The 72,089-nt window shown below is 43.8% G+C and overlaps 1 long non-coding RNA gene across 1 annotated transcript; it reads left to right on the plus strand.

Moving 5' to 3' along the window:
• Nucleotides 1-7,832: 7,832 nt before the first annotated feature.
• On the plus strand, nt 7,833-29,856 carry LOC309864415. Its single transcript, XR_014311511.1, has 3 exons — nt 7,833-8,067; nt 8,548-8,628; nt 29,663-29,856. It is a non-coding gene; the product is annotated as an uncharacterized lncRNA (long non-coding RNA).
• Nucleotides 29,857-72,089: the final 42,233 nt, after the last annotated feature.

Raw genomic sequence — 72,089 nt, forward strand, 5'->3', positions numbered from 1 at the left:
GCCCACCAATAAATAAATAAGTAAAAACAAAGAACGTTCTCTTTGTGGTCAGCAAGATTCCAAATCATGTTGAAATGTGAGTTAGCACTGGGATTTAGGGAACGTTACTTAAATGCTCTGAGTCTTGATTTTCTCATCAGTAAAATGGGGATAAGAACACCCCCCTACCTGAGAGGGAAAGGATCCATAAACCAGGTAAGGAAGGCAAGATAGAATTTGGTGATACTGAATTTGGTAAACAGTTGTTGCCTTTGCCCTCTCTTCTAGAAGCATGTACTGCCTCAAGAGAGGGAACACAGGTATGAAGCATTTAGATTTTATTTTTATTTATTTTTCTCTATTTGTTTCTTTATTCATTTAGAAGTTTTATTTATTTGAGAGGGAAAGAAAGGGAGAATGGGGGGAGGAACAGAGGCAGAGGGATAAGCAGACTCTGAGCTGAGTGTGGAACTCGACTGGGGCTCGATCTCACAACACTGAGATCATGACCTCAGCTGAAATCAAGAGTCAGTCACTTAAAAGACTGAGCCATCCAGGCACCCCCAAAGTGTTCACATTTCAGCTTTTGAGCTCCAAAATAGGCTCCTCCTTTCCTGTTTTTGAAGTTCAATTAAGAGGGAAAAATAAAGTGTGCAAATCTTAAGCATACAGCTCAACTACAAAATGCATAACTTTCTAGATAAAAATGTCCATGAAATAGCCAACACAATGAATGAAAAAACACCCTAACTGAGGCCCATTGCAGAGATACTAAGACATCAGTAGGAACAGAAGATCCTAAAAGCTTCCAGGGAAGAAAGAGAAAGTCCCATACAAAGGCAAGAGAATCCAAATTTTATGGGGGCTTCTCAAAACCATAATAAAAGCCAGAGGACCAGGGAGAAATGATTCTTGACTTACTGATTCATCAATCCAGAGGAGGGATAGAGTAAAGACATTTGTCAGATATGCATGGTCTAAAAATACTGAACTCTCATGCCCAATTTCATGGGAGTTGTTAGTGGAAGTGCTACCAAAACTGGGTGCACCAAGGGAGCAGCGGTGGACTCCAGACAAGAGAATCTGAAACCAGACTGTTGGTGTACCTGGTCCAGCCTGAGGCTGGAAGATTGGAGATTTAGGAGAGATGTAGCCTAGAAAAGAACTGGAATAGTTAAGTTAGCTATCTGATATGTTTGGTCATGTAGGTAAGCAATAACAGCCAGAAGGTTTCCATAATTTGTTGAAGATTTTAGGAAGAATGAAACAAAGCAAAAAAAAAAAAAAAAAAAAAAAAAAACAATGATTGGCTATAAAAATAATAGCTATTATTAGATCCAGGGGAATAAATTTAAAAAGTTGTATACAGAATGAATTAAACACAGTTCCCAGTCATAATATTATAAACACAGAGTATTGATTTGACCAATATGGAGAAGATGGAGGAGATGGAACTAGAGTGGGAGCACCAGGGTGGTCCAATACAGTGTTCATGACAGGAAATCAGCAGATAATGTCTAAAATCAATAAACTGAAAAATAATCATCTAATGATATTAGAATCAGGGCTGTGAATGTTAAAATAGCAAAGAGCTCAAGGCACCATTTTCATCACAAGACTTATTCTCTTTGATTTTAATTATGCACATGTATCAGTTTGATAATTTTTAAAAAAATTATCAAGAGAAAGGAAACACAGAGATGGTAATCTTGGGAGAAAGGTTTCTGATTTGCAAGAACACGCTCTTAGGCATTTATAAAGCCTAGAGTGAATGCCCTACACGGGGTACTGCAAAGAGAGCCGATGACTGCCAGGCTCTCCTGCCCTTCAGAATTAGATCGATGGTGGAGACAAGGCATTGGAGTGGGGACAGTCTAAGTAGGCACCAGCATGAGTGGACTCCTTGCCTCCTCCCCTCTTTCCACTTTGTGGCCTGTGGGTGAACCCTCTTTCTCTCTGGACTTGGATTTGCAGCAAGAGTGGATTGGACTCCTGGTCTCCTAAGGTCGCTTCTGTTTTTAACAGAAAGTAGAAGACAAAATGGAGATGAATAAAGAGAAGGAGGAGAGATGACACAAAGAGAGAAGACTGAGGGGGAGGAATATGGAAAGAGAGAGGAAAACCCAACACTGCATTCGTTGAGAGTAAAGCATGTGCCTTGACATTTTGTATCCTTAATGGAGGCTAATTAAATGATGGAAGCACAGCCCAGGGAAGAGCCTTCAGTGATGCCTCTCGAAATAGAAGGCTCAGTATTTATTTGGAAGACAGTAATTTCATTTTCCAGGGAGAATTTTCAGTAAGAAGAGTTTACATGGGCAATTAAATTCTTACCTTTCAACATAGCTGCCTGAGTGCTATAAAAATAAGAATGTCTCACATTTCCTATGAGTCAGTATTTTCTATAGACCTATATTATCTGATCAGGTCCTCGCAACGCCATTGTGAATTCAGGACTACTCTGCCCACTTCCCCTTCATGCACACTATGGCTCAGAGAGGTGGACTCATCTGTCCAGCAAGAAGGCAGAAGCTCCAAGGTCAAACCAAGGTCTCTCTCATTCCCAAGCCCGCATTCATTACCTCTGCCCCTCCTTCTGTGGCTCTCCCAACCCCAGAAACAGTTACGGAGGAGAGAGTTCACCCAGCCCTCCATCCCAAGCAATGGGGTTCACTTCTCTGTCCCCATGCTCATCTCCTTTGTCTTGGTCTTCTTTCTGGTCTTCCTTTTCATTTTCTCCATCTAAGCCTTCCATGTCTTCTTCTTCCTCCTCTTCTATCTTTTGGAATAGGCGCCGCATTCATCTTGTTCAAAAATGGAACCAACAGGGAAGGTAGGCGCTGAGAAATCCCGCTCCTCGGCTGCCCAGTCATGTGTTCCTGCCTCCACCCCAAGGCTTTGCCATCATTCATTTCTTTGGTATCCTTGCTGTGTTGTCTTTCAGCCAACCAAGAACACAGAAATAATGTTCCTATTTCCTACTTTCTTACCCCAAAGTTAACATACCACATTATAACATACTTTCCCCTTTTCTATTTTCATTTAGTGATGTGTCCAAGAGATACTTTGATTTTAGTTCACAGGGAGCTTTCTCATTTAAACATATATATATCTATAGATAGATAGATGGATAAATAAACTGGATAAACTGGATAAATAAACTTATGATTTATTCACATGCTGGCATAGCCTGTCCCTGTTAAGATATCTATCAGATATCTATCTATCTATAGATATATATATGTTTAACATATATATATATTATAAACAGATATGTTAAGATATCTATCAGATATCTATCTATCTATAGATATATATATGTTTAACAGGGACAGGCTATGCCAGCATGTGAATAAATCATAAGTTTATTTATCTAGTTCCTCAAACATGGACCCTTGGGTGGTTTCCAGATGTTTTACTACCACAAACAATGCTGGAAGGAATGATCTGTCAGATGGTAGTTCTTCCTGCTCAGATAGAACCCCAGGAGCAGGGTCACTGGGTCCAAGGGAAAGTGCATTTGAAATCACGATGGCTACGCCCCCGGGGGGGGGACCTCTACCATTTGGTGCTCCCACTGAGAAAGACCAACATCTGTGTCCCTAGCACTTACCAGTGGAGGGTTTTGTCAGACCTTTGGAAGTGTTCCAAACTGTGCCCTAGTGGAGTTTTAATTTTCATGTCTGTAATTATGAGTGCTCACAAGTGTTTAGGAGTGTTTGGCTTTCTTAGTTTGTGAACTGCTCGTGACCTTTGCCCATTTTTCTATCGGTCTTGGGGATCTTACTATTTTTTTTTTTTTTTAATCTCTCAGAGAGCTTCATATCTTTCGGAGAAAAACACTTTTCTGTGTCATGAGCTGCCAATATTTCCCTTAGTTGCTGTCTTTTTTCTTTGTGTTGTGCTTTGATGACATTTTCTACATAGAAGTGGTTGTTGTTGGTTCCTGTTATAATTATGAACCTTTTTGTTTGTTTGTTCATTTGTTTGCTTTTGGAGTTTGAGACATAGATATCCCAATCTACTCCAAGGTTATTGTACTAGTCAGAATCCTAAGCAGAGTCTCAATTAAGATAATTCGAGAAGAGTTTATGTACAAAAGGATTACTTATAAGGGGGTGTAGGCAAGATTTAGGGACTTCCCTCCAAGGGTGGTGCAAGAATCAGGGCCTAGGAGCACTAGGGGTGTCATTACCCCTGGATTCCAGGGTACAAAGAGCAGATAGGTTACTATAGCTTAGAGGGAAAGAGAGTTTTGTAGACCAGGCCAAGTAGAGAAGAGTTGTTGTGTCTGCTGGGGAAACAGTGGCCTGCAGGAGGAAGCCAGGAAGTGAATACCCTGCCTTCATTTCCCTCAGGCCCTCCTCTGTCCTGTCATGGCTCTCGTTGGCTGGAGGGTACAGGAACCTACTGGTTCATCAACGTAAGCAGTTCCCCAGCAGGGAACAGGGAGGGTGAGTGGGTCAGAACTCTGCGGGGCAGGGTTGGAAAGTGCAGGAGATCCAGCCCAGTTATAGAAGGCCTGTTGGTAATGCTTTCATAGCTTTATTTTCTATATTGAAAATGTTGATGCATCAGAGTTTACCTTGATGTGCTAGATGGAGCATGGGTCGAACTTTACCTTTCCCTAATATCTATCCACTTGACCCAATGCTATTTATTACAAAGACCACCTTTCCCCACTGATTGGAGTATCCAATAAAATAAATTTATTGAGGGATGAGTTACATCTTTAAACTGCAGTTGATTTCCTCTTTGAAACAAAGATTTGTCAAGAAACCTGGTAGCTACCACCTTACCAATGAGCATGTTACCGTTTTCCATAATGGGACCTATGTTAGGTCTTCCTATGGGGTACATCAAGAACACACCATTCAAATAGTATTCCTGCCCAAAAGGTCTAATCTAAATCTAATCATGAGAACATGTTCTACAGAATCAAATTGGGGGCATTTTTCAAAGGAGATGGTCTCTACTATTAAAAAATATCAGTATTGTCCGTTATGCCTCAATAAAGCTGGAAAAAAAAATCAGGACTTTGAAGGACAAAGAAGGATACAGACCTGTTGTAGATTAAAAGAGGCACAGGACCTGATAACTACAGAGGCTGTGTGGTCCTGTCTGGATCCTGGATCAGGAAAAAAATATACATAAAGGATGTTAATAGAAAAACTGGTGAAAATTGAGTATGTACTGCACGTTAGGTCATAGTATTGTATCAATGCCAAACTATTTGACTTTGATAATTGTACTGTGGTTTAGTAAGAGGATATCCTTGTTATCACAAAATGCATGATGAAATATTTAGGGTTAAAGGGTGTTTGCTTCTCACTTTCAAATTGTTCAGAAAAAAATAATACACCAATGCATTTAGATAAGAGTAATGAAGTAAATATAGAAAAATGTTAATAACTGATAACTGGGTGAAAATATATAAGATTTTTGGTGCTATTCTTATAACTCTTTTGTAAATTTATAATTACTCAAAAATAAAAAGCTGAAACAAAAGAAAGTTTGGGTGAATGGATAGGGAGAAGATAATGTTGAAAGGTATGAACTTCTTCCTGCTTTTAGCCAATTTGAGCTTGAATCTGCCTTGTAGCATGTTGTGTTAAAACCCAGAGGAATGGGGCATCTGGGTGGCTCAGTCCATTAAGCATTTGCCTTCAGCTCAGGTCATGATCTTGGGGGGATCCTGAGATCAAGCCCCACGTTGGGCTCCCTGCTTCCGTGGGAGGTTTGTTTTTCTTTCTGTCTGCTCTCCATCCCCCCATGTGTTCATGTTCATGTTCTCTCTCTGTCTCAGATAAATAAATACAATCTTCAAAAAAATTTTTAAAAACCCCAGAGGAATATCAAGTTAATCAATATTAGTCAATCTTATTTTCCAGTTCCCATAACTGACCACTACTTTGATTGCAACACACAAGTCACACACACAAATTCCTTCTACCTAAAGCAGGTCCAATGAGTCAGTTAGACATGGCTGTGGGCCGAGTACCTCCTTCTCATAGGACCAAGAGAACAGGCAAGGGAGCCGAGCTTGCCCCTGGGATTTGGATGTCCGTAGTGTCAATGACCAGCAAATGATATTTGCTTTTGGTTTGTAAAACCAGAGGGAATCTCTGAGAGGTTCTTCTTTGGGTCCATCCCCACAAAAATAAAAACAGTGGCCATTGTGACTGTGCTTACCACCCCTAATTTCTGGAATGTTAACAGTGCTCCAGACTTTATTTTGTTCAGTTAATCTTGCATGATCTTGTTTTCTTAGAAGAACCTGGTGGGCAGTTACTATTATTACCCCCATTTGACAGATGGGGAAAGTGAGCTAACACCCCCCTCTAACAAGTGGTGGGAATGGGACTCAAAGCTGGCCATCTGCTTCTAGAATATGCTCTTTATATTCTCTGTGGCATCTTCACAACGCCCAATGTTAGGTACAGTCTTGGGGTAAGCGCTGTGAGGTGACCTCCCCGCCAGCAGGCTCTGGCCCCAGTAAAATTGGGAGAAACTCTAATAATCGCTAGAAACAGATAGCTCTTTGCCTTATAAAGTGTGGACCGGGGCTTCAGAGACTCAGAATCCTTGTTGGCGAAGGACACAGCCTCCAGGAATCTGTGAGAACGGTTTGAGAAAGGTTTGTGTATGAACTGTGTGTGCTTCAGGAAAGGATTCACAAATAAATCCTATGGATGCAAAGGAAGACACAAGGTCGGTGATAAAAGGAAACAGGATTCAGGAAACAGATGTGCTTTTGCAAACAGACCCAGAAAGGCTGAGAGGTGGGGGCAGGAAGAAGCAGCACGGGGACAGAGATGCTGCTCGGGGAGACGCTGGATGTCGAGCAGGATGGAGGGGACTGCCACCTGTGCGAGTCTTCTCCAAGCCACCGGCAGCCGCGCTCCAGCGTTCACTCTCTGCCCTTCTGCTGTGCTCTGAAGGCAAGTGGGAGCATATGCGTGTGGAGGTTCCATTGGCCACTGTGTGTGTGTGTGCGTGCGTGTGCACACACATTCCCTATAATACACACACAGAAAGAGATTATGATGGAGGCTCATCTTGGTTACCTGATGATGCCAGGATTATAACTGGATTCTATGAGGTTATTAATCCCAGTTCTTGGCAGAGCCTGATTAAGGAGTGCCCCAGCTGGGCAGCAGTGGCCCAAAGTGCCACTCCACGTGGCACACTGCAGTGGCCACTGTGGGTGCTCTGTCCAGGTCTCCGTGGCCCCATTGGTTCTTGGGTGCCTAAGCCCCGATGTCCTTGAACTTGACTTCTGATGGCAGCCCCTATGCCTGGACTGCCCACAGGCAGCTGGAGAAGTTGACCTGTGTTTGTGGTCCCTCAAGTGTCCGGAAGTCACATTGCCATGGCAGGGGGTGGAGGGCTTCAGCAACAGCTGTCTGGGGAAGGAATATGAAAGCCCAGGTTCCTTGCTCTGACAGAAGACAAGGTCCAACTTTCACTCTAGATTTATCTGCAGGATGGGCTGAGGTGGCAGGACAGCCCGGCGTGGCCGCCTCCCACGTCCTGCTCTGCTGTCCCTGCCCTGAATAAGTCACATGCCCACAGATCCTGGCCTCAGGCCCCACTTTGGAGGAGTCTGGCCTCCGACCACTATCACAGTCCAAGAAATGCAACAAGGAAGAGAAAAATGACATTTACCTGCAGAACTTGACTCCAGTTGATTGCCCAATGTGTCTGGAAAGAGTTCCTGACTATTTACTTTGGTGTGAGAGGTGAGCCCCGCCCACTCCAAAGAACTCACTGAAGTGCCTTCTAGAGAAAGCAGATCCAGGTCCCTGTGGGCTTTTTCACTGGTTTGTTTTCTGGACTAGATATATAAATTGTAGGGAGAACGCTGAGCAGAATTGCTTGGGATGATGGTGTGGAGCTTGAGTTTTGCCTGGAGGGAACAGGAAGGAAGGGGGCTGGAGCAGCACTCAGTTCCTTCTCAAAATAGATATTGAATGGTATTAAATTCCATTAAAGTATGAGTTTTCTTGGAGTACCCACATGCCTCCAGCTGCCCCTGCTTCCTGGTGAGAAAGAGGCGGGTTTTCTGTCGAGCTCTCTGAAGAGGAGGTAAGGAAGACAGAGGCTGCCAGGGTTGGGAGGGTGTGCATGAAGGCACTGACGTCCTTGAGGGAGCAGGAGGGCTCTACAGGCCTGGGTATTCCTGGGGTCCTGCCCAGTGGCCTGAGGGAGTCAGACGGTGAGACCAGAGTTGACCGCCCCACACCCCCCATGACTGTGGGATGAGTCACAACGGGGGAGGGGTTCTGGCGTAGTCCAGGACAATGACATTTCATCTGTAAGTCTGAGAAGTATAGGGACATTCTTTCACAGGTGGAGAGAGGACCTGGCCCTGCCCACATCCGTTACCCATCAGACTTGTGTTTTAAGTCTGAATTTTGACAGAACTTCTTTGTCATGAGAAAATTAACAGGATAGGAGTCATTCAACTAACGGGTCTAACGAATATACCAAAGGTTTAGTCAAGCTAATGTCTGGGGCAGAACACAATGAGCAAATGTATGACTTGCTCACCTGTTTTTGCATCAGGTCTCTAGACTGAGTGGCAGCTGCTGTGGGAACCCTGCGTGATTCAATCTGAACGGCTTTGGACCAGCTCCTGTGCTGTAGGTAAATGAAAGGAACGGGCCTACTTCTGGTTTTTGGTGTGCTTCCCATGTTTTAGGGAGTTATGTCTTGTGCCCTAATGGATGTATGTGAGGACAGACTCTGGGCCATGCTCAGCATCCAAGGGGCATAGGGAAAGGACTGGCCTCATGAAGGGGAGGATAGATCTGCTCTCACCGATTAGTAGGGATGGGTGGGCGAGCTGCAGACGACCTGAGCTCACAGAGCCGTTGTCGAGAATGAATGAAATAATGCGTGCAACCTGTCCTGGAGAGTACATAGGATGTATTGTCCTTTGTATATACATACACACACACGTGATGGTAGATACATACCACTGTATTTAATTATAACATATGAACACTCAGTAATGGACAACAATAAGTTATTAGATTATAACACATTGTTATATAATATTTTATGTGTGATGTATCATTATATCAATGTCTTATGTGTATATCACTTTATGTTAATATATTATGTTTAGTATATTCCTATATTGTTACGTTAACAGATCATGTATAATAATTTATTTTTAGTAATTTATTATTAAGCATTGCATTTTTTTATTTTATTTTATTTATTTATTTGACAGAGAGAGATCACAAGCAGGTAGAGAGGCAGGCAGAGAGAGAGGAGGAAGCAGGCTCCCGACTGAGCAGAGAGCCCGATGCGGGGCTCGATCCCAGGACCCTGGGATCATGACCCGAGCCGAAGGCAGCGGCTTAACCCACTGAGCCACCCAGGCGCCCCAATTAAGCATTGCATTTTAAATAATACTACCATTTAATTTTATATATTGAGCTAGTGTATGAAATTGAATATTATTTTGTGTTGGTATATTATATATACATAGTACATATATACAGTACCTATTATTGTGAGCAAGGGTCTCACGGTGGAATGTTCCGGTCTGTTTGAGGAGAGAAGAGCAGTCAGTCTGCTCTGTATAGCCCGTACAAGGACACAGAGTGGGCAAGGAGGATGCAGGGGATTTTAGGATTACTGTTATAGGGCTCTGTGGGGATCTGAGCTGCATTCAGTACAAAAGGGGACACTTGCTCGTCACAAGCATGTACTAAGCTCTTCGTGCAGGCCAGGTGCTGTGCTAGGTACAGGAGAAGCAGCCACAAATGACATGGGGGGGGTACCCTCCCTAATGGAGACCACCCATGCTTGGAGACCTGTGAGGAGTCAACCTGAGAAAGAGAAGAGAACTGCAGGGTATCCCAGGCCACACAAGGAGGGGCTATGGCCCCATAGCTCTGGGTCTCAGGACCTGGAGTTAGGTAGGTGAGTGGTAAAGAAAAGGGCTGGCTGGTGCACAAGAAAGGAGAGTTTCAGACCAAAAGGCAGACCCTTTGAGATGCCCAAGGGGAAAGGGGGCTCTTCAGGAGCAGATAGCTGGGGGGAGCAGGCTGAGATGTGGCTGGGACATGTGCATTTGAGAGGCCTAGGCTAGGGGTCCAGTGCCAAGTTCAAATGCGCTGCGAGAGGAGAGAGCCCAGCAAGAAGCTGGGGTTGCTAAGGCAGATGGTGGGGTATTGAGGGGCCTCTGGGTGGGTGACGCAAACCAGCAGCTGGGGGAGTTCAGATTCCGTGCTGTGGACAGCCGAGGCAGCCTGAGGAGCTGGAGCCGGGAGCGGGGTCAGGCTGGAGGCTAAGGAAGACCTGGGCCAATCATGGAAGCCAGGGCAGGGCCACAATGCAGAGGGGTCCAGCAAAGCTGGCACCGGGTGGAAGGAAAGGAGGCATCAAGAAGACTGGAAGGTTCCGGGCTTAGTGACCGGGCGGCATCCGTCATTATTAAAGATGGGGGATGCATCTTGGGAAAAGGCAGAGGTTTGTTTTAGTATTTCCAGCATCACATTTGGAAAGTTGGTTGAGCTTTTTTTTTTTTTGGATTGTTTTAGGATTCAGAAATTCAAATAGATTTATGAAACAAATATATGATTTTCGTATTAGTCACTGATAACCTCTAACTGAACAGATCACTCGATTGCTTGCTAATTGCTTGTAATTGCCAAGATCATATGTATGAACAATGTGGGAATTCCCCATCACCACACACACACACACACACACACACACACACACACTTGCATGCACACACACTTGGGCGCACACACACGCAGATTCTGAACTGTGTTACAAAGGTATATTAATCTGACTTCTGAGAATCATGTGGAAGGATTCGGATAAAGGCTAGAGGATTTTAAAAAAAGGCTAGAGGCTATGGGGAGCCCATTTTGACTCTGTAATATGATGAATGTCTTAGCAGTTAGACAGATTGACGTGAATGGAATGGTTAAAGGGCAAGCAGACCAGAGCTCTCTCGCGATGGTTCAAAGGAGGCTGATTGAGGAGATAGTCTCACGGGTGCACGAAGGGGCCGATGGCCTCAAAGGTGACTCTCAGGTCCGAGTCTACAATCCTGGGATTTCATAGCCTTTAAGAAGACACCTTGGGGGAGGGGTGCCTGGGTGACTCAGTGGGTTAAGCCTCTGCCTTCGGCTCAGGTCATGATCTTAGGGTCTTGTGATCAAGCCCGACATCAGGCCCTCTGCTCAGCATGGAGCCTGTTTCCCCCCACCTCTCTGCCTGGATCTCTGCCTGTCAAATAAATAAATAAAATCTTAAAAAAAAAAAGGAGGTACTCTGGGGGTCTTCTTTCTCCTTCCTCAATTTATTATTTCCTGCGCACAATTGCATCAAAACAGCCTATGCACAGTCTCCTTTGGGAGAACCCTGAGTTGACTGACGCTGGAGTAGCAGCTGGGCTTGATCAGTCCCCTGCTGGTCCCTCTTTTCTCCCCTTAGTCTCAGGGCCAGCATTCCCTAAAGTCCTGAACTCTAGCTTGAATAACCCTGTGGTTTTGGTAGGGTCACAGCACAGCCGCTAGACCTGGCTTCTTCCCTCCACATTACGTCCTCACACTCCATCACATCGCCCACCAACTCCCCATCCCCTCCCCCCTCCTCCTATCTCCCCCCCTTCTTACCCTTCATCCCTCCTATTCTCTAGCATCCTTCCCCCCACCACTGCCTTTGCTGCAGACCAAGGGAGCAGAATTGATGGGAGCCAAGCACTCTCTCTGCAGAGATTGCCGCAAGGCTGCAAGGAGAACTTTTCAGAAGAGCTCATGCTGCTTGGTGACCTAAAGATGGAGAATGTCAAATTACTCATTACCGTCTTCAGAAGTTCCAGTGTGAGGCCGCTGTGTCTGTCCTCTGCCCCCCGGAGTGTAACAGAGAGGCAGCTGAGAGCCTCAGCTCCTGTAATCCCCGGGGAACCCTCCATGCTGAAGCTGGCCCCAGTCCTTCCTGCCGGCTCTCCCTGCTCTCACCCGGAGCCCCTGGCTGTAGAGTGGTCTTCCTGCACCACCAGCTGCAACCATGCTTCCCATCCCTAAACAGGTCTCTCTGCCGTTGTCGCCACCCGCCAGCTGTTCCAAACCACAGACCCTGCCGAGCGAGGCACTTGACAGCATAAGCACTCGGGTGGCTGTGCACAAAGAGGTCACACTCGAAGACGGCAGGAAAATAGCCCAGGACTGAAACGCGGGCCCCTGTCCCCGGTCTGACCTTGGAGACAGAACTGGCCTTGGCATCCCTCCGGCTCCTCCTCTGTGGCTAGAGGACATGGAAAGCAGTCATCTCTGAGGTTCAGCCAGCGAGAAATCTCCATCACCTGACAGCTGACATTCCAGAAAAGAATTTAAACAAGTGTTTATTTTTCTCCACCCCTGTGGTCCTTCTTAGGTTACAAAATTAGGAAATCAAACCAAAGCTGGACGCAGAATATGCCCTTCTGGGGTGGCAGCTATTTCTAGTGTGTTACTGGGCTGCAGACCTCGCCCCTTCACCAGTGCTGGTGCTTTCTTCCTTTCAGCTGCTGCGTCTTGATACTTACAAGGGGGGACACTATAGTCCCTGCCGCCCTTCCCTCAGTGTCCTGCAACCCCCCCCCACCCCCGTGTTAATGTCTCTCTGGGACTCCCAGGTTGGCAAGGCACAGGACCGAAATGACATTCTGGGGAAAAGGAAAAAGGAAACCGATTGGAGCAAAGATAAACCAGAGTTGGAGATTCAACTGAGTACCATTTCCGGCCAGAGGGAGCACTTGGCCTGTGCTGGGCTCTGTGGATGAGTCAGCACAGGAACGGCAAACGCAGCCTGTCAGGTCCCGAATCTGTGATGGAGGGGGAATATTGATCACACTGGGGCGAAAATGAGGAAGAGAGACGGGGAGGGAGGGGGAGAGAGCCATTTACACCAGACACAGATGCAGATAAGGAGGCAAAAGGCGTTCAGCCCTAGTTTTCTTTCCCAAGAGCCTTGCTTTATCTTTACTAAGCCCCGAGCAGCTCTCGATGCCTTCCAAATAAGTTGGAGGTGAGCCGGCGTGGGAGGTGGGGGACAGTGGGAGTGCAAGGCTGCCGACGGTTTGCGAATGTGCCCACACACCTGGCCACTTCTGTCAGCAGCAACGCCTGCTCTGTTTGGATCCGGGCTACCTTCTCCTGCAGTAATAATGCCCGTTGCAGGAAAGGCGCCGAGCCCAAGGAGCTGACCCATTCACCCTTGGCTTTTTACCAGCAGATTCTGTTGTCCATGGTTGAAGTGACTATGTTGCCCGCAAATAGGGCTTCAGAGCAGGGAGCATGAAGTACATTCCAGACAGAAAGAAGGGATTCATTTTCCCTTTGAGTACAGGCTTAGCCCATCGGAGGGCAACAGTGCCGTCTCCCCCTTAGCTATGTCTGGAATGAATCTCCTGGAGATAGACTGTTGGGTGCAAAAGGGAAATGAGAAATGTAGTCTTGGAGAACTGGACACCCTGTGCCTCTACGGGTGCAGGGTTCTAGAGGGCACGCCCACAGTGGTTTTGCTGCACGTTACCCAGTACAGCATGGTATAATTAGCAACAAAACAAGCCAATGTAGCAAGCATGTATTAAACGACAGCTATGTATCAGGCACACTGTTAGCTGCAAACATGACTAAGGCTCTGAATTAGTCACACGCTTTCTCATGGTTTTGTTGGTTGTCAGGAAGGAAGTTCATATTGGAAATGCTTCACGGAACAGCATGGTAAGGAGTCACTAGAATGCTTGAAAGAACAAAGGACGTTACATTGGAATTTCACTTATTTTATGAAAGAACAAAAATAAACTGAAGCTGTTGAAACTTAAGTAAATGTTTCTTAACCACATATTCTCTAAATATAAGAGTTGACAGAAGAATTCACTGTTTGGGGTTTTCTATCCGTATGCACATGTGTACACATCGACATGTCTGGGTTTTAGAACATGATTGCTTGTCTCTTTCCACACGAAGATGAGGACATTGACATTCTCCTAGTGCTTCCGTTTCTCTTCCTCTTCCTCTTAATTCTATTCAGTTCTATTGTTATTTCTGGTTGAACTGAGTTCCCTAAAAACATATGCTCAAGTCCTAACCCCTGGTACCTGTGAATGTGACTCTATTTGGAAATAGGGTCTTTGCAGATGTAAAAATGTTAATGAGGTCATACTGGATTGCAATGGGCCCTCATGCAGCCAGCGACTGGTGTCCTTATAAGGAGTAGGAAATTCTGACCCAGACACACAGTGGAAAGAAAGCTGCGTGAAGACAGAGACTGGGGTGGTATAACCATAAACCGTGGAATGTCCAGCGTGCTGGCAAACCCCGGAAGCTAGGAGCTGGAACAGAGTCTTCCCTTCGGCCTCCAGAAAGAATCCCCCTGTCAACATCTTGATTTGAACCTGTGGCCTCCAGTGTTGTGGGGGATTCAGTTTCTGTCATGTGAGTGCCTCAGTCTGTGACTGCTTTGTTAGGGTGGCCCCAACAAACGTATAGTTATTTTTCCAATGTCCCAGTTTATGTTGTCTACCAGTGATGTTCTGTTTGGGAACTGTAATTCTTTGTTTGTTTGTTTATTAAGATTTTTTTTAGTGTATTTGACGGGGTGGGGGGTGGGAAACACAAGCAGGGGGAGCGGCAGAGGGAGGAGAGAAGCAGGCTCCCCAGTGAGCAGGGAGCCTGATCCTGGGCTCAATCCCAGGACCTTGGGACCATGATCTGAGCCAAAGACATATTCTCAACTGACTGAGCCCCCCAGGAGCCCCAGTAACCCTAATTCCTACTGGTGTGTGACGCGTGTGTTTCATGATGACATAGATTCATTGCTCACTAGCTGTTTCTTTAGGCGTGCAGTCTCCCTTTCCTCTTGCCTGTCATTTTATCCTCTCAGCTTTGAACTCTTGGTGAATTCCCCTCCCGGCCCTCACCCCCCCCCCCCCCCCCCCGCCCTGTTCTTTGTGCTATATGTTTGCTTAGCTGCCGGCCACTTCTTTCATCTGACACATGCCTGACTAGCTCTCTGCAGACCTTCTGTTTGCTCTGAATCAAAGAGGGTAACTTGACATTACTCCTTCCCTCTCTGAGACCAAGTTGTTTTTCTCTATGAGCAGTATGAAGCCTGTGTATTTCCCTTTCTGGTGCCTCAGAGAATTGCAGGTGTAAAGGGAAGAGACTCAACTGACAAGAGCTGGGGTAGTTGCTGGACCGTCTAGACTTTCTTTCATGAAAGGGAATTCCGTTCCCTCTCTGCGACAGGCCCTACTCACCCAGCTGGAGGGTATGCCCCACTCGCATGGGAACTGGGCTAAGGCTTACAGATTATTTCCCCAAAGCTATGCACACTCCGCCAGGCCTTCGGTCAGAGTCTGATTCACCCCCTTCCTTGTTTTACCCATTTTCCTCCCACAACTGATTCCACTACTCATTTATCAGAAGAGGAGAGAGAGAGACATCTCTCCTCCTAGTTTGGCTCTCAGGATTTGGGGGACCCACAGTTATGGCTCTGGGAGCCATATGGCTGCTGTCCGACCACAGGGCTCCATGCCACATTCTTCCTTGCTTTGGCTTCCGACTTTTTTTTTTTTTTTTTAAATTTATTCATTTGACAGACAGAGATCACAAGTAGGCAGAGAGGCAGGCAGGGTGGTGGTGGTGGGGAAGCAGTCTCCCTGCTGAGCAGAGAGCCCCATGTGGGGCTCGTTCCCAGGACCCTGAGATCATGACATGAGCCGAAGGCAGAGGCTTTAACCCACTAAGACACCCTGGCACCCCTTGGTTTCTGATTTTTGACATGTATGGTTTTTTTTTGGTTTTGTTTTTGTTTTTTCCCTGAGTTATACTCATTTCTCCCTTGGTTGCTATCAGAAAATTCCTTTTTTTCCCCTAGTTTAATTTTTTTCTCCCTTACTTTTACTGAGAATTGGGAAGAGATGTTCTGTAAAGCCATCTTAACTCAGAAGTTCACTACTAAAAATAATGTGCTTATCTTGAAGTTGTTTAAAATAATAGCAGCTGATGTTGACTAGGTAGATGGGTGACAATACTGTCACTCAGACTTCTAATTTCATCGTCCTTTTTGTTTTTTTGAGGATTCTATTTATTTTTATGAGAGAGAGGAAGAGAGAGCACAAGTGGGAAGCAGGGGCAGAGGGAGGGACGACTCCCCGCGGAGCAGGAAGCCCGACATCGGTGCTCAATCCCAGGACCCCAGGGTCGTGAACTGAGTCGAAGGCAGACGCTTCACTGACTGAGCTACCCAGGCGCCCCTCATTTCATCATCCTTACCCTAGAGAATCGTCGAAGAGAAAAGAACCACAAAGGATGAGTTTTGCTTGCCTTGGAGAGGGTTCTCCAGAGCAACTGAAACAAGAGGATCCGCAGGCACCCGTACGTGTATCTAACTTTTTATATCTGGAGGGAGATTCATTAGGGGCAATTGGCTCATGCGATTATGGGGCCAAGAAGTTTCACAGTCTGGGTGCAAGAGCAGAGACCCAGAAGAGCAGGGGTCCAGTTCCAGTGTGAGCGGGAGGCCCGACAACAGAGAGACCAGGGGTGTCAGTCCGGGTCCAAGTCTCAAGACAGGAGAAGATCAATGTCTCAGCTTCATGGGCAAGCAGAGAGACGGAGAACTCCTCATTCCTCCATCTTTTTGTTCTAGTTGGGACGAGGGTTGTTCTGTTTGCTCTGCCTAATCCAACAGATGGATGGGGTGCGCCCACACCGGGGAGGGTCTGCGGATTCAAATGCTAATGTCTTCTGGAAATACTTTCATAGAGACAACTAAAACCACGCTTAACCAGATGTCTGGGCATCTTGTGACCCAGTCATGTTGACACATAAAATCAACCATCGCAGGCAGTACTCAGCATGATAGCTAAGAGTTCAGATCACGGAGTCCGAGAGACACAAGTCTGAATTTTGGGCTCTGCTATACACGCTGTGTGGCCTTATTTTAGGTGACTTCACGTCTCTGTGCTGTAGCTCCCGCATCTGTAAGATGGGAACGAAAAGAGAACCACCACGAGGGCTAGTTGCGAGGATGAAAGGTGATTAGGCACGAACTAGGATCTTTGTGACTAGAAGAACCCTCGGGCTGGAAGGAATTGCCGAGTCCATCTGACTTTTCTTATGGATTATATAGGAAGAATGAAACCAGAGCCCAGACAGACAAGCTCAGCCTGTCTCTGAGGAGAGAGACGGTAATGGAATCCGTGTGTGGTGCCCAGAATGGAAATGAGAGATATACAGCAAGACTATCGGTCATTCCGTACCATGAGGGCCACTTTGGCTGGCCGCACAGACGAGTCTGGTTGTCGGGGCTGGCTGGGGCTGTCATGGGCAGCGTCTGAAGCAGGATCTAGAAGTCAGTCAGGTGCTTGGGCCCTTACGGTCAGATGACTCTACGGGTGTGAACTCCTGTATTCATCCCAGTGGGGGGAGGGTCTTCACATTCCCTCGCTTCTCCATTAATCTTATCTTTTCGCTTTTACCAAATATGCCCTTTTGGGGAGGAATTTTAAAAAAGCAATCAGGTGAGTGCCGTGGGAGCCCTGCCATCATCAATAATGGTGTCACTAATCAGTATGGTTTTATTCATCACAACAAAACTTCTGAGCACGAGCCCTCACCAGGCATTCCCTCCTTATCTTTACATGACCTGCGGCAGCGTAAAAGGCTTTTCCCCTTCTTTGGGTCATCCGTGGGGAAATGGAGCAACAACAGTGGTCAACTGCGTCCAAGAGACACTCAGCAACAGAATAGCTCAACCTGGAGATCACCTCCTGAGACAGAAAGGGTCAAGCCCCTCGTGTCTGCTTGCCGACCTCACTGTCTCTCAGGTGGGCTCGTCCCCACCCTCCCAAAGTTCGGGAGCAGGGCTCCTCGGGCAGAGGTCAAGACTAGTTGACTTTGTCTGGCCATGGATCGTGCATGTGGTTCCAGTCACCCAGAGAGCTGGTGCAGGGACTCTCATTTCAATATGGTGTCTTCCAAGGAAGCAGCTTTATGACTTAAATCTCAAGCCCTCTCCTCGGCGTCTTCCCAGCACACCTTCCATTTGGTTTCCGAGGCATCGGTGGCTACAGGGGTGTTCCTGTGTGCACCATGTTGTGACTTAGCTTGCTATCTGTCCCAGCCCTTGTCATTCTGTCCTGAACACACTAGGTGCTCAATACATATTTGTTAAACTGACTTAGAGCAATGAATCCATTCATATGCAGAGAATAATGGTTTGAGAACTGAAGATGTTCCAAGCAGATTTCGGAGGCAATACCAAAAGGAGTTTTTTTTGTTTTGTTTTGTTTTGTTTTGTTTTGTTTAAGTGTGGGGTCAGAGAAATTAAGGAACACTGGCTGCCATAAAGGCTTGATACAATAATGGTTTATCTTGTCATTACATCCCAGTGTAGGTCTGGGTGCCTCTTCTACAGCGTCTGGGCTGTTCTGTTACTGTCCCACCAGCAGATAATTCCTATAGAAGGTCCCACTTCTGAGTCAAATACAGGTCATAAAAGTTCTAACTTCAACTGAAACTGTCTTGTGTCTTCTACAAAATGCTAGACTTACAACATAATTAAAAAAAAAAAAACCCACAGTATTTATGCTAGTGATCAGGGCAGCCTCATTAAAAGTGTGATTACATCCAAATTGTCTTTATAAAGTCATTTTGTTCTTTAAAAAAATGTATTAAATAGATAATGGTGCATTGAGTCTCATGCTATATGATGTGTGGAATGCAAAAGAAGTAGAACGCATTGCCTACAAAAGTTAGGAATCTGTCTGCAGGAGGGGATAACGGGGTACTGTGGGAATGAGTAAAAAGTGAGAGTCTCCTGTTTTATGGTATCTGAAGTTAGGGACTGTGAACACGCCATTGGTTTTGTTAGAAGTGGGCACATGGTGGGGTAAAATGGTGGTCTAATGGGCGGTTTGCTGAAGTAGAGAACAGATTTAATACAGTAATATTAACAATGTGTTTAATGACCTTCCTTTTTTGAAATGTGACAATATGTGGTCAAAGAAGAAGGTGCAGGTTTAAGAAGTTAATATTTATAAAGCGTGAAAGACACAGTTGTTAGGATAACTTTTTTTGTGAGTGGGGCTTGGGAGGCAGGTTGGGAGTGGGCTCAGGGGTTTGTGTTTGTTTCTTTGTTTTTGTTTTTTTGGCTTGGCCAAAAGATCAGTCATATTCCTGTGTACCCTGTTTTGCCTAAATCATGTGCTGGTGGTTCTGGAAAAAAAAAAAAAAAAGGAATAAAGAAAATGTGTGTATTTGTGTCAGCCAGAACTCTTTCCTGTGATGTATTAGCATTACTTCAGCTATAAGTATAATTTTTGTTTAAACCTAGAAGCAGGACAACAGTTTTCCCACACTCTGCCCTGACGGAGGAAAAGAAATTGCTTCAACAATGTGTTTACTTTTTTGCCTGCCTCATTGTCAGTAATTATTAAGAGGTAGTGGAGTTTACATGTTTTTGGAGGAAAATATGAATATTTAATTTAATCTTAATATCCCAACTATCAAATTAAAAAAAAAAACGGTGGGAGTCTCAGCAGGGTTGAGTCAGGGTTCTTTAGGAGCCTCTTGGAGGGAATCCAGCTGGGTCCGAGGATGATTGGGAGAGGACAGGCAGGTGAGCACTTTCCAGGCAGAGTGGGCTGGGGGAGGGCTCAGGAATGGAGCTCTGGTAGAGGGACTAGGATGGGAAAAGGCACTGAGGCAGAGAGAGCATGGCGCATTCAGAGATCTGAACGGTTTCCCGTGGCCTGAACATTTGGGCGGAGGAGACCAGGGAGACAAGAGTGATGCACAGGGGTCAAGCCTGAAGTCCTCCAACAGTGAAGGCTGCTTCGGCCTCTTGGACTTTATCTTCTCTTCGCTGGGTCTAGCCTTTTCTTCCCAGGCCTGCGACATTGTCTTGGGTCCTACCCCCCTGCTCTCAACCATCTGTCAGGCACAAAACTCCATGATCCCAGGTGAGCTGTTAGACAAATGCAGGTGTTCATAAAATAAAAGATAAGCCACTGAACTGGAAGAAGATATTTGCCACATGTGTAACCAATAAAGGTTTAGCAACCAGAGAACATAAAGAATGACTGTAAGTCAATAAGAAACAACTCAGTAGAAAAATTAGGCACAGCATGGACGAGGTGTTTCACAGAAGGGAACCATGAATGGCCAGTAACAAAATGACAAGATGCCCACCAGGTCAGTCCCCAGGAGGATTAGAATTCAAGCTGCTCTCTCAGCCCAGTCTCTTTCCGTTTTTGTTCACAGACATTGAAAACCAAAGTGCCTTTCGGATCCAACGGGATGGCACCCCGACGGTGACATTTCCGGTCTTGGCTCAGGTTGGGAGAGAGGATATTTGGGACAAAGAGTCCCTTGTTTTTCAGATTTCAGCAAGTGAGAGACTACTACCTTCTTTTATCGTTAAGGAGGAAAAGGCTGCCTATTTGGTTAATCTGACCACTTTGTTTAGGTTAATTTTAGTTTCCACAGAATAATGAATGCAGCTGCCCGAGTCCCTGGGAGCTGCAGGCTGAAGCTGTCATGGTAATGGGGTCCTGACAGAGTTTTTCCAGCCTCAGCTCATGCAGCCCTTCTATAATTTCTCCTCCCCTGCCTCTTATACCCTGTACTCTGGGCACAGGGAACTATTTAAGCCCTCTGACTACGCCACAATATTCTAAACCCCGAAACTGTTGCATATACCTCCGGCTCTGATGGAATGACCTCTACCTTGCCCCCACCCCGAAAACTCCTGCCCATCCTTCAAGACCCAGCTGAAAATTCCCTCTATGACTCATTCTTTTCCTGATCTACCCATGCAACATTAGTGTGGTCCCTCTTCTGGGTTTCTGTTGCACTTAAAACAAAAGACAAGTCTCTTCTGTTATAGTGCTTGTCTCATTGTGTTGTTACTATCATATATCATTTGTCTTCTGCTCCCAAGCGTGGGACGCTGAGGCTGGGAATTGTGTCTCTTCACTTTTGCATCAGGATGGTGCCTGGCCTTTGAGAAGTAAATGAGGAGTATCCTTTTACATGAGAATGAACGTCCAGAAATTCTCTGAATATTTTTAGGATGATCCTTTAATCTGCGAGGCATGGGGTGTCCAGGAAGAGGTTGCGCTGTATGGCAGAATTGGGTCCCTGCAGGTTTTTACGTGCTGCACATTTATTCCATACCAGCGAGCTCCCATAGATTGCTTAACTGCAATTCTGCAGGGAAGGGAAGATGCACAAAGTGTTTTCAGCATGTACTTTTAAGTTTACCTTTCTGAAAATCTCCTAGGAACTGCTTTTACCTAAGGGACACAATTTGGCACTCTGAGTATATTATTTAGGTTTCTGTGAAATCCTAGATGAATCCTGGACCGTCATTGTCATGTTTCTGAGAGACGAAGGCAGAAGGTCAGACCAGGGTAACAGAGAAGTTCAGCACCTGGAGAGCACAGTGCTGTCCCCAGGCTTCCTCACTCCCCCTCCACTTTGTGACAATGGAGCCAGTTTCTAACGAGGGCTGCAGAGAAAGGGTCAGCTGGCCTATTCATTATGGGCTCCTTCACACCAAGCTGACTTGAATCCCACTGGGCCTGGAAACCACCACAGTCCTTCTGAAAAGGGCTCTTTTGCCCCCAGTGTTCTTCAGGGGTGGTGCTCCCCTTCTAGAACTTTCTTTCAGAAGGGACCTGAGTTCGCTCAGCATGGCAGGGGAGGTAAATGGGTGATCAAGCCCACTTGGGAACTGAGCACCAATGACGGATGGGCCCCAGGGGGCAACTGAGTCTTAAGGAAGGACTGAGAGTGTCGAATGGGTCTGCTGGTCAGGCGGCCACGGTGCGGGGGGCCTGCTGATGGGTCCCGTCAGAGCGCGTGTGGGCTAGAGTGCCTGAGAGTGGATGCACCTTTGGAAACAGATGACAATGAAGGTGCTGGAGCCCGGCCCACTGTATACAGTCGCCCCGCTCATTCTCCGCAGCCAAGGGGCTGCTGTTCACTGGGACTGCACAGGGATGAGTGTGCACTTGTGGCTTTGGGCCTTCACATGTCTAGCTCCATTAGGGCAGACTATGTTCTCCTAGGCCAATGGGGCCAAACTCTTCCCCCAAGGCACATGGACCCATTTTCCTCACTGCACTGGGTTGGGCACAAGTAACGGGGAGGGAGGGAGGTAAGCCCAGGAATACTGTGCTTCGGGCGGCCTGGGCTGAGCTCTGCTCACAAGGGCCTGCTCAGTGGGAAAGGGGCATGTAGAGGATGGTTCTGGAGTTAGTGAGACCCAGCCGGGAGTTCTTCCTCTGTTGTTACTGTGACTGGCGCTCCTGACTCGTGCATCCCACCTCCCCCTGTTCCCGGATCGCCGCTCAGGAGCACCTGAGTTTCTTTCTTTCTTTCTTTCTTTCTTTCTTTCTTTTTTTTTTTTTTAAAAGATTTTATTTATTTATCAGAGAGAAAGAGGGAGCGCGAGCGAGCACGGGCAGACAGAGTGGCAGGCAGAGGCAGAGGGAGAAGCAGGCTCCCTGCCGAGCAAGGAGCCCGATGTGGGACTCGATCCCAGGACACTGGGATCATGACCTGAGCCAAAGGCAGCTGCTTAACCAATTAAGCCACCCAGGCATCCCAGCACCTGAGTTTCTTGTCTCCAGAGTGTACTGTAAGCCTGTCTGCTTTCGGCCCTAGAGAGGTAACGCTCCCCTGGGGTTGAGCACTGGGTAGTGGTGGCGGGGGTGGGGGTGGGGGGTGCATTCTTCATGTGCTATGAGAACACATGCTTGTGTTGACTTCCTTCTTTCCTACCCTACCCTTCCGGACTTCCTGGGATCAGCTCCTAAGTTACTGACTGGTACAGTCTGTACTTGACTATCTTAGGCTCTGCTCTGTCTCCCTCTTCTGGGAGGGAGCCCAGACTAAGAGAGCGACCTCATGCATCTGTGTCATGGTTGTATGTGTGTGTGTGTGTGTGTGAGTGACTAGCAGGCCCTTCCCAGGATCCCTGCAAGGCTGACTGAGGTGATTGGGTAAGGCATTTGGCACAGCTTGTGGCCCTCAGTAAGCATGCGCTCTCACCATTTCCTGCCGTCTCCTGGGGACGATTCCATCTACCACTGAAGGGACAACATTGGCTTTCCTGCCTCCAGACATTTCGTTATTCCCAGAAATAGTATCTTAATTAATACTTTGTCTGAAACGATCCACGGGGAGAAACACCAACTGCCAAAACGAAGTACAGTCTTGGTAAATAGGAAATAGGCAAATGGTAACACAAACAAACAAGAGACATCTGTGGGGGAACCGGCTGGTACTTTGAGGTTAATTCTCCCTCCCCACCCAGAATCCGAGTGTAACTGCTTTGGCCCCAGCCTGTGACGCCCCCTACTTCGGACTGGGGGGAACCCATCTTCTTGAACTTCAGTGACAGTGGAATGGCACCAGTGTCTTGGTCTTTTCTGCACACAGAGGTCACGCAGGGACTCCTTCATACTTGCATCAACAGAGTCCTTGCTGTCCACAAAGACCTCTCCCTGCCCCCAGGCAGGTATGCAAGAAAGGGACTCACAGGCCACGCTTTGTCTGTGACATTTACTTAGCTGGCGGCGGCCTGTTTGAACAATCCTAGCCCGACAGTCCCTGTCCTGTTGTAGAGGGCTCGATCATGTGATTAAGCAAAACTTCCAGAGGGCAGACTTCTTTCTGTAGAGGGAAATCTGGATATCCTCCTGGGGCTTTGATTGGGAACATGGTTTCCTTAGTGTTCCATGTGTGGGGACGGCCACGAAGCTAGAAACAGGACGCATCTGTGGCCACTGGTCAGGGCTAACTTCTTTTAACCTGCCCTTGGCTGTGAGTTCACCCCAGGCTCCCGCTCCCAAGGCCTCCAGGAACCCCCTGGGAAAGGACTGTGAGTTCATACACCTCACCTGGCGATTCAGCCCTGCTGACACTGGAGTAGGTCAAATTTAAGGGTGAATTAGACCCATTATGGCCCTCAGAGGGCAATTAGGTTCCCGACAAAGGGATTCTCAATGTCATTGCAGAGCCTGAAAGAGTTAGTTAAGTCCACTTAGTGAGGTATTTACTACCAAGGATCTTAGGCAGCGGATAGTTGATAAGATTATCTGGACAATAAAGATAAAAGAAATCCTTGGTAGTGGAGTGAATTAACTGGACAATGCTTCCATTACCCACAGTGGAGCTGTGGCTAATAAACATTTGTTTCATATTTTGGAGTCAGGCCTGTTTATGCTGACATCTAGATGAGGGGCAGCAAACTTTTTCCATAAAAGGCTGGATGGTAAATATTTTAGGGTTTGCAGGCCAGATGGCCTCTATCACAATCAACTCTGCCAGAAAAGCCCCTATAACAAGAGCAAACCAACTGGGGTGATCGTGTGCCAATAAAACTTTATTTGCGAACACAGGATCTGGGCCGGATTTGGATTGCAGGTACTTAAACGAGAGTGAATTCTTGCAGACACACTATTTTATTGAATTATCTTACTGAATCCACTCAGTGGGCCTTTACTCCATCAGTAGATTTTGGCTAAGCATCTACTATGTGCTGAGCGCGATGGTCGGTGCCCACAAATGGCTAATAAAAGACACAGTTCCTCTCTTCATAAAGCTTATAATCAGGTCTAGTGGAGGATACAGAGAAATGAACAGGCCTGGACACTGCTGCATGAGAAGCCCTGGGTGGGTGTCGTTTCAGGTGGCGAGAGCAGAGAGGGACTCTCCCCGCTAGACTTGACAGGTCCCAGAGGAGGTGGCCTCAGAGTTGTAGCTGGAAGGAAGATGAAGAATGGGCCAAGTTGTCCAGGGAGATCTGGATTTGGGAGATGAGAAAAGGGAGAAACAGAAAAAAGGTGATGAGACCCGAAGCCTTGAATTCTGGGGCAAGCCATGAGCGGTTAGCTGGATACAAGGGAGAGGCTGAATCACACAGGGCCCAGGGAGCTATGGCACCAAACCAAACCAAACCCAGAACAAAAATTCCACTGAGAAACCTGAAGATCTAGCTGGCTTTGTGAAGCAATTCAGGAACCAGGCAGCACCTCCCCTTCATCTTGTAAATATCAGGGAGCTCCAAGGGGCTGTACAAAAAGGAGGGTTTTATAGGAAGGAGGATAGAACCAGAAACTTGTTAGCAAAAGAAAAGAATGAATTGTTCTGGTCAAGGTCACCTTCCCTTAGCGGGAGGGGACAGGGGGTTCTCAGTAGGTGGATTGCTTCATCCTCCTTTGGGGATGGAGAGGGTCCCAAGTGACAAGATTAGATCCTTGGTGGTAACCAGAAAATTCTTGACTGACTGCTGGAGAACTCCATTTCTCAGCATGGTGGAAGCTGTAATTAGATTAGGTAGTTGGCTTCAGCTTGGTGACTTGGTCAAAATGATGCCAGAGCTAACATACAGCATTATATTAGTGTCCGCTGTACAACAGTGACTCAGCAATTCTATACATTTCTCAGTGCTCATCAAGATAATTGGCCTCTTGATCCCGTCACTATCTCACCCCTCCCCCTCTCCCCTATCTGCCTCCAGCAACCACCAGTTCTCTAGAGTTAAGAATCTGATTTTTTGTGGTTTTCTTTTCAACAGGATGATGGAGGAAAGTGACACAATTGGATTGGCATGAAGAGTTGGAAACCCGTCTACCTGGGCAGCAAGGGAGGGACCGGGAGGGATTTGGCTGGGGCTCGGGAGCAGCGATCCAGGCGGGGACATGGGATGGTGGCCAGATGGGTGAGGCTAGCAGACGTGAGAGAAACGCCTGCATTCTAGTGACCTGGTGCTGAAGTAGGCAGAGATAGTAAGTCTATGTTGATGGTCAGCCCTCTTTCTCAGACGAGTTTGAGGCCTGTGAAGGTGTGGGGATGAGCATGGAGCCAAACTTGGATTTAGGGTCGAATGGGCCTTGGGAAACCCAAGGTGGAGAGCCAGGGGTGATAACCATGACGGGGAGATGAAGTTGGACTTCTGGGTGAGAGCAAGCTGGCCAGCAGGGGGGAGGGGCTGCAGAGTATGGGCAAAGAGCCAACTCTTCCACTGCTAGGGAAGAAAAGGAGGTTCCCGAGGGAGAGGAGTGAGTGTCCAGTGGTCAAGCCCTCCTGGACAGACTAATGACTTGATGAAGATTTTCTCACCCATGCCTTCCTTTCAGTCTATGCAGGATCATTCCTGTTTGTTTCAGGACAAAGCTTAGATCTATAAAGGAAGCCAGTGGAGAATCAGATTCACTCAACCAAAACTCACATTACCGTCGATTTGACTGACACACATGTCAGAAGGCACATCAGAGTCTAAAGGATCCTTAGGGGCTATCCAGCTGTCTGCACCCTTCTGGCACCTCCACCAGTTGCCCCCCCCCCCCCCGTGCGGAGGCCAGCAGTGGTTGCCATGTGAGAGTTTCACTCCTGAGTCAGGCTCCAAAACCTTGGGCAAACGACGTGAGCTGGTTGACGGGCAGAGTGAGCTGCAGGCCCGGGAGCTCGGCGTTCATCTTGGCCAGTTCTAGAGGTAGATGTGTGTCAGGCTCCATAGCCCTCCTCCCCGCCCTTGCAATGCTGGTAACTTGTGTTTTTGGCAGCTCCCAGACATGGGGCCTCACTGTACAAAACCCCAAAGGTGGGGAACAAATGCGCCCTGCACATTTTTCCTTCCTCTCTCTGCAGCTGGAATTCTTGATGAGGCATTTCTTCTAGGGCAATCCTGGCCACTCGATGTTGCTAACCACTGGCCAACATCATGGTTTCCTCGCACGGCAGCCCCATTGCCTTCTTGGAGGAATCGTTTGCCTGTCAAGGGAAGGTGAGCCGAGTGGAAGGCAGTTTTGCTTGGCTAAAATCCATCCCCTTTCTCTATCAAGTTCTCCTTTTATACTTAGGTTCTAGACAGAAATTCAGCCTTGGAGGCCAGGCAGGCCTGGGCCTGATCAGGAGCCATGGAATCCATGCCATGAGGCAGGGCAGGAGCCATCACTGTGCCTGCTCTTCATTCACAGACACCAGGCGGTGAAAGCCTGCCACAGCCCAACTCTGCTTTGGGATCTGAGCTCTCCTGCTCCTCCTTCCCTTCCAAAAGGCTTTGTGCCCTCCTGGACAGGTGATCAAGGAGGTTTCCCGGGCCATCCAGGTGCTTCCCTACCATATTACTTCTCTAGGGTTGTCACAACATGGGCTACAGACTGGTTGGCTTAGACAACAGAAACAGGATGCACCTTTGACACCTGGCTAGGAAATCTCAGCTAGCTATCCAAGTTCATTGCTTACATGTTCTATTTTGCACAAAGCCATAGAGCACAATTGCGCCAAGCCCTCTGCTACTGCGTAATAAGGATCACCTTTCTGACGGTTTGTCATAATCTGCTCCTCACTTCTGGCTGAGAACTCACCAGAAGCTCCTGTACGTTCCGGTTTCTAGCAACATCCTGTTCATAATGCTGTATGCGTTCTCTAAGAACATGCAGCAGTTAATTTCCCTACAGCTGTCCTTTCTTTCTAGACCCTCACCAGAATTGTCTTTGACACCCATATTTCTACCAACAATTTTTCAAGGTGACTTTGGTTTTTCAAACATAGCTCAATACTTCTCCAGGCCTCTACCCATTACCCAATTCTAAAGATATTTCCACATGTTTACGTGTTTGTTAGAGTAGCCCCCTATTTCCCAGTACCAAAATCTATATTAGTTAGCTAGGGCTGCCTTGTGCTCACCACAGACGGGGCAGCTCAAACAACAGTCTTATTGAGTCTTACTTAGTCTTAACTGTCTGTGAGGGTTCACTTTTTGTGTCAATTTGACTGGACCATGGAATGCCCAGGTATCTTGTCACACGTCATTCTGAAAGATTACTGTTTTAGATGAGATAACCACTTAAATTGGTAAACCCAGTAAAACAGATTGCCCACCCTAATATGGGTGGGCTGCATCCAATCAGTTGAAGGCCCAAATAGCACAAAATGACTGGCCTCCTCTGAGCAAGAGAAAATTCCTCCTCCCCGACTTCTTTTGAACTGGGACATCAGCTTTTTTCTGCCTTTAGACTTGAACTGAAACATCTGCTCTCTCTGGATCTTGAGAAAGGGCCCAGTGTGAACTCAACTTCAGCTTATACAGAAGTATACAGAGGCAACCAGGTGTTTCAAAGGGAGAATGAGGGGACAGACAAGGGATGAGTGGGGTTCTTTAGAGTCAGGGAAGAACAAAATTCCAAGAGGCAGGGTTGGGGGGGATGAGGGCTCTTTTCCTTGTGAAACCCCTTTGGGTTAGCTCTGGTGCTTGTTGAAATTAGGTTTCGACCCTTTCACAGAGGCTGGGAGAGGGACCCTCTTCTGGTGTTGGCTGGAGCAAATGATTTGGCAAATCATTGCAAATTCCTTTGGCAGCCTCAAATTTTCTCAGGTGGGCACTTTGAGGGGTGCTGGGGTTATTAGTCAGGTGTGGCCTCGAGCTATTAGCAAATATGTCAGTGTTTTGATCAAGGCCAAGGTGGAGGCCTAGTTGAGAAGTGGGCTCAGAGGAGCCTGGCTAGTTTGGCCAACAGAATGATTACTTCTAACCAGAAGCCCTAGAGCAGAGGGCCCCTTCAGAGCCCTTGTACTCAGAGGGGAGGCCACGGGCTCTGTGTGACCAGCACTGGTGGAGCTGCCTGGGCAGGGGCCTGACCTCAGGGCACAGTTGCTTTCTCTGTAGAGGCAATTCCTCCCAGTGGACAGTCCCTGGCTGCCCTGCTCCCCACCACCAGGAAAGCAGTTCTCAAAGGCTTGGCAAGGCTGAGAATCCGCAGGTTGAGAAGTCAATTCTTGCAGTCAGGTGGCAAGATCTGAACAGGGCAATGGCAGCAAAGCCATCGCAGTTGAGCAGCCTCAAGATTTCTTCACTTCGTTGTCAGTATTGACAGGGATGGGAAGTGGACAAAGGCACAGAAGGCAAAAGGAACCACAGTGCATTCGCTCGGCTTCCACGAACACTGTGGGTTTACTGTCCCACACCCTGTGGGGTCTCAGTGCTATGGGCAGGCACCACACTCATTTCACTTCATACTTACAGTCTTCATGGGTTTTATTTAAAAGTAACTAGGCCTTCACAAAGTTGGTTCTCAGTCTTCCTCATGGTGGTGAGGACTTTGAGAAATATTGGACAGTACTGGGGTGTCCCGCTTTTCCACAGCATGGATCTTAACAAAGGCCCCCAGGGTTTTTATTCTAGCAACAGGATGCTGTCCCTCTGCACCAACCCAGGAAGGGCGAGCCCTCTCTGCCCATCTTTGTCATCTTGTGGGAACTTACAGGTCATCCAGAAATTATGACAGCAACGTCTGCAGGAAAGATTTTGGTTTTGTTCTGTTCTGCTTTGTTTTCAGCTTTCATTGTACGAGCATGAATGTGGAAGCTCAGTGGGAACCATTTCTTTTATGATTATTCTAATCCCGGAAGAAAAGTCAACTGCCGTTTGGAGCGTAAAGAACCAAACTTTGACGCTCATTTCACCCGGTTGCAGGAGGCCCCTTTGTTTGGATCTGGGGGGCTTAGGTCCCACGTGGGACCCTCTTTTCCTTTTCCCAGTGCATGGAGAGTGCACCTGTGCTTCATGGAAGGCCCAGCCCTGCTTCTGAGCCTAGACAGTCAGCCCATATGTTTACCACACTGCACCATCTTTTTTTTTTCAGATTAAATGAATTGACAGATATTAAGAAGAGCCTTGAGAGGATTACTGGAGTATTCCCAAGGCTTCCTCCACCTTGCTTTGGTGTAGGAGATCCCAAAACATATGCCCATCATCAGCGTCCCTAGAAATTGTTCAGAGACCCAGAAAGCATCCAGCGAAGTCTGTGTGATCAGCAACCATGTTATATTTCTTGAGGAGGGGGAGAGTGAAACCATATTCCAAGCAGTATGACATTAAGAGACTGTAATTCATTAATCAGAATAAAAGATCAAAGTTGTAACATTGCAAGAAAGTGGGCTCCATTTGTTTGGGAAGTGAATTTAAGGAAAAGTACCTACTCTTTGAATTTGTGGGTCAGAATGGCAGGTTGAATTGCAAAATAAACCCCCTTACTCTTTCATTAACCTAACTTCCCAGGTCGCGGGGGCACAATGAGGATCTTACCAGGGGCCTACGGCTGGGAATGAAGTGTTCTTTTTCCTTTCCTAGAAGCACATAGAATGCCAGTGCTCCACAGCCTGGGTTAGAATCCTGACTCTGCTGTGGTCCTGTAGGCAAGTTAACAAACCTCTCTGTGCCTTGGGTTCATCCCCTTTCGTGTGGGAATGGTGGTGGCTTCTAACTCAGGAAGTCTTTTCAGTATTTGACGAATTAGTGGTTGCTGAGTACCTAGTGACTGGCATAGGGTAAGCAGCCCACAAAGTTAATATGATTTCCCTCCTGTCTGGGGGGTGGAGGTGCCCCAGGATCAGGCGAGTTGTCTGCGAGATCAGCACCTGTGACACACAGTAGCTGTAGAACAAGTCCATGCCCTTGAGCTGGTGGTTACATTAATCACATTTTCTTATTTTCAATGTGAGATTTTTACAACTTTCATAAAAAAATGGGGCTCCTGAGCTCAGCCACCATGGAAGGGTGTCATATAGTATTCAGTGGGTATTTCAGAAGAGGGGCTGCGTTGCAGGCTTCCCTTTTACCTGTACCCGGGGAGTCCAGAGCCCTGAGCCAGCTGCCCTTAGGTGATTAGCGGTGGGCGGTGAACTTGCCCGTGCAGAGCCGCGGACGAGCCTGGAAGATCTCTTTCTTCACCTTGGTCTTGGCTCCCTGTTCCAAAGCCAAGAGCAGGAAAGCATTCCTTATTCCTACTATGGGGTGTCTACAAGTGGTTAGTGCATAAGTCTTACCTGAGCTTTTTGAGGAAATATGTTATTTTATTTTCTGTATCTTGTCCCCTTAATAGCTTCCCTGGGTGTTGGAACAATATCTAGTGGAGTGCACAGAGTGAAGAACCTAGAAGAGCGCTTGGGTGTTTAACAGAAGCTCAATGAATCTGTGTTGAGTGAATGAAGCGTTCAAAGCACCAAGTGCATGAATCCGGGAACCAGCAGGCATTGAGATACACCGTGGGAGAGGATTTAGCTAAAACCTCGCACACAGAAGGTGCTAAATAAATGTTTCATTCTCTTCCTTCCCCCTTTCCTGGCTCTCCTCCCTTCCCAAATCCCCCCCTGGGACCCACAGGTTTCCGTTGTCGCTCGGGTGGCCATTGTGTGTGTGTGGGGGGTGACGCCTGCTTGGTTCTACAAGGGGTGATTCCCCGGGGGAGTCCCAAAGCCCCCAGACAACCAGCAACTGGGGACCCCACTCAAAGCTGCAGTGAAGATGTGAACCCTCAACCCCACAATGGGGCGCTGCTGTTGGGAAGGGCGCGATGCCCTGGCATGGAGGTGGTGGTGGGGAGTTGCTGCTTATTTATTTTTGTCCTTTCCCCAGGATATCTTTTAAATATGATTTCTCCCTGAGTGAACTATTCTCAGGAGCAGAAACCTTGGGGGGAGCAAACAAGGCCATGATGCTGCCTGGCTGCCCCCCTTCAGCAGTTGATAGACCTTAGGAAGTGTTGTGGGAAAAGAAAGTCAGAGTAATGTTTCTTGGGCAAAAGAAACTTTAAAAAAACCTTTGAAACTTTAAAATAAACTTTTGAATTTTAAGAGAAAGGAGACTAAAATTTAAAGAGAACAAAAAGAAAACAGAAATTGCAGTTTGTGGTCTGACCGGTCGCTGAGAGAAAAAACTAGAAGCGGAGAACAGGGAGAAGTCACAGCACTCTGGGAAGTATGGAACGGAGGCACTGTGCAAAGAGAGAGACTGTCTTTCTTAATATTTGTCAGGTGTTACTTTTTATATCTCTCCAGATTTGTAAAATGACCCCACAAGTGTAAAGGATGTGAAGTCGGAGGGCAAACCTCCACCAGCCCCATGGCCCTTTCCAGCAATAGACCTCTGGCCTCTGCCCAGGCTTGGAACTCCCACCACAAGTCAGAAGGGCAGAGAAGGTTAGGTTTTTGGCTGTATCTACATCTTATTCAGCCTTCCTTCTGAGTCCTACCTGCTGGTCATCAGGAGGAACGGTTTTCATCATGCTATACTTTTTAATTTATAAACTAACATCCAACGGGGCTCAAATTTTGTTCCAAAGATGTAAATGGTTTCTGCAGATCATTTCGCTTTGTCTAGGCAGGTATGTCCAGACTTTCAAATTGCCCTCCCCTCCCCCTTCCTGCCTTCCTCCTTATCGGAGTAATGGGAAAGTGAGGGCCAGCAATGGCCTTGGCCCGATGGAAGGCCGTGCGGGCCGGGCTGGGTCACCCACTGGAGATGTCCCAGGCTGGCACTGTTGCTTGCCTCTGGCCTTAGCAGCGAACACTGTGCTTCATGATCCTCGCAATCTGGTGGCCGACGTGGCTGCCCCTGGAGGAGGGTATTGCAGGCCACCGCTGTGGGGGGTCCCGCTGAGCCTCTCCCTGCCTTGTCCTCCATCTAGGTCACTCACCTGCTCAACCTGGCTTCTGCTGCGGGGTCTCTGGGCACCAACACAACTGGCCCGCAGCTGGCCTTTGGGTGTCCGTGCAGTGTCTGCGACCTGCTGACACCAAGGCCCGCCCAGGGCTGCCTCTGCCTGGCCTGGGTCTTCTACTGGGGCTAGGGGGATGGGGGGTGCAGCGAGAGCTTTCCAAGGCCTGAGACAGGCAGCGGCAGCAATAGCCCCCCATGCTCTCAGTGCGCCTCCCTTTCTCTCATGCACTTCCTTCTCTCTGAGCTGTAGCCAGGAGGAAACAAATCAACGGTAAGACCTGCCCTGGGGACCCTGGGGCTTGGTCTCGTGCATTCCCGTTCTCCGCCGCCTCTCGTGCAGCAAGCCCTTCCGTTGTTAGCCACTGAACTGGGGCTATCGTAGGGGTGAAAAGATACCTCCTCTGTACAACATAAGGGAACTCTGAGGGGAGTAAAAATGTTCGGAAGATCCTCTTTCAAGGCAGTAGGCTGGTTAACAAGCTGCCCAGCCCGGGAGCCTTATTTTGCACGGGAGCCCATCCCTTCTCTTTTGATCTTCACCGCAAGGAACCCAAATCGTCTCCGGGCAGATGGGATGCTAATGGATTATGTACTTAGGTAAAAGTGGAAAATCCATTAGTAGTATTTGATATTTAATTCTGGCATGAGTGTGTAAATAATAACTTAAAAAGTAGACTCACTCTAGGGGCCTTTGGGTGGCTCAGTCAGTTAAGCGTCTGCTTTCTGCTTGCGTCCTGATCCCAGGGTCCTGGAATGGAACATGCGGAGCCTTGCTCAGCAGGGACTCTGTTTCTCCCTCCCTCTCTGCCTGCCACTCCCCCTGTTTGTGCTCTATTTCTGTCAAATAAATAGATAAAACCTTAAAAAAAAAAAAAAAAAGTAGAATCACTCCAGATGCCCAGTCCTGCAACCTGCTTTATTCGCGGAATAAATCTTGTGCCTCTTTTCTGTTGGGGCCTATGGAACTGTTCCTTTTAATGACGTCACACTAACCCATTGTATGGATGGAGGCCGTTGAATTTATTTAACCCCTTTCCTGTGATCTTCTTCTTTCCTATTAAGAACAATGAAGGTGAGGATACATTTACAGGTTTGTCTGTTGCTTACTGTCTTAACTTTTCCTAACAGAAGGAGAGTAAGAGTTTTCCTTAGGCCCCCTGTGCCTGGAACAGAACAGAATAAGCAGATGAACCGAAATGGAGGCACAAATGATAAATGAATTCATCATAAATGGATGAGTGAAAGTATCCTTTGCTCTTGTCTTGGGTTTGCTGCAGAATAAATTTCTAGAACTAGAACTGGAGAGCAGGTTATGCCCCTTATTCCGAATCACCAAAATGTGCTCCAAGTATGTTATGCTAATCCTTCTGTCCTCCAGCAAATCCTAGACTGTCCTCCATTTCCTCAGAATGCAGAGCTGATGGGGCTGGTGTGCAGGCGGCTTCCTTTGGGAAGCAATTCAAGGGAGTGGGCGTGGGAGCGTGGGAAGGGTCGACAGGGAAGGAAAGAAAGCCGGTTTAGGGGTGAATTACTGAGCTGGTCGCTGCGGTGGGCATCAAGGGTTCCTCCCCTCCCCTCTTGGGACCCACTGAGGAAATGGGTAGAATGTGCTCAGAATTGTTCTCTGAGAAATGGAGAGGAGAACATGTGTAGTCTCAACTCCTCTCAAGGGTTGCCCCCAGGATGTGTTACCTCTGGACCTTTACCTGATCTCTGGGTATCTTTTATCATGTGGCTCACATGCCCAGAACAGCCCAGGAAGCTGGGGGGGGGGGGCGCGGACAGGATAGAGAGCAAGAGACCGAAGCGCACAGAGGAGAGGGGCCGTCGGGCTGGCCCTCACAGCTGGTTGCTACAGCAACGGCTGCATTGGAAAGGTGGGCTGTGGGTGTGGCAGGGAGAGGACGGATGTCTGACGTGCTCCTTGTACCCATGCCTTTGCTCACAGCAGCAATCCTCACACTGCTTACTTTGACCAGACTGACACATGAAACGTTAGTCTTTGCCATTTGAAAAACAGGCATTTCTTTCATTACTGGTAAGGCTAAACATCTTTTCGCAGGATTATTAGCTAAATTTATTTATTCTGTGCATTGCATATATTTAAGTATTTATGCGAATGTGTGTATACACACACACACTGCACACATATACATAAATAAATTAATGATTCTTCTCGTGAAAAATTACGATATTATTGTGACCACCCACCCTTTCTTCAGGGGGAACTACTCTTCTTAATTGATATGAGTTCCTTCAGTTTTTTAAGCTCTGCTCTTGCATAGACATATGTTTCTATAAAAGTACATAGTTCTGTGGCTTTACCTACACACACACACACACACACACACACACACAGGCACGCACAGATACAGATATACATGTAGGCATCTGTGTGTATGTATACTTATAAATGAATGATATTGTACCTATTATTCTGAAGGTCCCTGATGAACTCAAAAATATGGTCGTCCTTAATTTCAGGGCGTATAGGGTTGTTTTGTTCTTTTAAAACACAACGTGCTATTTTCGTATATGGACACAGCACACCACCCCTGCAGATGACTATTTTGGGCTGTTTGTGATAGATCACCATTACGAACAACGCTTAGATGAACACATTTCCTTTTGCACATGTGTTGGCTTTTTCTGGAGTAGGTACCTCTAAGGGGATCCACTAGCTCGAACTTTTAATAACATTTTTAATAATGATCAGCAAAACACTATACTTTCTCACTTTGGCCCAGATGAATGCATGCCAGACTGCCTAGCTGATGGAGTGAAGGGGTCTTAGGACACCACTGGGTGACTTGAGGCTGGTAGTGCTGGACACTGAAGGGCTACTCAGGGGTCCAGATCTAGACCCAGTAAGGATGATAGACTATGCCTGTTCACAAGTGTGGGGTGTGGAGGTGGGAGGGCAGGGCCCCCAAAGGTGTGGACTGTGGGTTGGTAGAGTCAAGATGGCTTCCCTACATGGATGACATGGACTGGGGGTAGCTGAGGGCCTGGCCCCGGGACGTGTTTAGTCTCCAATATGATGGGGACTTAAGATTGATGGGGTGGAGTGGTAGAGGGCAGGGAGGGAATGAAGGGGCAGGCCCTGAGACTTGCCAATGTCTTCAAAGCCCGGGGAGAATCCAGAGGAGTGAGGAGTTGGTATGTCACCTCCAATATGTCACCGGCCGCACATAAGGAGACTTGCCTCGGGAAGCCACATCTGCCCTCAGAGCCTCACTTAGCTGCTGCCCCCACCGGGGCCCAGGGTGGAAGGGTCCAGGGGATTCAGGACCAGGTCCTTGGTGGAGGACATAGCTGGGGGTGTCTTTGGTCCCTCTCAACCTGAGCCCCAAGCCTGGGCTAGCTGTGTCCTTGTGGAATTTCTTGTAAATTTTAATGCATGCTGAAAAATTGTTCTTTATTTTATGTTATTTTATTTTTTGGTTCTTATTTATAGTGCCATCTCTTTTCATGTATTTTTTTTTTTTGCCATTTTTTTCCTGAAAGTATTTTTATTCAAGCATAGGGACAGAACCTATGGGCAGAAGGAGCAGCTTTGTCTATTTCTGTTTCTACTGTGGATTTCCTGTTCCCATCACTTGTTCATTGAAACAGTTATTTTGTCTTTTTATTATAGATTTTCAAGAATTCCTTACATGTTGAAAATACTGTTTTACCCCCATCTACCATGTAGGTTGCAAATACATTTTAGTTTGTCAGATAGTATTTAATTTCATTTAAAATTCTTTAATACTTAAGCAACTCTGCAGTTTTTATCAGTGAGTTTAATTTTTTTTCTTTTTTGAATTGTGGGTTTTGTCTCATGCTTAAAAAGAATTTCCCCCCACACAATTAAAGAGTTTTTTTATATTTTATTTTTTTAAAGCTTTATTTATTTGAGAGAGAGCAAGAGAGAGAGGGAGTGAGCTCATGAGTGGAGAGAGGGGCAGAGGGAGAGAATCTCAAACAGACTCACCATTGAGCACAGAGCCTGACATGGGGCTCGACCCCACGGCCCATGAGCTCATGACCTGAGCTGAAATCACAAGTCGGACATGTAATGGACTGAGCCACCCAGCGCCCCAAGAGTTTCTTATATTTTAAAGAATTCCATTTATTGTTTTGTAATATTGAAGTCTGTGGCTACCTGGAATTTATGTTCCTCATGGTAGCAAGTTTGGGGTCGGAGGGGGCCATCTAACATTTCTTCTTCCCACCTTCCCTATTGTGCCAGCATCATTTCCGAGGCCCCTACCTTTTCCTCACCTGTGTGAAATGCCAAGTCTACCACATGACTGAATTTCTGCAGACCACTGTGGGTGAAACCTTCATTTCCATTCATTCTCCCCATTCCTCACTCCCCTTGGTAGGGTAGCTCTTCCTCCAAAGAGGAAAGTCATGTTTTATGATTGGAAAGGATATGAAACCTGGAACACAGACAGGGCGACATCTGATGGCAGCTGAGCTTACGTATGGTCATCCCTTTGCTCCGTTGCTGGGCTCAGCCTACCCAGCAGACCCAACTCCCCTTCTGGGCTTCCTGTGTCCTGTGCGCAGCAGCCTGAGCTGAACCAGTCTTTTTGCTCTTCTCTTCCCCTCCCTGCCTCCATTCTGATCGTGCGAGTCAAGATTACTGGGATGGGTCAACAGCTCAAAGGTGTCCTAAGGGGTCTAGGTATGTGAGTCACTGAAGTAGACCCTGGCTGTGTAGACGCCATCCAGGAGACTCTACCGATTTGTGCACTGGCAAGAATCGGCCACCCATTCCTGCTCATCTACCAAGAGCTATTTTTTGTTGCCTCTTTAGCTGTTGGATGCAAACTTCTATGGGGAGGAATCTCTAAATAGGAGGATTGAGTTGTGGGGCTAGGAACTCCCATTCCACATAGTGAACACACACACACACACACACACACACACACACACACACGTGTGTGTGCATTTCTGTTTCTGGTGATCTTTTTGTGCCTTCCTCTGTCAGCACCGAAGTCAATACCATGCTATCCTGTGGAGGGACAGCTTAGCTAAAGGTTAAGCTCTAAAGTAGCCCATAGAGCTAAAATTGCACAGAGACAAAATTGCTACTGAAAATCCCTTAAATTGACCGTAAAGCTCAGGGGACAGAATGCCGGGCTCAGCAGGCTCTCAGTGCAGACAATCTTCCCTCCATTGTTGGGTCTAATCTCTTTCTTCCACTTGGGTACTGTAGGAGGAGGATGGGTTTCTCTAGGAGCCATGTTGTAGCAGATACACACATCTTTAACATTAGACCCACACACAGTTCAGGGAGGGGCTCATGCCCCCAGAAACCAGCAACTGAGACTTTTGGGGGGAACAGTAGGACTCCATCTCCTGCCCCTTTGCACTGCCATGGTGGGCAGGCTTATTGGCATTGCCTGTGTTAGTCAGCTGGCTGGGGGTACCAGCAGTACTGCAGGCTGAGGGGGGTGGCTGAAACAACACACATTTATTTCCTTGCAGATCTGGATGCTAAAAGTCCAAGATCAAGGTCTAAGCAGGCTGATTTCTTCTGTGGCTTCCCTCTGTGTTTTCTAGATGTGGACTCCTTGATGCTGAGTTGTCACCTGGTCTTCCCTAGGGAGTTTCTTTGTGTGTTTTATATGGTTTTCTTTGTGTGTTTTATATGGTTTTCTTATAAGGGCACCAATCAGGTTGGATTAAGGCCCACCCTCATGATCCCGTCTTAGCTTTAATGATCACTTAGAGGCCCAATCTCTAAAAACAAGTCACATTCTGAGACAGTTGGGGGTTGGAACGTCAACATATGAATTTGGGGAAGGGGATGAAACTTATCCTATAACACTGTTGAAATCTCTGTCAATCAATCAATCACTCAGCCAATCAATCAAGCTCAGCCTTTTCTCCCTCTCCCTCTCCATATCTGTCTGTCTGTCTATCTAACTACCTATATATTATCTATCTATCTAGCTGTCATCTATCTATCTCCCCAGAGACCCCTATGGAAGGAGACCACGTGGAGCACCTCTTTTCATTTTTTTGCAACATCCTAACGGATAGGTATTATTATTATTACTGTTGTACAAATGAGGAAACTGAGTGAGATAATTATTCCAAGAGCACACAAATTAAGTAAGTAGAAGAGCTGGGATTTGAACTTGTCTAACTGGACTCTGGACATCCAGGTCCCATTCTATAAGTTCTGAAATGTAGATTTCTTTTTGGGGTCATTTTCTAATTAATCTGTTACTATAATTATTTCATCTTTAACTCACGAGTTATTTATGAGTGCTTTCAAATTTCTAGGTAAGTAAGGGAGGCTATATTTTGGTGGTTTATTTTAGTTTTGTTGCCAGAGAATAGGGTATGTTTGATTGCTGTCTATCATCTATCTATTTATATGAATGTGTTAAGATTTTCTATATGGCACACAGTATAAACAAATTCGTGAATAGTCAATGAATGTTTTGAAAAGATTTTCTGTTTTATATGAAAATAGTCTTAAAACATATCATGCAATTCAAATGCTCTCATATTAATTTTTTTCTACTGGATTTGATATAAATTTGTAAATCTCCTTGTGATCTTATTAAAGTAAACCTGAATTCCTATTTTTTTGCTTCAGGTATTCCCATACAATGGAGTTTAATGTGCATCTGTTACAATTTCTTTAGAGGTAGTATCATTTACCAACAAAATTCTTCTCAGCCTTATTTGATGTTTTGACCTTAAAGTGTACTCTGTGCGATATTCTTGTCATTTGCAATTATTAGCAGTATTCTGATATATTCTTGCTCATGTCTTTATTTTCTACCTTTATTCTTTATCATTTTTTGCAGATAAGTACATTTAACATACCATTTAGTTATTTTTTTTTTTGCTTTTTAATTTAATCTGCTTTTCCTTTGAGTATAAGACATATCAAGGAGAATAATTTTATCCATGCACACTGTTATTTATTGTGATGGATGATACACTTAATCTTTCTCTTGCCATCTTATTTTATGTTTTATGTTCATTGTGATTTCTTATTGCTTCCTTTTTTCACCTTTCCTGCCTCTTCCTTGTTTGATCATTTATTTGATCTCTTTTTTCTGGTCTAGGGATATGAAATATTACATCTAAATGTTATTCTAAGAGTGGTTACTCTTAAAATATTGCTAACATATTTTTTCCTACATTCTTCCATCAAAGTTAAGAATTAAACATTATTCATAACCACCAGCCTTCATACAGCCAGGAATTTTTTTTTTTATGATTTTGTTTATTTATTTATTGGCAGAGAGAGACACAGCAAGAGAGGGAACACAAGCAGAGGGAAGGCTTCCTGCTGAGCAGGGAGCCTGATGCAAGGCTTGATCCCAGAACTCTGGGATCATGTAACGAACCGAAGGCAGAGGCTTAACAACTGAGCCACCCGGCACCCCACAGCCAAGAATTTTAACATGCATTTACTTCCCTTTTCTTCCCCTTATGACTTTTTATTAAATAATCTGGAATTTTATTCATATTTCTCCTTCTCTCATTCTTTCCTCATAAAACAGTTTAAAACTCATTAATTTGCAATATTATGCATAATGGTGAGGACTGGAAATTACAGTAGTTTTAATATTTTAGGATGGAGAAGAAAATCATTCTGGAGTGTTTACCACTCTTTATTCTGTGAAATACCTTTTCGTAATCCCCTTTGGTCATGTAGGAAAGTACTTATTAGGGGAAAGGTTGAGTTAACCCAAGCGCAGCTGACTCAGACCAAGATGTGAAGTATTTTGTTCAGTAGGTATTTGTTAATCTGCATTCCATGGTGGAAATCACTGTTCTCTCGTCGTGTGTACTTCTTGCAAGTCATTAGTTCATGAATCAGGTTAGTCTATAACCTGGGTTTTAAGCAAGACTGATTTTTCTCCACCTCACAAAGAAGGATTGAGGGGGTTTGGCACAGATCTGTTTCGAACCAGGGGTGTCCCGATGCAGGTTCTTCAGGACGGAATGCCCAAGTGTTTGAGAGAAAGTACTGTGGGTAGTTAGAATTATCTTCTCTGGCCCATCAGAATGGCAGTAAATGTTTTGGGTTGGGTTGAGGCAAGTCAGAAGAAAATAAAAGTTTTCACTATTAATAATCTAGTATTTCTTAGTAATTGTCTTGCCATTGTGTGTGTGTGTCCATTTTCAATGTATGGAACTGCTACTACAAAGATGTTGACATGAACTCTTGCAGACTAATCTTCTGAATTCTTTATCTTTCTTCTCCTTTTCTGTTTTATTATGTTTAGGGGGGGACATTATTCCGCTGATTTACCAGTTGCAAAATTTTATTTTTAACAGCGTCCTTTCTGTGGCTCAGTTCCTTGATTAAATTGATTATTGTTCTTTCTACAACTATTTTTAATGTCTCTGGTGGGTTATTTTTCAAAGGAGGCTTTGGATATTACTGTGAATACTATTCAGAATTTATAAAGGATTATCTTCTATTCTTCGCATTAAATCTTTTTAATTGGGAGCCATTTGGGCTGGTTGCCTAGTTTAGTGTCGTTCCTTCTCGTTGCTCATTCTCCTCAAGAGTCTAGTAAATCACCTCTGCTTTATCATATTTTAAAATTATAGTCTGAGCTGGGAGGACTCTCTTCACACCTAGGATAGGTTAATGTGTAATTCTCTCTCAAGAGCACTGTGATCAGGGCACCTGGGTGGCTCAGTTGGTTAAGCATCTGCCTTTGGCTCAGGTCATGATCCCGGGGTCCTGGCTTCCTGCTCAGTGGGGGGTCTGCTTCTCCCTCTCTCTCTGTCTCCCCCCACCTCTGGTCTTGTTTGCACTCTCTCTCTCTCCCCCTCTCAAATAAATAAAATCTTAAAAAAAGAAAAAAAGAAAGAAAAAAGCATCCTGATCTACACTACTCCTTCCACCCTGATGAAGGCGCTAACTGGAAAACGTTCTAGACTCAATGAGGGTAACCAGTTACTTTGCTTAAGAGCCTGTGAGCGGTCCCAGTGCCTCCCTGCCCACCCTGTCTCCCCACCAGATGATTCATTCAACGTACTACATTGTTGTATTTTGGTGAATAAAGATGACATTTAATTGAATCCAAACTGTGTTTCCTTTCACTGATAGTCTTTCAAGTTGGTAAAAATGACAGACTTCCTTAGTTTCAGTGTAGTTATGATTCTTATGATTCCTTTTTGTATGTGTCTGGCAGGTGTTTTTTCTTAAAAGTTATAGATATCATTGTCATTCACAGAAAACTTCCAAAATATTTTAACAGAAAAAAAAATTTATCTTTCTGTATTTTATAATTCTTAATGATCGAAAGCCCTAATTAAAAACCTGAAGTGCCTCTAAGTACAGAATGGCAGTGTAGCATGCTATGAAGGGTCCCAAGGGCTAGGATTCAGAAATCTGGGTTCTAGCGCTGGTTTGACACATGCTGTGTGACTCCAGGAAGTCACATCCACTCCTTGGGTTTCTGTTTCAATTTTCTCATCTGTTAAATGAAGGTACATTATTCAGATATTGTGCATCCTACTAAACTTAATCATTTCTTCATTCAGCAAGGACTCATAGCCAGATACGGAACTCTGTGCAAAAATAAAATATTAAAAGGGAAGAAAAACAAGAAGGAGGAAGAGGGGGTGGTAGAAGAAGAGGAACAGGAGGAGGAGGAAACGAATGCCTTCAGTATGTCCTCTGGGTCAGTCAGAAGGACCATATTAACCAATTCAATAATTGTTGTACTGCAGCAATGTATAGTGCTTGATAGAAAAGAGGAGGGAGGTCTTCACACCTCCTGGAAGTTAGAGAATAAAGTTTCTTTTATAAGGGTGACTCAAACTTGGGTTCAAAGGCTGACCAGGAACTTGTCACCTGGATGTGTGAGCAGCCGGGATGAAGGACCAGCATGGGCCGATTGGCTGGAGGCTGGGTAAGGAGAGGCTGGGAGGGGGAGTAGGTCTGGAGCACAGGCGAAGTGTCCCTGGGACCTGCTGAGGATGAGGGGCCTGTGGTACACTGCAGGAGACCATCTGGAGCCCAGGAAAGCGGGGAAGAACTTATCTGGGAGGTGTACAGCATAGCTGGTGATGTGAGCCATCAGGGGAAGATGGTTGGTTTACAGAAGAGTAATGGGAATGGTTGGATGCTCTGAGGAGGGAGAGATGGGAGAAGGGCAGGTACGCTTGGATGGAGGTGCCGACAAGCAAAGTCCTCAGGACAGAGCTCGAATTTAGTCGGGGAAAGAACATTTGTTTAAAACATCTCAGGAGACCCAAATCCAGAGGGTACCAAAGACAGGGTAGGGAATATAAAAATAATGTCATATCGAGGGGAAAAACGTTGGGGGAGCTCCTTGGGGACGACAGTACCAGGAGGACAGGTGGCTCCCAGGGCTCCCGGCAGGGAGAGGATAATGGGGATGATAAGTTATGGAGGGTCATTTGGCCTCAGCTATCACTGTCACTACAGGCGAGGCTGCTTTCCAACATGAAGAAAGGGGGAAGCCAGTCACTGGCAAGAATTTCTGCCCAATAATTCATCATAACTATGATACTTACACTTAAAGGCACAATAGATATTTTAATTAAGTTAATGACCGGTCCGATCAGTCATTCTAATTTAATGGCAGCCTGCACGTTGCTGCCCTTCATTAGCCTGAGAGGTCACCTGTCCTCTTCCCGGTCATGTCACAGACACTCATGCTGGCTCCTCACTGGCAACGGGGGGCAATCGTATCTGCAAAGCTCTACCAAAGAACAGCCCTTGAGTCAAAAATTAGCCCCTGAAAATGCAGCAGACTCCTATAGATAACACATGCTTTCAGAAGCTAATTGTCACGTAAGTATGTCTAATTATGCAAACAGGAACGATATTCCAAGCAATGCCAATGGACAGTTCCACTGCATTTCACATGGAGGACATTCAAGATGGAGTCATGCCCAGGCAGGGAGAGCATTCAAGTCAAGGCGCAGACTCATGGCAAGACAAGCAGGAGGAAGGGATTACTATTATAGAGTCACTACATTATGGATACTGTTAAAAATAGGCTATGTTACCATGTACACTATCCTGCATGAATTCTCACACTCCATCTAGAAAATAAACACATCTTATTTTTTCCTCCTATAGTTTTTCTACTCTACATCTTGTTATTATGCTTGCCTCATATTGGATCCCCCAAATCTTCTAGAGGCATTTGGAACAAACGACTAGCACTTAGGAGCAGCTGCCCAATCAGTGCAAATCCCTTGTCCTCTTGGCATCTCCTAGAACACCTCCTGCTCTGGGTTCCCAAGAGGGCAGTGGGTAGGAGGACTTCTGGGTTTACTGCCAAGGCTGTGCTAGGATAAGTGTATTCCTGGCATCCCAAGTCCCAATGATAGTAGCTTTTCAAAACAATGTTTAGAGAGAGTGATTTGGTTTTCTGGAATAATTAGTAATATAGGCCTGCTAATTAATGGACTAAACAGATTTTTTTCCCTCAAATAGGCTGTCCTGTTTACATAATGAGTGCTTATTACAGTGTTAGAATTTTTAAGTAGCTGACTTACAAGGGAGCTGTCAAGCCGGAACTCTGATGGAGACATCCAGACTATAGGAAACAAGTATGCCTGCAGTTTTGGACAGTCACATTCTCAGGATTAAAAAAATAAAATGTTTAAATTTACATACAGCAAAATTTATGAGTTTTAGGGCACCTGGGTGGCTCAATCGGTTACACATCACCTTCAGCTCAGGTCATGATCCCAGAGTCTTAAGATTGAGTCCTGTGTCAGGCCCTCTGTTTAGCAGGGAGTCGGCTTCTCCCTCTGCCTCACACCCCTGCTTGTGTGCTCAGTCTCTCTCTCTCACACACACAAATAAATAAATAAAGTCTTTGAAAAAAATTATGGGTTTTGACAAATGCTTACATCTCTGTAATCACCACCATAATGAAGATGCAGAACCCTTCCATCACACCAAAGACATTCCTTGTTTTGCCCTTTTCTAATCCAGCCAAACTCTATCTCTGTTGCCGGCAACCATTGATTTCTTCTCCATATCTATGGTGTTGCCTTTTCCAGAATGTCATGCAAATGGAATTATATAGTATATAACTTCATTAGTCAGCTTTCTACATTTAGCAGAATGCATTTTAGAGTCATTTTATTTTATTTACTATATTATTTGTTTTTGATTTGTCATCTTTCTACTATGTTTTGTTCTTCTGTTCTCCTTTTCCTGGCTTCTTTGAACTCTTGGAAAATGAGTGAAATCATCGTATTTGTCTTTCTTGGACTGACTTTTTTTTTGCTTAGCATAATACCTTCTAGTTCCATCCATGTCATTGCAAATGGAAAGACTCATTCTTTTGGTTGACTGAGTAATATTCCATTGTACATATATACCGCATCTTCTTTATCCATTCATCTGTCAAAGGACATCTGAGCTCTTTCCATATTTTGGTTATTCTGGACTTTGCTGCTATAAACATTGGGATGCATGTGCCCCTTCAGATCACTGCATTTGCATTTTGGGGATAAATACCTTGTAGTGGAATTGCTGGTAATAAGGTAGCTGTATTTTTAACTCTTTGAGGAAACTTCATACTGTTTTCCAGAGTGGTTGCACCAGTTTGTGTTCCCACCAGCAGTATAAGAGGGTTCCCCTTTCTCTGCATCCTCACCAACATCTCTTGTTTCCTGACTTGTTAATTTTAGCCATTCTGACTGGTGTGACATCATATCTCATTGTGGTTTTGATTTGGATTTCCCTGATGCCCAGTGATGTCAAACATTTGAAAGAAAAGTAATTTAATATTTACCTGGATCTTTGCCAACCTGATTGCCTTTCCTTGGTTCCTGAAGTTACAAGTTTTCCTCTAGCCTATAGAACTTTATTTAGCGTCCTTCTAGTTGATGTCTCTTGATGACAAATCCTCTTAGTTTTTAGTCATTGAGATTATATTTCACATTAATTCCTGAAGATATTGCACTTGATATAGAATTCTGGATTCATGAATATCTGATTTTAGCACTCTAAAGATGTGTTCCAATGTCTTCGAGTCTCCATGGTTTTTTGATGAAAAATCCAGAGTAATTAAAATTGTTCCTTTGCATGAAATGTTTTGTTTTCCTTTGGCTGTGTTCAATACATTTTCTCTATATTTGGTTTTCAGAATTTGATTAAGTGAGTCTGGGTATGGTTTTCTTCATATTGCATCCTGCTACACTTCTCGAATCTTTAAATTTATATGTTCTACAAATTTGAGAAATTTGTTATTATTTCTTTAAAACATTTCTCTCTTTACCAATCTTTTTGTCCTCTTCCTTGGGACAACAACACAAATATTAGGTCATTTAATATTGTCCCAGAGGTCCCTGAGACTTTGTTAAATTTTTTCAGTGTTCTTGTCTATTCTTCAGACTGTATAATTTCATTTATGTTCAACGTCATTGCTTTTTCCTTTCTCATCTGCACTGAGCTCAACCAGCATGTATTAATTGGTGATGTTATATTTTTTCAGTTTTAAAAATTCCATTTAGTTCTTATTTGGTCTTTATTTATTGGCTGAGATTTTCTATTTTCCTATTTGTGTAGAGTGTTCATTTTTTCCTCATTGAAGATAGTTATAATAGCTGTTTTAAAGACTTTGTTTGGTAATTCCAATATCTGGGTCAGTTTAGGGTTGCTGCTATTGGTTGTCTTTTCCCCAGGGAATTGGACACATTTTTTTCTATATCTTTCTATGTCACTTAATTTTGGATCGAATCTTGGACATTTTGAATATTATAAGACTCTAGTTTCTGTTAAAATCTCCTGGATAAAATCTGAAGATATGCATAACACGTAAGACATTGAATCAGTAATTTAATATTTCCACCGAAGGAAATCACAGGACCAGATGGCTTCACAGGTGACTTCTACTAAGCATTTGAAGAAGAACTAATAAAGTTTCTCTCAAACTCTTCCAAAAAAGAAAAGAATACTAACTCATTCTGTGATGACAGCATTACCATGATACCAAAGCCATAGAAAGACTAAAACAAAAGTAACTGCAGACCATACCCTTTATGAATGTAGATGCAAAAATTCTCAACAAGATACCAGCAAACAAGATTCAACAGGACATTAGAGGGTTATACATCATGATCACATGGTATTTACCCTAAGAAAGCCATGCTGGCTTAGCATGTGGAAATGAGTTAATACAACATACCATATTAATAGAATAAATAAAAAAATCTATATGGTTATCTTAGTTGATAGAGAAAAAGTGTCTAACAAAATCCACTACCCTTTCATAATAAAAATACAAAGAAAACCAAGAATAGAATAAAACCTCCTTGACAAAATAAAAGACATTTATGAAAAACTCACAGCTAACATCATACTCAATGGTAAAAGAATAAATTTTATCTGCTAAGATCAAGACAAAGATGCCTGCTTTCACCATTGCTATTCAACAGTGTGTTGGCAGTTCTAGCCAGAAAAATTTGGTAAGGAAAAAACAGAAGAAAAAAAATAAGTGAACAAACAAATAAAAGACAACTAAATTGGAAAAGAGGAAATAAAATAATCTCTATTTGTTGATAATGGCATCTGATATATAGAAATTGCTAAAGAATATACACGCAACTACTAGAGCTAATAAAGTCTGCAGAGTTGCAGGGCACAAGGTCAACACATAAAATCACCAGCAATAAACAGTGCAAAAAAAAAAATTCAGAGAAGGATTTCAATTTTAATAACATTTAAGATATTAAAATATTTGGAAATAAATTTAACTGAAGAACGGTAAAAATTGTACACTGAAAACTATGCAACATTGCTGAAAGAAATTAAAGAAGACCTAAAAAAAATGGAAAAACATTTTATGTTCATGAATTAGAAGATTTAATATTTTCAAGGTGGCAAAATGACCTTAAACATTTTACAGATTCAATCAATCCCTACCAAAATTCCAATAGGCTTTTGCAGAAATAGAAAAACTAATTCTCAAATTCATATGAAGTTACAAGGGGCCCTGAGTGGCCAAAACTTCCAAAAGTTGGAAAACTTATGCTTCCCAATTTGAAAACTCACTGCAAAGCTATAGTAACCAAAACAGTGTGGTACTGATGTAACAGTAGACCTGTAGATCAACGAGATAGAATTGTGTCCAGAAATATACCTACATGTCTACAGCCAATTGATTTTGACCAGCCAATTGATTTTTGTTCATTGGTGAGAGAACAGTATTACCAACAAATGGTGCTAGGACAACTGGATATCTGCATGAAAAAGAATGAAATTGGACTGCTGCTTCATGCCATTTATACAAATTAATTCCAAATAGATGAAGTATTATAAAATAAAATTTAAAGTATAAAACTCTTAAAAGGAAATAGGGATTAATCTTTATGGCCTTGGATTTGGCAATGGTTTTCTAGATAGGACAACAAAAGCATAAGCAAAAAAATTTTAAAATATTGATAAATTGGACTTTATCAAAATCAACAATTTTGTACATTAAAGAACATTATAAAGAAGATGAAAAGAGAAAATATTTGAAAACCTTATATCTAATAAGGGTTTAGTATCCAGAATAAATAAGAACTCTTACAACTCAACAACAAAGTTCAAAATGTCCATTAAAAAACAGGTTAAGGACATGAATAGGCATTTCTTCAAATAAGATATACAGCTGGCCAAGAAGCACATGCAAAGATACTCACCATCTTTAGTCATTAAGGAAATGCAAACCCAAACCACAATGAGATACTACTTCACACCACTAAAATGGTTAAAATAAAAGAGACAAATAATAACAAGTGTTGTCAAGGATGTAATGAAACTGTAACTTTCACACATTACTGGTGGGAATGTGAAATGGTACAGCTAATTTGGAAAACAGTTTGGTGATTCCTGAAAAAGTGAAATATAAAATTACCATATGACTCAACCATTCACTCCTAGGTATACTAAAAGATTGAAAGCAGATATTCAAACAAAAACTTGGATACAAATGTTTATAGCAGCACTATTCACAATAACTAGAACATGAAACAACCCAAATTTCCATCAACAGATGAATGCATACACAATATGTGTACAGTAGAATATATTCAATGGAATATTACTATAAAAAAGAATGAGAGACTCATGTTATAACATGAAAGAATCTAAGAAATTGCTTAGTGAAAGAAGCCAGACATAAAAGGTCACATATTGTATGATTTCATTTATATGAAATATCCAGAATGGGTAAATCTATAGAAAGCTAATTGGTGATTGCTAGGGACTGATTGGGGGAGAGGTGGGGAGGGCATTGAATGGACTGCTTAATGTGTAGGGGCTTTACTTTGATGGTCATGGAAATATTTTGTAATGAGATAGAAGTGATCGTTATAGGATGTTGTGAAGGTACCAAAGGTGCTTGGACTATATACCCTTTAACATGGGTAATTTTAGCTTACGTCAATTTACCTCAAAAACAAAAACTTCATAACCTTAGTCTAATCATGAAACAAACATCAAATTCAATTGAAGACCATTCTACAATATACCTGCTCAGTATTCCTCAAAACGTCCAGGTCATCAAAAATAAGGAAAACACGAGAAACTATCACAGCCAAAAGAAGTCTAAGGAGACACGAAGACTGAATGTAATGTGGTCTCTGGATGGGATCCTTGGCCAAGGGAAGAGGGGAGGGGGAGGGGTGGGGAGATAAGTAAAAACTAAGGGAATCCGAGTAAACTATGAACTTCAGTTAATAATATTGTATCAATATTGGCTAATTAATTGTAAGAAATGAGCCATACTAATGTAACCTGTTACTGACAGAGGAAATGGAGCACAGGGTGTAGACAGTAAAACTGTTCTAAAAACTAAGGTCTATTAAACAATCCTCTGGATGATGTTAATATTTTTGCTTTTGTGGGCAAACAGACTGGTCCAGTTCAGACTGTAGTCCTGACTCACTTCTAGTGGCCGTTCCAATGTCCATTCAAATTTCCAAGTCCTTCCTATGCTCTGTGAATGATCCTGCATATACTACTCAAGGCTTAGTCTGGAAGTTCTAGGGCTGTTTGGGGTAGTAGTTCAGTTTTCCACTTCTTCTTCTTCTTCTTCTTCTTTTTCCCCCCCAAAAACTTCTACTAATGGGTCTCTTCCATGAATGTGCCACTCAGGGGTGAGCCTTGGACTTTAATTGATTCCTTCCCTGAATCACAGAATGCTGGGCTCCAGCTCTCTGCTCGTCTGGATTTCTTCAGACTCTGTAACCCCTCCTTATGGTTCCTCTGCCCAAAGAGACAGGTTTCCCCAACCCCTGCCTCAGTTTTTAGGTTTTATGCTGCAAAGGCAGAAGGAGTACAGCTTTGCAACTGAGGCTGACCTTGGGGCAGAGACAGAAAAAAAAAAAAAAAAGAGAGAGAGAGAGAGAGAGGCAAAGATGTGGATTCCTTTCACACCCTCAGACTCACAGGCGTCCCTCTTCTTGGTCCTCACATGGATTTCTTGCTGTCTGCTCTCCATGGTTCTGTCTTTGGCTCACCCCTTAGGTAAAAGCCAGGATATGAAGAAAAGAGTAAATTCACCACTGTATTGGTGGTCATTCTTTAAGTTTTGACTTTCTTCCCCAAATCACCTGTTCTTATTTACTCTTCAGAGCCCTCAGGAAGTTGTTTTTTTTGTATTTCATCCAGATTTTTAGCTATAATTAGTAGGGGAAATAGGCTTAAGTGGGCTCACTCCATCTTTGCAGGCACCTTTGCAGGCATCTTTGCAGGATTCATTTTTCAATCAGTCTTCAACCCATCCATTCTTTCCAAAACATGCTGGTTCTTCAGCTCCTTCCTCTCCTGTTTAAGCTTCAGTGTGATCAACCAGTCTATCAACTTCTAGGCACTTCACTTGCCCTGGCCTTTGCTAACTAACATTCTCCTTCCTGGGGGGCAACTCTTCAGATTCCCCAGGTAACATATCACTTTTTGTTTATTCGTAGGACCACCTACATCTCATTGTGTACTTCTCTGCTCTGAGGATGTCATTTTCTTTTGGAATAGTTTGAGAAGACTAGAATTTAACTCTCTTCTTTTTTTTTTTATTAAAAAAATTTCTAATTTTAATTCCAGCATACTTACGGTGTTGTATTAGTTTCAGGTATACAACATAGTGATTCAACGATTCTAACATTATTCAATGCTCATCATGACAAGTGTCTACTTAATCCCCTTCACCTATTTCACTCATCCCTACCTCCAACCTTTCCTCTGGTAACCAACACTTTGTTCTCTACAGAGTCTCTTTCTTGATTTCTTTCTCTCTCTGTCTCTCTCTCTTTTTCTCCTTTTTTCATTGGTTTTGTTTCTTAAATTTCACATATGAGTGAAATCACATGGTATTTGTCTTTCTCTGACTGACTTATTTCTATTAGCATTATACTCTCTGACTCCATCCATGTTGTTGCAAATGGCAAGATTTCATTCTTTTTTTATAGCTGAATAATATTCCATTGTATAAATATACCACTTCTTCTTTATCTATTCATCTCCTGATGGAGATGCTTTCATAAGCAGCCAACAATTGGTTATTGTAAATAATGCAGTCTTAAAATTGAGGTGCACGTATCCCTTTGAATTAGTGTTTTCTTATTCTTTGGGTAAATACTCAGTAGTGCAATTACTAGATCATAGGGTAGTTTCATTTTTAATTTTTTGAGGAACCTCCATACTGTTTTCACAATGGCTGCAGCAGTCTGCATTCCCACTGGCCGTGCACAAGTATTCCTTTTTCTCCATACCCTTGCCAACACCTGTTGTTTCTTGTGTATGTGTGTTTTTTTAATTAAAAATTCTTTTTTTATTTGAGCCATTCTGATAGGTATCAGGTGGTATCTCATTGTGGTATTGATTCCCATTTCCCTGATGATAAGTGATGATTAGCATCTTTTCATGTGCCTGTTGGCCATCTGTATGTCTTCTTTGGACGAATGCCTGTTCATGTCTTCTGCCCACTTTATAACTGGATTAGTTGGTTTTTTGGGATGTTGAGTTGTATAAGCTCTTTATATACTAACCCTTTAGTGGATATGTCATTTGTAAATACCTTCTCCCATTCAGTATGTTGCCTTTTAGTTGTGTTTTTTCCTTCACATGCAGAAACTTTTTGTTTTGTTGTAGTTCTACCAGCTTATATTTGCTTTTATATCCCTTGCCTCAGGAGATTAAGTCTAAAAAAATGTTATTATTGATGGTGTAAGAGAAATAATTGCCTGCATTCTCTTCTAGGATTTTTCTGGTTTCAGGTCTCTCATTTAGATCTTTCATTTATTTTGAGTAACTGTGTATGGTGTAAGAAAGTGGTCCAGTTTTGTTCTTTTGCATGTTGCTGTCCAGTTTTCCCAACACCATTTATTGAAGAGACTGTTGTCTTCCTGTTGTATATTCCTCCCTCCTTTGTCTAAGATAAACTGACCATATAATCATGGGTTTATTTTTGGGTCTTCTATTCTGTTCTCTTGATCTGTGTGTCTAGTCTTGTGACAGTACCATGCTGCTTTGATTACTATAGCTTTGTAATGTAAATTGAAGTCTGGAATTATGATGCTTCCAGCTTTTCTTTTCTTTTTCAGGATTGCTTTTCAAGATTATGGGTCTTTTGTGGTTCATATAAATTTTGGGATTGTTTGTTCAATTTCTGTAACAATGCTTTCATTATTTTGATAGGGATTGCATTAAATATATAGATTGCTTTGAGTAGTATGGACATTTTAACAATATTTATTGTTCCAATCCATGAGCATGGACTGTTTTTCCATTTCTTTGTGTCATATTCAATTTCTTTCATCAATGTTTTGTAGTTTTCAGAATATAGGTCTTTCAGCTCTTTGGTTTAAGTTTATTACTAGGTATTTTATTATTTTTGATAGAATTATAAATGGCATTGTTTATCTTAAATTTCTCTTTCTTCTGATTCACTATTAGTGTATAGAAATGCAACAGATTTCTGTACATTGATTTTGTATCCTCTGACTTTACCGAGTTCATTTATTAGTTCTACTATTTTTTTGGTGGAGTCTTTCAGGTTTTCTTTATATAGTATCATGTCATCTGCAAATAGTGAGAGATTTAATTCTTCATTGCTGATTTGGATACCTTTTATTTCTTTTGTTGTCTAGTTGCTGTGGTTGGGACTTCCAGTACTATTTTGAATAAAAGCGGTGAGCATGGACATCCTTGTCTTGTTCCTGGCCTTAGGGAAAAAGCTCTCAGTTTCTCCCATTGAGTATGATGTCAGCTTTGGGTTTTTCTTATATGGTCTTTATTATGTTGAGGTATGTTCCCTCTAACCCTAATTTGTCGAAGATTTTTATCATGAATGGAGGTCGTATTTTATTAAATGCTTTTTCTCCAGCTATTGAAATTATCATTTTCTAAAATCCTTTCTCTTATTGATGTGATGTATCATGTTGTTTGCTAGGTATTAATTCTTCTTTAAATGTTTGGTAGAATTTACCTGTGAAGTTCTCTCTTACTAAACTTTTCTTTTTTGGGAGTTTTTTGATTATTGATTTGATTGCTAGTAGTCTGTTCAGATTTTCTATTTCTTCCTGATTGAATTTTGGAAGATTGTATGTTTCTAGGAATTTATCTATTTCTTCTTAGTTGTCTAATCTGTTGACATATAACTTTTCATAATAATCTCTTGTAATCCTTTGTATTTCTGTGATATTGGTCACTTTTCCTCATGATTTCTGATTTTATTTATTTGAGCTCCTTTTCTTTTTTCTTAATGAGTCCAAGTGAAAATGTTTCAATTTTGTTTATCTTTTCCAAGATCCAGCTCCTGGTTTCATTGATCTTGTGTTATTTAGTCTCTATTTCATTTATTTCTGCTCTAATCTTTATTATTTCTTTCCTTCTACTGGCTTTGGGTTTTGTTTATTTTTTTCTTTTCTAGGTCCTTTAGTTGTAAGGTTATGTTGTTTATTTGAAAGTTTTCTTGTTTCTTATGGTAGTTTTATACCATTGTGGTCAGAAAAGATCCATGTTATGATTTCTGTTTTTACCACTACCTAATTTTAACAGGTCTCCATGAGGATGATTGAAAGGAAGGACCACTTGCAAACTGCTGATTATTCAGAACGAATTATCTACACCTACTTCTCCTTTGCCTCCAAACTAATTCTTAGGGTTAAATCATCCATCCATCCATCTACCCATCTATTCACTTGTCATTTATTGACTACTTACTGTGAACCAGTCTTGTTGGTGGGCACTCATAGGTAAGTAAGGAAGGTATTGTCTGTATTTCTGAGGACTTCAAGATCTATGAGCAGAAATTGATTTTGCCTGACACACAGGAATCAATGGAGTAGTGTAAGTGTGTAGGTGACTCTACTCTTTTTTCACTCACTCAGGATTATGTTATGATTTGGTCCTTACTAATCCCTTCTATTTATTTGGGTTAAAAAAAAAGAGAGAGAAAGACAAATTAAACCTTTCTCTACCGTATAAAAGCTCTTGATCTTAAAATCTGAGTGGAGGTCAGTGTTTTCTCACTGCACTAGGAATGACCAGAACTAAAGAAAAGAGCCAGTCTTAACATCTTTTCCTGTTTTGTACCAAGTTTGGATTATGTTTTTGCTTCACATTTTCTTTGTTCTTTTCCCAGTTTCCCTGTTGTTTTCTCAGGAAGGCAAAGTCTCCTTCCATTTTCAGCCCAGCAGAGTGGAATTTATACACAAACATCCTCATCAGATTGACAAAGCATCCTGCAGGGACATAACGGAGCTCATTTAATCCCTGGGAGAGGTGAGAGAGCAGTATGAGCTGGACAGGGGAAGCCTGCAGTGATTTTCCTTGATGTATGGCTGCTTTGTTTAAAGAGAGAAACTTGCATTCCTGTTTTTTTTTCTTTTTTTATGAGTTTAAAGGCTAATTCTAGACCCAAATGGGAAGAAGTTTTAGAAGCAGAATTCTATAACAATTTGAGAGCAAAATGATGACAAATGACAAATGACTACCTTCTGACTGGACAGAAAACTCTGGTTTATTGTGGCTGATTTTCTTTTTTATATTCTGCATAGCTCTAACAGTGACACTGCTAGGCCTGAAAAAACCAGTCTTCTGGGGCTCCAGAGGACCTATGACAGGCTAAAGGGTATGAGCTGCACTCCAATTTCGCCTACTAACTATCAGCAGAAGGAGCAGAGAAAGGGGTTTGTGGGATAATAATTGCAACTGATTTCTTAAAAAGATTTATTTATTTTTAGAGACAGGGTGGAGGGGCAAAAGGGGAGGCAGAAGAAGAGAATATCAAGCAGACTCCCTGTTGAGCACAAGCCCAATGGAGGGTCCAACCCCAGGACCCTAAAATCATGTTCTGAGCTGAAATCAAGACTCAGACACTTAACTGACTGAGCCGCCCAGGTGCCTTGCAAGTGATGTGGATCAGGCACTGTTAAAAGAACTTTGTAAATGTGAACTTATTTATTTCTCACAATACCCTGTGAGATGAGCATTATTATTCATATTTTGTACGTAAGGAAATCAAGGTTCAGAGAGGGTGAGAAACTTGCCCAAGGTCACACAGCTAAGAAGGCATTGTGACTTGAGAATTGGCATCATAAATCACGAAGTTATAAAGGAGAGGACATTCCTAGGAAAAAAGGAACGGCGATAATTACTTACATGTTTGAAATTCTGCAACCTTTAAGATTCTTCATATCTCATTTGGCGTATTCATTCAGCATATATTTTTGGAGAACCTATTAAGTGCCAGTTACTGTGTCGTTAAAAATATAATGTTTTAATAGAGAATCCAGGTATAGTAAGGCCAACAGATCAGGGGATGATTGCTACTGAGGGCTGTGGCGGGGCCATGTGCGAACGCATAAAGGTCAATCAGGAGACAAGGGATGGGGCAAGAGGAAGGCAAGAGCCTTCACTGTGTCCTTGAACATATTTATAATAGCTATTTATAATCCTTTTTAGGTAGATTTTAGCATCTAGACAACCTCAGAGTCTGTTTATATGGAATTTTTTTTTTGTTTATGGTTTACATTTTTCTGCTTCTTTATATATCTATTGGTTTTTTATTATATGATGGACAGATAATGTATTTTCAGAAGTTTGGATAATTTTTTCTTCCTTTAATGTATATTGGGTTTTGAATTTCCTGACAGGAAATTACTGATGGGTCTTTTTCATTCTGTCAAGCCTGATTCTATTCTTCATTATGGGTTCTATGTTTCAGTTTTTTTCTTTAGCCCTAAGGCAAAGTTTTTACTCAGTGAGTTATCCTTGTTATGAAAACATTGGTTTTTTGGGGTTTCAATTGAGTGCTCAAGTCCTTGGTGAAAACTCTTCACTCTGACCTGGTCAGAATTTCATCACTTTTCAATTCTTTGCAATTTCTAATCTATTCTTCCATTACTAAGCCTCACATCGGTCTTTTTTTTTTCCCTAGGTTGATGTGAAAACAATCTGCATGTTCATCAATAGATAAATGGATTTACAAATGTCTATCTATAATGGAATAGGTCTATAATGGAATATTGGAATATAATTATTATTTTTATATATAATTATTTTTATATATAATTATTATTATTAAAGATTTTATTTATTCATTTGAGAGAGAGAGAGAGAATGAGACAGCATAAATAGGGAAGCAGCAGAAGGAGAGGGAGAAGCAGACTCCCTACTGAGTAGGGAGCCCATTGCAGGGTTCATCCCAGGGCCCTGAGACCATGACCTGAACCGAAGGCAGATGCTTAATAAACTGAGCCGTATAGCACCCCATCATGGAATATTATTCATTCATAAAAGGAATGAAATACGGATACAAACTACAATACAGATTAATTAATCTCTGAAACATTATGTTTACTGGAAGAAACCAGCATCAAGTCACATTTGATTCTGTGTATATAAAAAATCTAGAATAGGTAAATCCATGGAGACAGAAAGCAGATTGGTGGTTGTCAATGGCTAGGGAGAAGGTGTAATGGGCGGTAACTGCTTAGTGAGCCTGAGGTTTTATTTGGGGGATGGTGATTCAGTCAAATGGGATATGGGGGGATAAACATGCCCCCATATTTCACTGATAATAATTCACTATTGGCCATGGTGTGTGTGTGTGTGTGTGTGTGTGTGTGTGTGTGTGTGTAAATTAAATAAACTACTGGAAAAGAAATGTCATTTTCAACTTAAATTTTAGTTTATTTGAATATTGATTTATTATACAGTGACATTTAAGCAAATGACTTGTCTCTAGTTAGTCTAGCAACAATCCAATAGATGCAGAATGTGAAGTCCAATACCTAACTCGGGACCTGCGGATATGCCAGAGAAACCACCTGGAGTCTCAATTACATGAGACCTTGCTAAGGCCTATAGGAGTCTTGGTGAGGAGACTTTGGGCTATGGGTTAGGACATTCAGCTCTTATAGAGGGAGATGAAAGCTGCTCCTGACCTATGTGGGGAGTGTCAGGACTGCTACAACTCTCACCTTGAGGAGAGAAATTCAAAGCTCTGCCTACCAAGAACTTCAACTATTTACTTCTCAAAACACATTAACAATATACTACTAGTCGTATGCCCATTTTCTGGTGGAGAAAGAGAGTCATGGAGAAATCATGTAATTTTTTTTTAAGATCACTTAGTAGTAGAGTCACGATTCCCGCCCAGTCAGTATGGCTCTAGAATCTGCATCTTCATTGCCATTGGTACCACCTTCTTCTTCACTGCTGTTTGAAACATGGAAGGGTGATGCCAGGACTTCAGCCACAGACGTCTTTGGCATTCTGGCATTAGCAATAAGATCTGATAAGGTCTAAGCCTCCTTTGCTGCTGCATTTCATAAGGATCTTTGGCAAAAAAGCAAAATTTAACATTAATTCACTTGGCAAGTATCTACTGAAGGCCTACTATGTGCAAATCTTTGGAGAGTAAAGACAAAATGAACATAGAGCCCCAAGCAGAAAAATGACAAGAACTGGGTGAACTTTGATATTCGAACTATGAAAATAAATGACAAGATGAAGCAGATGAGAATCTCTGCTTTATACAATCATACCCCACCCTGTCCTTGTTCTTGGGTCCCTAACACAGACATTGTATCTATTGTGTACACATGCCTTCATCTCCTCCAAATACCACTGTGGGGATGAAGGGAGAGGCACCCAAGCCTCTCCTGTTTTTCCTTAAAGGACAAGAGAGTATTCACTTGCTTCTCTTTAGACTTCGAGATTTGTTTTTTAAAACACATGTGTATAGACACACACACTCACCACCTCTCTGAACACTAGCTGAGCCTATTAGCCTGTTCCATTTGAAAAAAAAAAAAAATGCCAGGTTCACTGAAGATTGCAGATTGCAGAGCAGGGCTGAAATTGTTGCTTTCACCACTGAAGCAAAAATCAATGGCTCACCTGTACTGTTCCCACAATGGAAGCCTTTAGTTTTCCAGGAGCGTGTGAAGCCAAATGACTGCAAGCTTGAAATGCCCTCTGTGTTGCCAGCATCTGCTCCTGCGAGGCTGGAAAATATCTCTGAATACAATTACCTGGGCTCTGCTGAGCAGCGAAAGGTCACAGGTGGTGGGCCTGGGGAATTCATCAACCACATGTTTTTCGTGATAAGGATAAAGCAGACCACGTTACAGGGAACAGGGGAAGCCTGCAAATTTCAGCACTATGGAAATTAGATACCACAGACATATAGTGGGTAGAGTATACTAAGCCTAACAAGAGGAGACGGGCTTTGAAATTGACATGTGTCACCTTCTCTACCCTCATTAATATTAGATCATACTGTTAATTCCAGAACGTCATAGACTTCCGTGGCTGAAGTCTTGGCATCCCCTGTCCACGCATCGGACACCAGCTGGACAGGCAACGCAGAGGAAGGGATTGGGTAATGGGCATGTATGGCGCAGAGAAGCCCACCTGAGGTCCCAGGAACCAGCCACTGTATGTCCATGATGTCCTCACTCTGCAAAGAGGACCCTCAGAGCTGCCCCAATGGCAATGTAAGTGGCACCCAGTCCCGATTGCCGGAAGCAAACAGAGATTAGAGAGAACACGTGTGAAAGCACTAAAGGATTTCACCTGCACTGAGACCACTCACCCTTACTGGAGGTACAAGTGTGGCTATTCTGTTTCCCACAGCAGGTTGGAAGCTGTGGGTTAAGATGTGGTGGTGGATGCTACCAGAGCAGGCAGAGCAAGTGTGGTTAGAGCCTTCCTGGGTCTCGGTGGAGGTTGCTGTTTGTCACGGCTTGTGCCACTGAACCAGATTGGTCTCAACCCATGCTGTGGGTGGCCCATCAGGAACGATTTTTCTTTGCTGCTTAAAGGGGCTTCTCCCAGCAGTCAGGAGTAAGGCCCCAGCTTGGATTGTTTGAGAAGGCAGTTCAACTCATTCTTCCTTGGTCAGGTTTATTTTTTTTTAATTAAAAAATGAGCACTGGGTGTTATATGCAAATAATGAATCATGAAACACTGCTTCAAAAACCAATGACGTACTGTATGGTGACTAACATAACATAATAAAAATATTAAAAAATTAATTATTCTTGCCAAAAAAAATTTTTAATGATGTTTAGAGTTGGTAGTTTTAACAATTTGGGGTGATGTTCATCATTTATTCTCCATTTTATGTGCCATGGTCAATCTTTCCTTTGGTCAAAAGGCCAAGTTTCCACACCTTTGTTATCATGACTCCGTAGCTGCTATCGCCTTTCCCACTAAGACAGGCAGAGGGATAGGTGTTTGGTTTTGCTTTTAAGCATGCATTTTTGAAATGGTTTTTGTGGCTTAGGTTTATAACTATGGCCTAGCCCTATATACCCTGAAGAAAGAGCCAGAAAAGATGCCTTTGAATGTGTTTGGAGAAAGAAACCCATGGAATCTGCTCTATAAGAAGGACAGGTATCAGTTATGTATGTATGTATGTTTGTATGTTTGTTTGTATTTATTATTTTTTTAAAAGATTTTATTTCTTTATTTGAGAGTAGGTGAGAGAGAGCATGAGAGGGGGGAGGATCAGAGGGAGAAGTAGACCCTCTGTTGACCAGGAGACCCAATGCAGGACTTGGTCCTGGGACTCCAGGATCATGACTTAAGCTGAAGGCAGACGCTTAGTCATCTGAGCCACCCAGGTGCCCAGTTATCAGTATTTAAAGTTATTTCTTTCTTGAGAGAAAAATTAGTTGGGGTTTTTCCTTGACTAAAAAATACCATGAAATCACGTTCCAAATTCAGAAAATATTTAAAAAGTGTAAGAAGAGAATAAAAGCTACAGATAGTATCATCTTTAATAAATTTTAATGTGTGTGCTTCTATAGATTTTACCGTCTATGGGCACACATACGTGTTTCCTTTATTATTAGTTTTAGGAAGCAGATTGCCATGACTTCTGATGCCAGTCGCTCAGAATGAGCCCAGAGAGGAGGAGGGCTTGGTCCTCCACAGTACTAGCTCCACTGGCTGCAAGATTGCAGGTCCCCAGGCCACTGTGTCTTCGGGTTTGGTAATTCACTGGGATGATTCACAGAACTCAGAAAGCGCTATACTTACAACCCCATTTTATTATAGCCAAAAGATAAAAATGGGGACCAGTCAAAGAAGAGACACAGAATGAAGTCTAGGAGGGTCCCAAATGCAGACTTTCTGAGTCTTGGCTCTATGGAATCCGAATGTGCTCGCCTCCCCACACATCCGTGAATGACGACATGCAGCCTACCGCTAACCAGGGATGTTCACCCATGCTTCGGGGTCCAGAGTTTGTTCTGAGGCTTCATTATTATCTAGGTGTGATTGATTCAATGATTCGCCATGAGCTTGAACTCAACCTCCAGCCATTCTCCCCTCCTAGGAAGATAAACGTTATCCAGGAGAGTTCAGTTCTGAAGGCGAAGAAACTTTAGGGGCACCTTAACTGATTTTTTTCCTCCTTATACCTTCATTTTTACGTACATACCTATGTGTTTTTTTCCCCCTTAGTGATAGACAATATAACTGGCGCATCAAAGGTATGGTATTCAATCACATGCAGAATTCAATGACTTTTTTTTCTCTCAGTATATCATGAGCATTTTTCCACATCAACATAATTCACATTTGTCATGCTATGTAATATTTCGTTGCCCTGTTGATATGACTTGTTTACCCAATCCCCTACTATGGGACACTTGTGCTCTTTTCATTTCCACTGTTATCACAAGGGCTGGGGTCCGTGTGGTTACATGTGCATGTTGTAGACTTGTCCAGTCATTTCTCTAAGATAAACTCCTGAGAGTGTAATTCATGGGTCATGGTAAATGAGCATTTTAAAAACATGCTGCCAATTTCCTTCCAAAGAAATCGTACCTACCCACTTCTTCTGCAGCAGAGTGCCTGGTGCCCACACCTGCGCCCACCTTTGTCTTAATTATTTTCAGTCTCCTGCCAGGACTGACTCTGCCCTTCCTAACCACTCGTATCCCATTTCAACTTGAATTTCTTTGATTATCACTTGACTGTTTTTAAAGTATGTTATCAGTTGTCTGTATTTCTTCTTTACAGATTCCTTATTTGTGTCCGATGTACTTATTATTATTATTGTTATTTTTACTGGGTTGTCTTTTTTCTCACATATAAATGTCTTTCCCCAGTGTTTGGATTGCCTTTTATTTATTTATTAAAGATTTTATTTATTTATTTGAGAGAGAGAAAACGAGCAGTGGAGAGGGGCAGAGGGAGAGAGAAAGAGAGAAACAGACTCCCTACTGAGCAGGGAGCCCAGAGTGGGACTTGATCCTGGGACCCTAAGATCATGACCTGAGCCAAAGCCCCTGAATTGCCTTTTAATTAGGGCTTAAGTATCCTTGAATTAACACAGCGTCCTGCCACATCCAGACCAAAGGTAAACAGGTGAGGGCGATGGTCAGAGGGCACTGGCCTCTGGGTGAAGCAGGCTGGGTGGCCATGGAAGCCCCTGGGACAGGGCTACCAGCCTACTTGGGAACTAACTCTCTGATAGGCCAGCATCCCACATGGGTAATGAGCAGCCTCACCTTGCTGTACGAATGAGATTCGGGCTACCATCCCAGCCAGGGACTTTGAGACATGACGACGCCACCTGGGATCCAAACTCACAGCAGCAAATGTGCTTTGAGTCTGAGAGCCTGTAACACTACCTAAAATGGGGAGACGTGTCCTTAGCCATAAACCAGGTGGAAAGCAGTGGTGCTCGGTGGATCTGATGAGTCAGCCTTCTCTTTACCCACTGGGTTCGTTGGCAGCCTCTTCCCTGAAAGGGGAGTTCCTCTTCTGTATCTAAAGGCATCTAAGCTTCACACAGGATGTTTTATTAGGAAGCAGTGAGCAAGTAAGAAGCCCTTTGACAGGACTTCTCTTTGTTGCTGAGAAATTGCTCTTGGCTACCTGTCAAAACCACCAAGGTAAACATCTGTAATCCTTTGAAAGGGACCAAGAGAGGCTCAGGCATGTTGGCACCCAGGATCCTCTTATTGATAAAGTCAGACACTGTTCATTTCACTCACGAGACTGTTGACTTCAGAAGAATCTCTGTCCCATTTCTGAAAATTGATGATTATTTATGTATTTTAAGGCCTCTGCTTTTTTTTTTTAAAGATTTTATTTATTTATTTGACAGATCACAGGTAGGCAGAGAGGCAGGCAGAGAGAGAGAGGGGGAAGCAGGCTTCCCGCTGAGCAGAGAGCCCAATGGGGGGCTCAATCCCAGGACCCTGAGATCATGACCTGAGCTGAAGGTAGAGGCTTTAACCCACTAAGCCACCCAGGTGCCCCAGGCCTCTGCTTTTGATAAAACTAAGTCACAGTATGTGCCTATGGAAAATAAGAAAAAGGAAGCTGACATTTACTAAGGGCTGACTGTGTGCCAGACACATGCTTAGCTCGTTCAATTATGTGACCTCAATTTTAGGAAGAAGAACGTTCATCTGAGACCTGCATTTAGTTTACAAGACACGATTATAAAATCATACAGGGCATCATAGGGGTGCCTGGGTGACTCAGTCAGTTGAGCGTCTGACTCCTGATTTTGGCTCTGGTTATGATCTCAGGGTCCTGAGCTTGAGCCCCAAGTCAAGTACGCACCAGTTTCCATACTCGGCAGGGAATCTGCCGGAGATTCTCTCTCCCTCTGCCCCTTTCCCCACCCCCATTCTCTCTCTCTCTCTCTCTCAAATAAATAAGTAAATCTTTTTAAAAAATAAAAATCATATAGGGCATCATTAAAAATTAGAAAGTCTTTATTAAAAGACTTGACACTTAAAAAGAATAGGTAAGGACTGAAAATGAAGCCACTTTTCCCAATAATTTAAATTAAATCACACTTTTGTTCCATAGATCTTATGTATATATATAGTTTTATATATAGTCAAATATATGTATTCAGTTTTATTATAGACAAAAAGATATATATATATAAAATTTCCTTTGACTCTACCAGATCATAATGTTCCTCTTCGTGTTGCTGCAACTAACCTTAGCAACTACATCTTTGGGGCAGTAAAGAGGACCAGAAACTTTAGAAGGGAGGGGAACTTCTCATTAAATCTCCTTTGTAATTTCTTTTTTTTTTTTTTTTTAAGATTTTATTTATTTTAGAGAAAGAACATGCATGACGGAGGGAGAGGGAGAAGCAGCTTCCCTATTAAGCGGGGAGCCCCATGTGGGACTCGATCCCAGGACCCTGGGATTATGACCCCAGCCGAAGGTAAATACTTAACCGACTCAGCCACCCGGGTGTCCTTTCTTTTCAATTTCTTAAAATAGCAGAGCAGAAAGATTTGCACTGGAACAGAAAAAAGACTGTCTTTCAGAGAGATGGCACAAAGACAGAGGACCAGCGTGCGCTGTGTCCTGGCTCAGCTCACATTGATCTGGCTGGCAATGTGTAATATAGTCTTGTTAGGTAGGAAGTGCCTGGTGAGAGGTTTGTTGAGGATAAAGAGTTGCTGGGCTCTCCATATAGGCTGGATTAAAAAAAAAAATACTACTGGGGCACCTGGGTTAAACCTCTGCCTTTGGCTCAGGTCATGATCTCAGGGTCCTGGGATCGGGTTCCGCATCTGCCTCTCTGCGCATCGGGGAGCCTGCTTCCTCCTCTCTCTCTGCCTGCCTCTCTGCCTACTTGCGATTTCTCTCTCTGTGTGTCAAATAAATAAAAATCTTTTAAAAAATACTACCAAAAATGATCCTGATGATTACACATAATCACAAATTTTACTAATAAACATAATAAATACTGCAGAATATTTTCTGATTGAGGTCACATAATTGAAGGAGCTAAGCATGTGTCTGGCACACAGTCAGCCCTTAGTAAATGTCAGCTTCCTTTTTCTTATTTTTCATAGGTACATACTGTGACTTAGTTTTATAAGGAAGTGAGACTTGAGTCTAGGTAGGAGACAATTGAATATCCAAAGTAAGATCTGAAATGGGTTCTACCTGATTATTTCCTCCCTAACCACCATGGTAGGCAGCATTTCTATTCAAAATCACCAGAAGAACAGACATTCTTAGAGAATGATAAACCTCATGCACATTCACATTATTCCAGATGAATTTATACCAGGCCCTGGCCTTTTTTATTCTCAGAAAACTGAAGCTGGACTCCTTGAGAAAAATGATGAATCTAAATTCAACAATCATTAACTAAGGATTTGTTGATATATATAGACTTGAAGGAAGATAATCTCTCTTCTACTAACTTTGTTCTCGACAAGTTCTTAATCCCTAAGACCAGAAAAAATGGAGTATTTATAGAGGAATCTTGGTATAAAAAAATTCCCCAGCATTTTTTCCCACTGCTTTCCAATTTACAAAAAAATAAAGCCAGAGTAAAAATAATGACATTTATTGTGTCTGCTCTGCATGGATTCTTTTTTTTTTTTTTTTTTTTTAGTTCCATATTTTGTGGTGTAAATGGAGGTAAAGTAATTTGCCTGAGGTCCTAAATGCAATGTGTGGTGTCCAGCTCTCTTAACTACTACCTTATCCATCAGAGTCTATGGAAATATAAATCTTCCTTCAAGACCAAATGGCACTGAATTCTAGAGTTTAATAAAACTTCATATGAAAAATGACTGGAAGTTATATTTTTAAGAATCTTACCTCTTTCAATAAGTTAGGTCTCAGTATTTTCTGTTTTAGAGAAGGCAACTACACACTGGTGTTTCTTCTACTCGATACCTGTTTTACCTCCACAGAACATCCTTCAAAAGTGAGCGTGAGCAACGAAAACTCTTATTTAATAAAAGTATGCTCTTTTCTTGATGTTCTGTTGAGATATCGCCATGAAACTATACAGCCAATATGGCCCATTGTCACCAGAATTTGGCTTACAAGTGAGATTGGCAGTCTATATATATCAAAAGTAAACTCTGTGAAAAAAAAAAAAAAAAGGGAAATGGCAAAGGTAGGTACATTCATTAGACTTTTCTAAGCTCAGCCACACAATGGTGTGGGGTATCTGAGCCTGTCACTTCCACCATTTTGAAAATTGCCACTTAACCAGCTCTTGACTGATCGACAAGGTATTCTTTCTTTCTACAACAAATATTTATGGATCATGGTATATTCAAATTATGTCACGCCTCCAGAACCTTTCACTCCCAGCTGCCCATACCAACACTCAACAGAGAACCCGTGTATGTAAGGGTTGAGGTGTGGGTGTGCTTTTGGGGAAATGGCAGTTCTTCCCTCTAAGTTGAAGGATCCAGTAGAAACACCTAGAAAACGCTCCCCTGCAAGGCATTCCTGCTTGAGCCTGCTGAGTTTCTTCTGCAGTCTTTTCTGAGGTCGATGAGGGCCTGGAGAAGTCACTACTGTCTCCTGTCCATGTCCTAGGACCTCATAGGTCACAGTAATAGGATATGGGAAAGAAATGGCCATACTAGCTAACAAAGGCCATTTGTTTCCTAGGAGGACATCTCTTCAATGGGAGAGCATGTTCTTGGGACTCCCTAAAGCTATTTGTGTGGTCATTCTGATTTCTAGCATGCTGGTTCCATGAGGTGAGCAATAAAAAGTGAAACCCCCTGGGGATTACTGATCTTCATTATTTTGAGGCTATTCTAGGAAGTTTCTTGATTCTATAAAATGAATTGAAGCCTCCCTTACATGAGCACTCACTATGTGAGAGGCAGGCCGAGTGGCCACTGAGTGTGAGGGCTCAGGAAGCCCATAGCCAGAGTCACCACTAACTTAATAGTTGTGCTGACTCATGGTACTATGACTCGGGCCTCAGTTTCTTCATCTGTAACATGGGGTGAAAGAGAGGACCTGCTTCATTAAGTGGTTGTAAGAGTTAAGTGGGAGCATATATTACAAGGACTGAGAAGAATTCCTGGCCCACACAAGTGTTTGATAGATGTCAGTGGTATTTATCCATGTGGCGAAATGCATTTTATTCATTCCCCACCTGGTGAGTGAAGTATTGCTATGATTCCATTTCACAGATGACAGAACTGAATTTGGAAGTTACTGGCCCAAGGCAATTACCCATGGTAGTAGGGGGAAGAGGAGAGTTTTCAATCCAGGGGTATCTGACTCCAGAAGCCTAGTTCATCATGGAGGCAGCACCCTGACTCCTGGGGTGGGGGGCGGGCAGGTTGTGGAAGAAAGGATGCAGCACTTGCTGTGTCCCTCTCTTTACTCATTCATTCATTCATTCATTCAACACATACTGAGCACCTGTGATGTACCAGCATGGGATCTTTCTTGAGGGGTGGCTTTCAAGCTGAAATCACAAAGAGGAGGCGTGCCAGGCAGGGGACACCAGGAGAGAAGAGAGTCTCTGAGGATTGACTCATGTGGATTGTCTGTGGCCCAGAGAGAAGGCCAGGGAGGCCACAGCTCGATGAGAGGGGGATGGGGATAAGGCTGCAGGAGAAGGCATGGGCTGGGCAAGGTAGGGCCTTGAACTCATCTTTGGGGTCCCTAGGAACACCCAACGGGCTTCTCTTCAGATCGTACACATGTTCCTTCTGTTCTGGTCAGTCTCTGGTCCTTCCGCGTCTCCGCTGCAGGGTGTTCCATCACCGCCTCTCCCCCTCTGACCATCTTCTTCTCCGTCTGAGCCTCCCCATCTCTACCCTCAGCTTCTCTTTTTGTAATGAAAAAGTTTTACAAGGCCATCTCCCCAGCAATTCTTCTCTAGTAACATCAGAGTTAAGGATCTCAATTTGATTTTTCAGGGGCTCATGTTTCATTCTAACATTTCCAGAGCTAAAAGCATTTTAATAAATGCAATTTAATATACCAGTGAAGTTCAAAATATAAAAATGATTTAGTTTCTTAACACGAGGCTTTTGGGTTTTTCATAAGACAAAAAAGAAAAGCATTCCTACTGAGAATCTCCTCCCCACGACCATTTTCTCATTGTACTCTGTAATTTCATTAAGATCATCTCATGCGGTACACTGTGACATAGTTCGTTAAGAGGGAAGGACAAAGAATTGGTGGTCACCAACCAAATTCAAAGTTGCTTTTAGTGTTGTCCCCCTCCCGTGAGGGGTTGGTGAGCCCTTCAGGACAGGGTCCTTGCTCTCCACTCCGTGTGAGTGTTAACCATTCACTCCCTGTCTTGTCTTGAGATGTGGACCCTGATTCAGGTTTGTCTTACTGCATTCTAGAGAGCAATAGAAAAAGGGTTGTCTTCTGGCTTAACATTAAGCATCTGCAACAAATAGGATTTCTTTGACTACATAATATTGAGAAATAAAAATGATGTGTGTTTTATTATTCGATCTGAATATTATATCCCATGGGCAAATGTGGGTTTCATCACCCCAGCAACGATGTCTACTAAAAGCGATATTTCTGGTTATCATCCCAATTTGAGGAATTCTGACAAAGGGGATCTGAAATGATTTTCTAGAACATTCCCCTCCTTTTATCACCCTTCTCCAGAGAGCACTGCTTATCCCCACCTGTATATTGACTGACCCTGGTACAGGGGAGGACTTGATTCTTTCTACAATAGGCAAATAATCAAGGAAAGACGTGACCGCACATTCCTGCATTGAGACAACTTGGCCAGTGTCCTGCCTACCGCAGCCGGGGTCCACTGAGGCTTTGGACATGTGTCTGCCGCCTGAGCTGCAGATGGTCCAGGTGTGTCTGCAGCTGTATTCATGACCTCTCTAGATGTTACCGCTCTTTGCTCTCTTGGCCCATGACCGTCACCTTGATCCATCTCTGGTTTTCTGCATTTGGTGTTTGTCCACGAGCTCCCTGTGCTTGAACCTCCCCTGGGGACTTTGGCTTACCTTGGCTAGTCCCTCTGGCTGGGCACTGGCTGTTTCACACCAATTCTGGTAAAGGAAACATCTTGTTCTCGCTGGAAATAGAGCTTTCTCCTCATTGACCGCCCACCTCCCCCAAACCCCATGCACATTGTGGGCCAGCTGGTCAGTGCTCTCTGCCAAAGGCGGAGTCAGCAACATTTTGGAATGTCAGGATCCTTCTGAGCTAATTCTTCTTGTCCCGACAGCCTAGTGCATAAGATTACCAAAGGCATGGCAGCATGCAGGTTCTCAAACCGAAACCTGCCTCAGAATCCCCTGGAGGGTCGTGAAGACAGATTCCCAGGTCCCACCCCAGAGTTCTAGATTCAATAGATCTGGGATGGGGCCAGCAGTTTGTATTTCTAACCAGGGGTCCAAAGCAGTGCTGCTTTTCCTATTCAGGTATTTGGGAGGTGAGCAGGCAACGGGTCAGTGGAGGCGAGTAGACTGGTCACAACCCTCTGTGACCTACAGTGGGAGCTGGTCACTTCATATGTAGACACAACCTGGGTCACAGAGCACCTTTCAGCAACCAGCAAAAGCCCAGCTGGGTTGTAGAGGGTGGGTGTCCCTGGAGAGGAGGCTGTTTTGTCTGGCCTTCAAGAATAGCTGGAATTCCATAGAAAGAACCTCGATCAGAATCCTGCCTCTATAATTCAGGTTTACACAGCCTCTCTGGATGCAGAGAAGAGGGTAAAAGCGGCCACCTCGTAAGGTGGTTGTGGGGGTGTGACAAGGCATGCCCAGCCCCCAGCTTAGCCTGTGGTGGGCAAGGAGCTCATTAAAGGGTAGCTGTTATTATTAATAGGTCCACAGGGGCCGGTCCCTGAAATCCCACTCTCTGGTAATGAGTGGCAATGAGGGAGGGGTCCTGGCGGAGGCCTGGTGAACGTGCTCTTCCTCATTATTCTTCCACCTCTCAGGGTTTCCATTAGGAGACTCCTGATAGACCCTGGGAAGAAACAGAAACCAAATGACAATAACATCTTCACTGTGCGGGGACAAGGAGAGAAAGGAAGTGGGGAAAAGGGTCCCACCGGTAACCGCGTGCCTACTATGTGCTCAGCATTGTCCTATTTGAGGAAATCATTGTTTTCATTTCACAGGTGAAGAAACTTAGGTTAAGGAACTTGCTGCAGGGAGAAGCAGAGCTCTTGGGTTAGCTCAAAGCAACCTGGTCTTAGAGAGGAGAAAACCAGAGAGGTTAGGTAACTTGCTCAAGGTCACACAGCTGGTTTAGTGGCCGGCTTAGGAGAAGTTTCAGCTATAAATCCCAGCCTCTAAAAACTGGACTTGTCACACTTTATCAGACCTCCCTCCTCAATCTCTCTGAACAGTTCACCCAGGAGAAGAAGTGAAAGCATTTGAGCTCTAAATAACGTTTTTGGTTTTGTTGTCACCGTTGTTTTAAACAAATTGAAGTCTGTGTTGGTTTCCTCTTTTAAGAGACAAACCATTGTTCCTCAAGGAAGATTGGGGGAGGGTCTCTTGTGATGACAAGCTTTGAAGTGTAACACCATTACTCCAATGGTCAGGCTACGTCTGAGGAAGTATTTATTACCGACCAGGGACCCTTGCCCAAGGCAGCTGTCACTTTTGATAAATTTGGGTCTCAAAAGTTTTGTGAAAGCTCATTTTTATAGACCAAATGATGCATGATACATGGCAGCTCTGTCACTGTTGCAGTTCCAGAAGGCAGTGTAGGATTTTCAAGTCACCGATAGGGAGGGAAGAGATCCTGGCTCAGAAAAATTGGAATTGGCCCCCACTGAGCAGGTTCACAGTTAATATGAAGAGATCTGTCTTCTTGATTTCCCATCTAGCTTAATCACCAACCCCCTACACACACACACACACAAACACACACACACACACACACACACACACACACACACACACCCTATTTCCTCTCTCATTCCTTAGATTCAGAGTGGAGTCTAAAGGACGTGGTTTCTGAATAAGTAAGTTAGTCATTAAAGTAGGATAATTGAAGTGTGGTCTCATGCTATTATTTGGGTATTTCATTATAAAAATCTAGCAGTACAATGTCCTAACTAATTAAAACCCCATCGCAATCTAATTTCACTTCTTTCTCTGAGAGCTATTGCACACATATTCATTGTGCATTTTCTCTGTGGCAGGCGGAGTGGTAGGTACCTGGGATGATATCAGGGAACAAAACAGACTCCTACTCAGCTCATCTTAGCAATGATGAGACCGACAGTACATAATGGACTTCATAAACAAGTACATTTGTAAGGTGATAAATGCCGAAGAGAAAGAAAAAAGTAGAGCAGGGAAGAGGGGCTGGGGAAGGCAATGTTGAGAGTGTGTGTGTATGGAGGGGGCACTTTTAAATAAGGTGCTCAGGATAAGCCTCACTGGGGGGAGATCGTTAATGAGAACGTGAAGGAGGTGACAAGGTGAGCCCCGTGGATGTCTGAAATGAAGAGGGGGACAGATTTCCTCTCAGGGATTTCTGGAATAACTGTAGAAGCAGTGATGGAACGAGGATTTGTGCTCATGGAAACATCTAGATGGTCTCCTGTTTTCTCAGTAGGCCTTTGCTTCGCTACGTCAGCCACTCCTATTGAATGGGACTTAGAATCGCATACTTGCCAAGGAGACCTGTGCCCTCCTCCCTCAGGGACTGACATGTCCCAATGTGAATTTGGATGGCACTGGTCTCCACGGAGGGCAGAGCGGGGTGCAGGAGAGGCTGCTGCCGGATTTGCTTCCCTCCAACGGGAGGCTGCTTCTATTGCCAGAGTGCACAACTTCTTGTCATCGAGGACAAGGATCGGGGGCAAGGTCAGCAAACAAACATTCCTGTGGATCTAGGGGCATGAGATGAACACATTGGAGGGACCATATGAGGGAAGTATGAAAAACAAGCCAACAAACACCCAATGGAAAAAATCCTTCTCCCGCTCCACTCCCACTCCACTCACTTGGAGCCTTGGGTTCCAAATGGTTCTGCAGTGCCTGGGCTTCAGGTGATCTTTTGTCCTGAAGAGGGTAGGGTGCTAGGGAGGATGGAACAATCACTGTTTCTTTTGTATAAGAGGAATCGTTTTGTGCCTTGGATGTTGAAAATACACGGATCCCCAGGCCCCGCCTCCTCCTGGGTCAGGTTGGCTGCCAGGCCAAGTTCTACACAGGAAATCAGCCCCTGAGAAGAGCAGCTCTTCATGGCACCACGCAGACATGGCCATCCTGCCCCGGGTATGGAAATTCAGGGTTTAGGCTCCAAGGTTTTGTCATGAGCCCATTTTGCAGTATGGCTGGAGAGCAGCCCACCCCACATATTGCATTTTATAACTTGCCACAGCACCCACAGACCCCAGTGTGGTTGACAGAAAGGAGAAAGGAAACTCTGTGTGGTGTTGTCAGTCTGTTCCTACCCTCAGGCTGTGGAAACCAGGAGCTGCTCTGTCAAGTTCCAATTACTATGGTCTTTAATGTCACCAAGGAGGGAAAAATGGATCCCTGTAGCTTGGCTCCCCGCTGTGCCTAACTTGAAAGATATGCTTTAAAAAATTCCTGGGGTGAATGAAAAAAGCCAGTTGGTGCCTCACATTCCCTCAGAAGAATCGCAGTCAGTGGAATCGTATGGAGAGTTCTTTAGAAACATCACAGTGATGCATGAAACAGGAAATGCAAGTTGTTCACATCAAAGATATTCAAAATGCGGGTTTGACAGTAATGGAAGTCCTTTCTCTTTTGATTTTCAATTCCAAGTTTAATTACTGCCCAGAGAGATATTCCTGAAAACCTGTGAGTATGTAGTTCTTATACATGCATTGCTTTTACTGTCTTGACTTACAAAGTCAGTACTACACTTTGATCCAGGCAAGCTGGTCCCACCCGTGGTGTCTGGAAATGACAGTGTTGTCAGGTGGGCACCCTGAACCCGGTCAGAGACTGTGTGGCCTCAGTCCCCATTTCTTCCTTTTGGGACAATGTCAAACCCACTGTGTTCCATCCGCTGCATGGGGTTGACCCGATGTCCCTGAGCTGTAAGCCTTGCTCATAGGTTCATCCGGGAGGGTTACTGGCAAGCAGTTTATTCTGGCTGCCCATTATGAAACTTCTTCCATGGGATCTCATGAAACAGGACCCCCAAATGATGCTAATGAGCTGATATTAAGTGACTCAAATGGTCGATATAAATAAAGGCCCAACTAAAAAAAGAAAAAAAAATGGTCTCCCCTAATCCCTTGGTAGGTGTGTATAGAGTAAAATATCCACTAATACTGAACTTCTGATAATCTGACCAGAAGATGATTCAACATTTTACTTTTTACCATTAA

Source organism: Mustela nivalis (assembly GCF_964662115.1).
Source record: "Mustela nivalis genome assembly, chromosome: 5".
NCBI lineage: Eukaryota > Metazoa > Chordata > Mammalia > Carnivora > Mustelidae > Mustela > Mustela nivalis.